We start from the raw sequence: 62,097 nt of genomic DNA, 5'->3' as shown, positions 1-62,097 counted from the left end.
CGAAGGACATCTCAGTTTCTGTAGGAAATGTAGGCACTTTGACCTGCAGCAATAATGCAAATTCAGCAGTGGACAACTACACCTGGTATAAGGTGAATGAGTCCACTCCAGTAGGATCAGGACAGCAGTACAGAATCACTAACATCAGACCTGAGGAGGCAGGACAGTACTACTGTGAGGCCAGGAACAAATATGGAGCTGAGAACTCTTCCTCTGTGTCCATTATATTCAGAGGTATGGGGGAAGATAATACCAGAAACAAATGCAATATAAATCTCTGCAACAGTTTTCATCACAATATCTATTTCTATATCTCTCTGAATCTTTTCTCTTATGTTCTCTGTCATGTTTGTGTTTGTTTGTTTTTAAACAGGAGGTAACAACCTTGACAGGTATGCACTCACTATGGTTGCATGCAGTTGTGAGTTCCATATGTGCTGCCATCTGGATAAGGTAAGTCTAAAGTGAAGAACTGTTCTGCTCTCTGAATTTCTCCCTAGAAATGCATTACATTTTACATTATTATTATTATCATTATTATTATTATTATATCTTGCTTTTACCTCTGACCTTCAATTAGCCACCTCAAAATTAGGTTAAGGACAACAGATGTCCAAGACATGGTGAGAATTATCCATGATTATCTATCTACTGTATCTATCTATCTATCTATCTATCTATATCACAAATCAATTATTTTTCTACCTCTATCTATCTATGGAACCAGGCAGAGGTCTGTTACTCCAGCATTGACTTCCAGAGGTCCATACGGAGGACAGCCACTGATCCTGCCAGGGCTGAGGCTGCAGGAGGAACGGCAGAGGATGATGATCAGTACTCCACCATACAGTGAGACAGGAGAAAAGAAACGTCCAATATCCCAGCATTCAGTTGAGACAGAGGAGAGGAAATGTCCAATATGCCATCATTCAGTTGTTTATGTATCTGGAGTAAACAAGAAAACAAAACCAGCAAAATGAAAACAAAAATAATGTGACTGAAACGGTTCCGATGTCTTTCCAAAGTTCTTGGGGGCAACAAGAGAGCTCATCTCAAATGAACCTTTATTGCATATACTGTACACATAAGCCTACAAGAACATTTGCTTTGAACCTTACGTTTAAAAACTGTAACTCACTATTACTGCTTTTTTTCATCGTTGTTGCCTTTTCCAGTCTGCATTTGTTGTATGTTGGTAGCATTTGCCATTATCCTTACTGTAAGTTTAAAGCTATTAAGCTACTTTCATCATTTATTTTTCTATTAAGTGCACAGTTATGTATTCAAATATGATATGAATTCCACTGTGTACTGTTCTGTAAGTATATGGTTTTAACAAATACATAAAGCCATTCTTATACGTCCACAGAGTGATGTGTTATATTAGACCTTACATATGAAGTCAAGTCAAGTCACATTTATTTATAAAGATATATAAAGAGGACAAGCGTCAGATCAACAGACTCGTTACAACATAAGAGAGACATAATGCAGCCGGCCGCAACAGCCACTGAGACTGAAACTCAAGCATCAGTGCCACAAAAATATTTGTACAAAAGTCAAAGACCAATTCACTATTTATTCTGAGCAAATGTCCTTGCAATGCAATTCCGATTTACGTGATATACTTTGCCTTAGCTATAATACCAGGTGCACCATGACAGTTATTTAAACAGTGTCTTATTATGTTAGATATCATCATGGCCAGTGAATTTCCAGTGATGTGTGTGTGTCTGAATGTAGTTCCCCTTCGGCCTACTTGAAAGGCCGATAGAGTTATGGGTAGCACTTTATAATAACCATCCGTTATAAATGGTTAATTGATGCTTTATTTTGCAACTATAATTAAACATTTAATAACTTAATAATCATAAATTAGTCATTTGTAGATAATAATCAATGATTACTAAACACATAACTTACTAATAAGTTATTATCAGCTTATGAAAAAAGAAACAATTTATTTATATATAACATACGGAGAAATATCTGTTTAGTGATAACTTGATTTCAATATATTTTTTATCAATAAACTACATTATTATTGCAAATATTGTATTATTTATAATGCCATATTGAGTTATTATTAATGATTATAATGTTGATTGTAGGCCTTTACATAGCCATATCCTCAACGCCTATGCCTATTACATAGATTTATTAACTATTGAACTATAAATGATGTTATATTGATTAACAGTTAGTTAGATAAACAATTACAATATTTGTTTTTCAGATGGCTATGATAAAGTTGGGCCTTAGTCTTTTATTTGTTAGTTAATCATTTGTTAACTATCTAAAAATGTCCATATCATTAGCCAAATGGATGAAATGACGGCATCAAACCTTTTATGGATGGCTATTATAAAGTTGCATCTTAGTCTTTTACATGTTAATAAACAATTTGTAAATGATCTAAAAATGTCAATCAATAACTGGAGAGAAAACCATCTATGAACATAATGTTTATTTGAAGTTTCACAAAAAAACAGTTTTGAAAGTTGACCAAACAAAATGATCAGGACAATTAGATAATGGAAAACATTAGCCTACATCAAATGAACAATTTATTTTTACATTTCTTGGCAATGTCGTGGAGTAGGCGACCCAGAGTGGACCATTGCGATCATTCCACTCAATTAAGGTGATCTTTAGCAAGTCAGCTATCCGATATCCCCTCTTGAGATGTTCTCCTTGTAGGCTAACTCCGCCAGGCCCTCTCGATGCGCTGTGTGCCAACCTGTAGCCTATCTGCATTGACGAATGCTTGACTGTGTCAGGTTCACATACTCCTACCCAAGTGCAGGCAGTAGGGGAGCGCCGGGTCGATTGGGACATGGGGCAATTGATACACAGCGATTTCCTCGAAAACCATCCAAGCTTGAGCCGTCATATTTTGACACTACGTCTAGCACATAACACCTACCAATCCTGGCAAATCTCGTGAAATTACGTCACGCCATTCAAAAGTTATTAGCGGGAACCGGTTTTCGTCTACGGTAAGTAAAATCTTACATGCGGTAGTTTTTTTGTGATCAAAAGTTCTATTTTGGGTGCCATGCAATAATAATATAATCAAACAACAGATGAATTCGTACTTAAACAGACCCTAAAGTATGCAATGTCATAGTTTTGAAGTTTAGAAGCAAAACAGGTTTAAGTGTCAGTAGTCGCTGGAGGTTCAATTGGTACAGCTGTTTAAATGTCCCTAACGCTATAACCCGGATGTGGCCACATTACACGATCAATATCTGTATAAATCACCGAATTAATAACTGTTTTGCGAGGAACAACAACTGATTTGAGTTAACAACAACTTGTTTGAATGAACAACATATATTTTGAATGAACAAAACATGTGTATGACATGAATCCACAGATATTCAGCGAAGTGAGGGAAACAAATATTACATGCGGTAGATTTTTTTTTTGATCAGAAGTTACGCACGGGACAAAAATATTTGTTTGACCTAGTTATATTGCGAGAAATAATGTGAAATTTTCGGGATGACGAGTACACTAGTATGTTGTCCGATATGCTTCATAAAAACGTGAGTAAGGTCAGTAGTTTCTGTTTAAAACATGCTGTATTAATTGCCCCTCCTATGTGTCTCAAACGACACGCATAGGTGGGGCATTTGATACAAATGTCAACTTACGTTCAAAGTTTGAAAACAGCGCGATCATCCAACATATGTGTTAAATTACACTTGTAACTAAGACACAACACATGTGAGTTGTTGATCACATGATAAAAATGTTTGTGTAGGCCTACATAACGTAATCTTTGAAAAGATCGTTTAACTGAAAAGTGTCTCAATTGACCCGGCGCTCCCCTAGCTGACGATAGGCTCACCGCCATTCATCACTTAAAACTTATGAGGTCCCTGTTCTAATATTGTGGACGATGAGAGGTACCAGCTTGTCTTGTCCTTTTTGCCACTAGAACAGACGACATCTTTTGTGCTTCACACGAGCATCCCAAACACGCACCTCTGTTTCCTTTTCAAGCCAGTTGCATTTAGTCTTTCTAAATCAGTCTTCTCCTCCTCTGCAACTATTTCATAAGCTTATTTAAATTCCTTTTACTTTCAATTAGTTGCACCTCCCTTGCTAAACCAGGCATTTTGATTCCATCTCTGCGTTCCAGTTTGTGCCATAAAATACGCGCCAGAACAGAAGTGCATTGGTAGCTGTGAAGCCAGCAGCAATAGAGTGGAGGGAAACATCAATATACAAAATACAAGCATTGACCGATGATACTGTCTTGCCATAATTTTATCAGCCTACATTTACCATGGTTGGTTTCCAGTAATATGCTATGAATTATAAAATTTTCAAATTATAAATCAACCTAGCGAGTTGCGAGCCCAAAGAGAGGGATCTCAAACTCTTATTTTGAAGTCAATGAATTCAGGAAACTACGTCTGAGGGTGTCTAAACTTTCTTTTTTCGTCAGGTTATGTTGTTGTTAACAAGTTGCTAGTGACATGAACTCGAAGTATGTGGACTTATAAGAAGAAAATACGCATTTAATTACATTCCATTGTCATTTATCTCAGACACGAAATATTAAAAAGAATAAGTAGACATTTTACAAGGTCGGGGAAGATCAGGAAACTAGAAGGTGAAACTAAATCGCCTGTAACCTGACGACGATGGCGGTTGCAGAGGAGAAGACTTGTTAGCCTGAATGAATGGCTAGCCAGAAAACATAGCAATGGGTCGCCTACTCCAAGACATTGCCAAGAAATGTAAACAGAAGTTGTCCATTTTGATTTGATTCATGATTATTGTTTTGTCAACTTTCATAAATGTTTTGGTGAAACTTCAAATAAACATTGTGTTCATTTTGCATTCCAGTTATTGATTGCCATTTTTAGATCATTTACAAATTGTTTATCAACATGTAAAAGACTAAGATGCAACTTTATAATAGCCATCCAAATTCTTCTCCAAAAAAGGTTTGATGCAAGGCATTTCCCATCAATGAATGATATTTAAATGTTTAGATAGTTTACAAATGATTTACTAACAAATAAAAGACTAAGACCCAACTTTATCATAGCCATCTGAAAAACAGATATTGTAATTGTTTTTCTAACTAGCTGTTAATCCATAGAACATAATTTATAGTTCAACAGTTAATCGACCTATGTAATATGCATAGGTGTTGTGTATATGGCTATGGAAAGGCCTACAATCGACATTATAATCATTAACAATAACTCAATATATCATTATTAATAATATGATATTTGCAATAATAATGTAGCTTACTAATATAAAATAAGCTGAAATCAAGTTATCACTAAACAGATATCTTTTAGTATGTTGAATATAAATAAATTGTTTCTTTTTTCATAAGCTGATAATAAAGTATGTGTAAGTTATGTGTTTAGTAATCATTGATTGTTATCTACAAATGATTAATTTATTATTATTAAGTTATTAAATGTTTAATTATAGTTGCAAAATAAAGCATCAATTAACCATTTATAACGGATGGTTATTATAAAGTGCTACCGAGTTATGCGCCTACAGCTGCGTTTGAGCTGAGGCCACCTCACGCCACAAGATAATGAGACAAGGGGAAAAAAAGAAGTGAGAGAAATGTTGCAAATTCCACGCAGTCACTCTGACTTGCGTCACTTTGAAACCATAAACAAGCAGAAGACTGACAGAAAGAGGAACATGGTCAGGCTTTAAACAGTACGTATCACATACATAATATAGATGTGCCAACCTCCCCACACACACACTCACTCACTTCTGTGCACGACCATAGACGTGTCAGTAGTAGAGGTGCTGCAAAGATGCACACATAGTTGCCATGGGCTGCGAAAGACCCAGAAGACTTTCCATTGTACACTACGTACATTGCTTTGTTTTTTTTTTTTTTCGTGCAGTAACATGACCATGTCCAACTGGGGCCCTTTAACGGAACTTCCCAACGTTATTTGTGGAAAATAAATGGGTACTGGTACGAATAAAGTCTAGCATCCTACTGCTTTATCTTTATCTGATGCTTTTATGATGTGCTTTATCTTTTTTAAGACTCAGGCCCAGTGGTTAGGAGAGCTGCCATATTGAGTAAGAGGGGAAATAAGATACAGTACATGTACTGTATACAGTAGAAACTGGCTCTGTGGGGCTTTCAGAGGCCTTGTGTGTATATGGCTCTTTATGTCCCCTTTAACCTTTCATCTGTCATCTGCCTGTCAGACTGTCTCTTTGTGCTTATGAATTCTATGTTAAGCACATTGCATCTATGCACCACACATTGGTTAATATTTCCTATATCTGTCACAGATGTAGACTGTAGGTGCGGCAGTGCGAATGTGAAAAAGTAAGCTGTTTGGTCTTTGCCCTAGTGTTCTTGTGGTCCGGAGAAGAAACTGACAAAATAGTGAGGGCCTCTCTTTCTCTCTTTCTCTGACACAGACAGACACACACACACACACACACACACACACACACACACACACACACACACACACACACACACACACACACACACACACACACACACACACTATTGCACACACATACAGAAAAATGTGCTTGATTGAAGCACATTTAAATGTGCTTCAGTGCTTCAGTGCTACAGTCAAATGTGAGTCATTGTGTATTTTCACACACAATGACTCACCTGGTTAATCTTTCTCAAACAAATTTTAAATATGAAGCCTAAACTGCAGGCTAGGTTTTTAGCATATGGCTTTCCTCTAAGGCAAAGGACTTTGGCTTGTGTAGGGACAGCTCCCTCTAGTGAGCAGTGATGGAAAAGCATAACACCCACATCCTCTCAGCAAGCCCATCATATGTTAGAGGGGATGTTATATATGAAGAGAAAATAACTCAAACTGTCCAGTATGTCTGCTACTTTGGAACAGCAGTGTTTCTACAAAGGATGATGACATATAAATTACACAATGTACTGTATGTTACACAGTGATGAGAGTGTGAGAGAGAGAGAGAGAGAGAGAGAGAGAGAGAGAGAGAGAGAGAGAGAGAGATACAGTACACATGTCAAGGGAAATGTATGTATGTACCAAGTTGTTGCTTTACTTTGCTTCATTATTATTTTCATATTGTAACTTTCCAAACTGAGTCTTACCCATTTCATTAGATTTCATTCAAGATGACGAAACAGACTTACAGGGCATTGCCATAGTTGCCCAACTGTGAATACTTAAAATATAGAAGTTGCTGTGTCTGGGAAGACAGGAAGGGGTAAGCAAAAAAAAAAGACCAAAAAGACCAAACTTCCTGTTTAACCACACACTGCACTGGCACAACCAAGGCAGGTGGACACGCCCCCTCAGTGCAGGACACGCCTCCTCATTTACAGTCATTAACGTCACTGTGCTGGAGTCACCAACAGAACACCACAGTCATCAACGACACGGTCATGGTGAGTGTCGCGTGCAGCTCTCATATTATGTTGCTGGACATGTTTAGAAAAGTGAATTAACTTCTAGCGGTTGGTATACATTCATGACTATACACATATATTTGTGCCAGTGGTGATGATGGATTAGTGGTAATAAATGTGGGTGTCCAAATTCAACACCAGATGTTTGTATTGATCCAAGTGGACTTAACCCTGATTTGTTCTAAGAGTGACTATCCCTGTTAATTGTATGTTATTTTGGATTAGAGTGTCTGCTAAATAACAAAGAATGGATTGTAAATGTAAGGCCTTTAGATACATTTGAACAACCACATCCACATTTTTTTTGTCTGTTGTTCACTTTCTTATTTTCCTCATGCAGGATATGGGATCATTAATGACAGAGTGTATGCCCTTCATCTTCCTGCTTTTGCTAACACATAATGGTGTGTACTCACTTTACTAGGGCTCAATGAAGAATTCCTCATATTATACTATTATTGAAGATCACATTGTTTCTACAATCCCAGCATGTTATTTGTTACAACTTGCTTTTCTGTACATACATTAACATACACTGATCTAGCTAACAATTTTATTCTAAAGAAACGTACAAAATGAGTTTTCCGCCTACATTGCAAAAGGAGACCTTAGGGAAACAACAACTTTGCAAATGCCACAAGACAACCAAAAGAGGAGAGTGCAGACACTTCTTGTTTTCATGTCAGCCATTGCAGAACAGATAGGGAAAAAAAGTGTTGATGGTGACATAATTTTCTAGTGTGTACAGACAGACAACTTTGCAACTTTACCCTGATGTTGCATCAAAAGAAAAGCATGCAGACCAACAGCATACATAACTAAAGGCTATTTACACTCTTGTACAAATGCCAATGTATGCCATTTGTACCACAGCATAATTAGAAGTGGATGCTATTTGTATATAGCAATGTGTGCTATTTACACCCTGTAAGTAGGCCTACTGATGGCCAAAGGCTATTTTCACCCCGGTACAAATATTAGGGTTTCTTATTTTTGTTTTCCATCATACTCTTTATTAAAACAAGGTGGAAAGTAATAACCCCTTCTCTGCAAAAGTGTTGGTAAACTATTTGTACCAGACTATAATTAGAAGTGGTTGCTATTCATACCCTGGTGTATGTCGCAATGTGTACTATATACAACCCGGTGTAAGTAGGCTAACAGTAGTGATATTGGTACAAATATCAGGGTTTCTTATTTATTTCATCATACTTGTCCCTCATCTGCAGAGAAGTTGGTTAGCATGCACACTTATACTTGGGGATGCAATTACTGTAGTTACTTCTCAACTGCAATTAAAATAAATCTCAAGTGATTCAAGCAATGTACAATACTGTTGTGCTAACCATAGCTACCTACTTCCACTTATATCTGGAAGATTGCAGGCAACTTGTTTTCATTAGTTTACCTGACAGTCATCATAATCATGAGGTAGCTGTAACTACCAAATTGACAGGTTTACTCATTGGACAAAGATTATGAACACAACACACCTCCTCTCCACTAGAATATTCATCATAATGTAAATTAGAGCCTCCAGGCTATCGCTCCGGACTATTTTCACCCTAGTATAATCCTCCACTAGCTTGCCAATGCTAAAACAGGTTTTCAATAGCAGTTGCTCGGGCATCAGCTTATCCCTGCAAAAATATTTAGTCACGGCATCGGTATCATGTTTCAACACACTTTAAGTCAATATCACACCGGAATTCTCCTTTAACCCTCATCTTGTCCTTGGGGTCAATTTGACCCCAAGCAGTGTTTAACATCCTAAAATATATGGTTCACTTTTTTTGTTTTGCTTCAAGTTTCATGACTTTTCCTCATTTGAAGGGTACAACAGAGTAAACATGAAATTTGCACAAAAATATGTTTCCAATGTCCTGTAAAAAAAATAGTTACGTTGGTGGTATTGGGGTCAATTTGACCCCATTTTTATGAAACATGAGGTAAATGAAAATTTGACACAAAATGAATATTATTATTGTAATAGTATGAGAACATGTACTTATTATCATTATTACATAAACAAGTACATATTACATATAAGTTATTTTGGCAGGTCTGAAAAAGTCCAAAAACTCAGCCTTTGGGCTGTTGACACTGGATTGGCCATATTGCCAGCCAGGGTTCCAGGGTTCATAACCCCTTTGGGGGGGTGGGATTGTTTTGTAGGGCTTTTGATGGTGGTTATTACACTCTTGTTAAGTACCTACTACAAAAAAAACTGGGTAAAAAAAATAATTTCACTCATTTTTTGAGAGTTTTGTTAGCTGGGGTCAAATTGACCCCAAGGATAACGAACGTCGGTAAAATTTGAGGACAACATGAGGGTTAAGAGGACGTGTAGTAAAGCATCTTCTGAAGGTACATGTGTTAATCGCTTTATTATTAGTAATCACTGGTATTACCTTTAGAGCATAGCAATTTCTTTCATGATTGTTATGAAGAAGTCTTGGGTCACCTACAACAAAACATGTTTGAGTGATTATAAAAGAATGGTGGGTCATCAGCTGATTTCTGGTTAGAATGCACATTTTCTTAACTCTTATCCGTATTTCTTTGTTTTTTTGTGTATGTTAGGGGTTCATGGCGATACATGGAATGTCACCTACAACTCTACATATATCTGTGCTCTGGAGGGATCAACACTAAATTTGTCCTGCTCCTACCGTAGCAAATGTAAAGTTAAAAATAAATACTGGATAAACCAAGACTCTCATATACCTGTTGATTTATCTAAGAACAATACGTACAAACACAGGGTCAAAGTGAACTGTGGAGAAAGTCAGTGTTCTCTGTCTATGACTAAACTAACCAAACAAGATGCACAGTATATGTACTATTTTAGGATTGAAGGCAATTGTCAAGAAAGATGGATAGGAATACCAGGGATCTCAGTGAATGTCACAGGTAATATGAATTCAATCTTTACATCATGATTTATACTTCTAGATGAGTTTAATAGATGATTGTGCAACTTGGCATGATCTCCTGAGGGATAATCCGGAGTGAAATGCACTTTAGATCAATTTTTCGGACTATTGGGAGTACATACGTTGAGTTGACACCAAAATCATGTCATTCGGATGTATTTTGAGAAAGTTCGAGCTCACCGTTTTTAGCCAAAACTCGTTAGCCTGGAAGTGACGCGGGCATGTCCTTTAGCCGCTACAAAACGCTATTTTTATACCTCTTCTACTGTTCCAAACAACACTACACTTACGTGGTAGTGAGTAGAGGGTCCCTAAAGCCAAACCGAAGTATCCCCACGTATCCCCACTGGTCGGATAGAGAGTCCAGAATGAATTTAATCGAGTCAGTACCTCTCCGGAAATGTCGCTGCTGCAGCTGGCAACGTTTTAACAACACTTTATTAACATTTCCGGAAAGGTACGGACTCGATTAAATTCATTCTGGACTCTCTATCCGACCACATAAAGACGTGGGGATACTTCGGTTTGGCTTTAGGAATCCTCTACTCACTACCACGTTAGTGTAGTGTTGTTTGGAACAGTAGAAGAGGTATAAAAATAGCGTTTTGTAGCGGCGAAATGACATGCCCGCGTCACCTCCAGGCTAACGAGTTTTGGCTAAAAACGGTGAGCTCGAACTTTCTCAAAATACATACGAATGACATGATTTTGGTGTCAACTCGACGTATTTACACCCAATAGTCCGAAAAATTGATCTAAAGTGCATTTCACTCCGGATTATCCCTTTAAGTGCCTTTATATTGTCAGGGGGATTTCGCTTTTCATCGATTTACTATCCAAATCATTCTGCTTCCTAGACCTCCAAGTTGTTTCCACTAAAAGGACGAATAATGTAACCAAGGGGGATGCCATCACTCTCACCTGCAACACCACCTGTAAACTAACCAACAGCCCTTCATTCATCTGGAGTAAAGATGGACACCCTGTAGAAGAGAATCAGATCATCTACAACCAGCTGCAGCTCCACCCAGTCGGTTCCGAAGATGAGGGCAACTACACCTGTGCCGTTAAAGGACATGAGGATCTCTCATCTCCACCCTACAGACTCAATGTACAGCGTAAGTACAGAGATACATTCTAATGTAATAGCATGGCTCAGGATTAGGCGCATTCCATCAAAGTGATTGAGCACATTCTACACGTGCATGCTGTACGGTACATGCCCTACTTGTATGCATGAGTGTTAAATTGTTTGTTTGTAAATTCAATATGGTGTTATGGTTAAATGTTACATTTTTAACATGGAATGAAATACACTTCAGTTAAAAATGTAAATAATTAATGGACCAAAATAAACAAAACCCAAACAAGTTGAATTTGAACTTGTGTTGCATTGATGACCTGGACAAGAATAAAGAGTTTGATGACCACCAACGACACTCTCAACTCATTTGAACTAAGTTAGGCTGATGTTATACTCTGCCACTCTATCCATTTAGCTGGAGAAACAGAGTTTCAGAGTGTGAGTTTCAGAGTCAGCCTCAGGAATCAAGGAGATTAGAGTGTTGTTGAATTAATATGGATCTTTCCCTGCAGGAAATCTGTTTTACTAAATGTTTTAAATATTCTCTTGTGAAGACACAAATTGAAGACTAACTTATTACACTATAGTGCCCAGATTCTATGGAAGCATAATGTTTCATTCATAATGCCACAGACCCCAAGGCCCAATCCCATTTGTCATTCTTCCTCTTCCCCTAACCTACCCCTTGTCCTTCGAAACAGAGTGACAAGACATAAGGCTGAGAATAGTCCCCTTGGATACTGGGCGCAAACATTTCGACAACAGCCGAGACGACTGAAACACTTTTTAATTACACATAATTAAACTTCTTGCCACTGTTGTCTTGTGTATGTTTCTTGATTGTCTGATCGTTTGTTTTACAGCACTTTGGTCAACTGTTGTTGTTTTTTAAAGTGTTGTACAAATAAATTGACATTGACATTGACATAATATACAAACAGATTGTACCATACTGAAAGGCTACTTAAGCAAAAGTGGATCGTGTGCAATGATTAATTTGCCAGTTCTTAACTGGTCTGGCTTTGGAACCCACAATTTCCCATGTACGTGAAGTCATGACCCATATGTCAGTTTTAGCTTTCAAAGTGGTGAGCTAGCCTACATGAGAAAGCATGCAAAGTGCCAAGTTGTGTCATTAGATGGCAGATGCAATAGGTAAATAGATATACAGTGGGGAGAACATGTATTTGATACCATGCCATTCTTTGTGATTGAAGAATGTATAAATAAATAAATGTTCTTCCTTAAATGCTAAGGGGAAGGAAGTATTTGACCCCCCTATGTAACCCTATGAGAATTAGACACATACAGTAGGGTTAACAGGGGCAGGCAGATCTTTATTTTTAAAGGCCAACTATTTCATGGATCTAGGATATTATGCATCCTGATAAAGTTATCTTGGCCGTTGGAATTAAAATAGCCCCACATCATCACATACCCTTCACCATAGCTAGAGATTGGCATGGTGCTTTTTCAGGCCTATTAGCCTGTTTGATTTGTATTAATCTCAATGAGCTCAATTATTCTCCATTTGTAGCAGGTGACCAAAGTGCCGTGATGAATGTGCTGATCGCTGTGGCACTGTGTGTAGCTGTTGCCGTCCTCTGTGCCATCTCCTGGGTCTGGTGGGTAGAGAAGACAGGAGCAAAATACACATACTCACCATGCTGTTCTTTCTACCCACTATCCACTGACCATGCTGTTCTTTCTACCCACTATCCACTGACCATGCTGTTCTTTCTACCCACACTCCAATGACCATGCTGTACTCTCTGTCCACTATCCACTCACTGTACGTTTTTTCCTACCTAATATGCACACAACATGCTCCACTGTATATCCACAATACACACAATATGCTCTTCTTTCAACGTGTCTGATATTTACCATACACCTTTTTACCTACTGTCCACTTCTCTGCCATTTCTCTTGATTATTTCTTATGGTTGCCCTTCATGTTTATTGCCATCATTATGTCTGCTTTCATGACGTTCCTCATATTTCACTCATTTTGGATAAAACTGCTGCCTATATACCACGATTATATGTAAATTCAATGTGTCTAACGTTCTGTTTAATCATATTAGGTTTCGCAAGAGGCGCAAAGAGAGAAAAGGAGAACACGTAGAGGTGAGATATTCAAATCCACCATTTACTGGCAGCCATAAATCTTCATCATATTATGCCATACAGTATATTTCTTTAATAAACCATATGAAATTATGTACACAGATTTGATGGTTCCAGACAAAAAATATAAATCCAAAATTACAAATGTGTATGATGAAATAAATACATGCATATGAAATAACATATGCTTTTTTTTACAAAACTTTGCTTGTTTGTTTCTTTGTTTGTTTGTCTGTTTGTTTTCCCCACACGGCTAGCAACAGAGGGCAACATCCAGTGACGTGCTCAGGGCTGATGCCGCCGGAGGAGGAGGAGGAGGAGGAGCGCAGGATGATGGTCAGTACTGCAACATTAACTTCCAGAGCGCCGGCCGGGGTAGAGCTGCTGCTCCCCCTAGTGGTGCGGAGGATGATGGCCACTACTCCACCATCCAGCCCCACAGCTCTGGACAGACTGCACGAGGTCAGGAGAAGGACGTCCAGTACACCAGTGTCCAGTTTGATGAAAATAGGGGAACAATGAGGTGAGTGTCTGGCCATTGGATAGTCGCTGGTGTACACCAATAATATAATATTGATTGATCGCTGATTAATTAGCTAGGAGTGCTTAAATTATCCATCCCATTTAAAATAAAGGTTTGATCCACAGATGGACAACTCAATAAAAGTAATACAAATAGTAATTTTCTCCTCAATACGCAAGGCTGTGAGTTTTTTGACAGATACTGTAGGATACTGACAATCACTTGTCCAACAAGTGACACACTACTGCCATCTAGTGGTCATAATGGATAATTATTCACTTTTATAAGTTTGTAGGGTTAAATAGTGTCTGTGATGGATCTCTTGGTTTTCCTCTTGATTTTTATGTTTTATGTTTTCTGTAGTCCGTTGGGGCAACCAGAAGGAGACACATCAGTGATCTATAGCCATGTTTCCTGAGGAGCCGTCTGCAACCAACACCGCACAGTCTGGAATGCAGCAACATCATCTTCAATTTCATCCACCTCATCATCATTGCCATCATCATGCTGATCATTATCATTAGCTAGAAAGCCTGAGGACCTCCTCTGCATTCATGACCCCACAGTCTGACAGTACACACACACACACACACACACACACACACACACACACACACACACACACAGAGTCCACCACTACTAGCACCATTGCAATCTCTACCCTTCCTTCTCTACCCTTGATCACACCGAACAGGCCCCAACACCCCGATCTGATCACACTGAACAGGCCTCAACACCTCGATCCGATCATACTGAACAGGCCCCAACACCCCAATCTGATCACACTGAACAGGCCCCAACACCCCAATCTGATCACACTGAACAGGCCCCAACAGCCTGATCTGATCACACTGAACAGGCCCCAACACCTCGATCTGATCACACTGAACAGGCCCCAACACCCCGATCTGATCACACTGAACAGGCCCCAACTCCCCGATCTGATCACACTGAACAGGCCCCATCACCCCGATCTGATCACACTGAACAGGCCCCAACACCCCAATCTGATCACGCTGAATGAATGGTGTCATGTGAACTGTACTCATGCTGTGAAACAGATCTCAATTTGTGTCTCGCCTTAAGATCTCAAAATATTTTTCCTTCTCAATCTATTCGTATTTCAGCTTACCCCAGTTTTATGACACCTATGAAGTGCTCTATTGATCACAACAACCATAGTAAACAATGGTTAAACAAAGCAGGCTTTGCAACAATTAAATCATCTGCAAGCAAGATAACTATCCAACATTCTTTCATCCCTTGATGTACATAATCATGAACAAAACGTTGTACTTGGTGTCTCTTCCATTACCTTGGTGGACTTGGTGTTCATACATCTGTGACATTAAAACCATTATCAATAGCTGACAGAGGAAGCTCATTAACTCATTCCCATCCCTGCTAACTGCAGGTAATCTGGTTGAATTGACTTTGACTCATTACATTTCCCCCTTTTCTTTTTAAATCTTAATTTGTATCAGCTTCATCACATTACACATTTGCTTTACCTATAGATAGATCTGCATTTGCTTCTATAGTTTCAATTTGTAATTGTAAATGTGTAATGCAAGGATCATCTGTTTTGTGTTGGGTTTTTTTTTTTGGTCAGTTACAGTAAATCACACACAGACACAGAATTGCTGTTTTCAAAGAATAAGCCCAGGCTTCATATTGATAGATATTTGGATGTCATTAGGGCTGTTCGGTAGAAAACTAGATGTACCGCAAAGCGATACACAATATGACCGCCGCTCAGTCCTGCACATTCTCTCCGCAAATATCAATCACGCTTGTGTTTCCATCGCCTACTCCATCCCTACTGCAACTTTTATGTATGTAAATGAGTGTGTGCATGTGTGCGCTTGCTTTTGTGTATGAGTGCTTCTCTGTCTAGTGTGAGTGTGTGTCTGCTTGTGTGTGTGTTTAATGTGTCTCTGAGTATATGTTCACTGTGTTCTCTGCCGTCACTGTCACTCCAATATCAGATAACACACACACACACACACATGCGCACACAGACACAGACACAGACACAGACAGACACAGACACAGACACAGACACACAGACACACAGACACACAGACACACACACACACAGACACACACACAGACACACACACACACACACACACACAGAGAGAGAGAAAGAGAGAACACACACAGAATACACACAGATAACACAGACACAGAGAGAGAGAGAGAGAGAGAGAGAGAGAAAGAAAGAGAACACACACAGAACATGTGTAACAATCAGACTTATATATAAATATGACTATTACTTAAAATTGGGTATTTCTTTGATCTGGCTATACTGATATGTCCCGGTCAGAATAATAAGAGAAAGCAGGCAAGCAGAAAACGTCAGTCGAGTTTCAACATATATTTTGCACACACTCATTCAAACACTTTTCTACAGCTCATAGTCCAAAAAGTTCTTAATTTATCCTAATTCCATACACGAAACGTCACCTCGGATCAGCACACTCCCAGCGCGCACGCCTGTTCAGCCGGTAGGCCGAACATGCGCATCCGTGACGCAACTTTGGATGCTCCCAAACGAAAAAGGTAATCCACAAATCCCAGGTGATAGTAGATGAATCCAGACACCCGTCTTAATTATCCATCCGAAGAAATAGCAATCATGACCCACGACGAGTCTTTAGAAGGAAAAAGAAAAAGATGACTCCGGGTCACGAAAGAACTGCAGTCTCACCGGCGTAACGTAGACTAGCGACAGCAGTTGTTGTTCAGCTTCCAAATAGTCCTCGAGTCCGGTGAACGGTGGTATTTAGCTACTTCCACCACTAGCTTTCTGTGCACATACAGACGCGAAATCGTCAGGTCTCCAATGGTCTCCCTGTACGTGATAAGCGCCCCGTTTCTCCCTTGCTTCCGCGATTTTAAAGTCTTTCAAATTTGGCGCATCAGCTGATTAGTTTGCCCAGCTGATCAATTCCACCACACATAACATAACGAAAACGTGCATACACATAAATAAAATATACAATACAGGTAAACAGGGACATAAACAGGATGGAAACAAAAAAGATAGGAAATGCACTTAGGCTACCAGTATTTATTTTCACTGTATAACCGAACCTAGTGACTCCTATATGCTAAATTATGTGGCAGTGTCACACATGCACATACACACATATACACACATGCAAACACACAGATGGGCACACAGAAACGCACCCACACACACAGGCTATAGGACATCACACACATTCACTTCTCAGCTCCGGTGGTCTCACAAAATGTACTCAAAGATGTGTGTGTGCATGTGTGTGTGTGTGTGTGTGTGTGTGTGTGTGTGTGTGTGTGTGTGTGTGTGTGTGTGTGTGTGTGTGTGTGTAGGTGTGTGTGTGTGTGTGTAAGGGTGTATGTGTCCCGGGAATCGTTGACGAAAAATGACGGGAAAAAAGAATAAAAAAAAAAAAAAAAAAAAACTTTGACAACAACTATATGACCGCTTCGCTAGCTACGCTAGCGGCGGTCATAATTACCATCAACAGAGGAATTGCATCTTGTTTCACCGCAGTGCGTGTAAGACTCTAAGAGCTTTCAATGTAAAACAGCAGACAGTGAGGGGTTAATGCTGGTCTGTAAGAGGGAGAAGATGGCAGAGACAAATGACGAGTGTTTTCAGGCCAGGATGCATCTTAAGATACAGCCACAAACAAACAGGAAAAGAGCCACCCACGTTTGCAGCAGTACAAACACCAGCTAAACCAAGACGATTTGATGATCGCAAACTTCTACAATGAAGGAGATCTTCATTTTATCTCTCTGCCTCATCGCAGGTAAAATACACACTTGGGTGTCAGTTGGACGGTCATTATATACTTTCAGCGGTCATTATATAGATTTAACAGAGGTCTGCGAACGTTGGGAAGGCCCATTCATGTGAATGGAATTTTTCTGCAGCACTCTGAAGAGCCGTGTAATAAATATATATAATATACAGTATATTGTTCCCACAGATGTCACAAAGAATCCTGTCCAGAACATGCAGACAGCTGTGTTGGTGTTGATAGTAGCGCTGGTGGTGATAGCAGCGCTGGTGTTAGCAGTTGCCCTTTTCCTGTGCTACAAACACAGCTGGAGTGGGAAACAGGGTAGGTATAGTGAAATCCCTCCTACCACCTACACAGACATAGACACACACAGATACACACACACACACACACACACACACACACACACACGCACGCATGTGCACACACACACACACACACACACACACACACACACACACACACACTATAAAACACACTATAAAACAGTATCTTTTTGCTCTCCAGACAGATCAAACATAGTGATTTACCACAGAACAGAGGTGAGTAAATGTCATAATTATGAAAAGATGATATTTGATGTCTTGATGCATAGAGTGTTCATATGATCAATTATGTGATGAATGGACTGTGTTACAATGCATTACAGTAATTTAGATGTTAAACAAATGTTCAGGAAATTGTACCCTGTACATAAAGTATCTTATAATAGACTTAACATATCTTTTTTTTTTTAATTGTGCAATCACCTATACAGTGGCCAAAGTTGATGTCATATGATTTATTGGTCTTTTCTCTGTCTCTGTCAGAATCTGAGATGCTATTTATGAGGAGAATCTGACTTCAAGATGCAACTATACAGAGGTAGACAATGCAGGTGACCCTACCTACTACACTATCCAGTCACCCCCAAACATTCCTGATGATACAGGTCTCCATCTTCTCTCCAAGAAATCTCACACCGTCTATGCCAACGCTGAACTACCCACAATCCCTGACGATGTCCCCACATACTCAAATGTCCAGTCACCAATACACACTTCTGCTGACACACACTGTAGCACTGGTTCTGATGAAATCAATAGTACAGTCAGCACTGTCTATGCCACAGCACAATGTCCCATTAATCCCACTAGAATCCCCATACCACACACTGATCAGCCAGACCCCACAAACCCAGATAATGAAGAACCCAAATACACAAATGAGGACAGTTTGTGTAAGACCCCTCATTCACTTACACACACTTCTGATGACACTGACTATTCTATGGTCTGTAGTCCAACAAGTACTCAAATCAATACAGTGTATGCCAATGCAGAACAAATTACAAATTATCTTGGTCCAATGGGCGCTGAAAAAAAAGTACCCTCAATTCCAATTGATAGACTATTAACTGTTCAAGTGGAAACAGTCTAGCATGGAATCTCAGCTGTAATCCATCAGATACAGCACAGATATATACCCCAATTTTCAGGTACCTATAACTGGTAAACCATAAACCCTGACAATGAACACACCCATGCCCCTGAACCCACGGCCTTTGCTGATCACCCTAACATTTATCCTAGGATACATACTAGGTAAATAAAAGGTATTCATGTTCCTACAAACCCCAGTCCTGACCACATGGATCTAACATTCCAGGGTTCTTCAAACTGAATATCCCATGACCACAAACAGCTAAGGGCCCATGTATATCCCCTGAACAATACTGGACAATGTCCAGTGACCCTCACAATCCACTGATGACCCCACAACCAGAGCGATAGATAAAACAGAGTAGGAACACTCCCATAAGAGACTGTGGGCGAAAAAAATGGCAGCGCTTTCCCATGCCAGCTTAGGGTAATGAGAGATTTTGAAACTATTACAATAACAGCCAATGTCTTGGTCAGTTGTAAGGGAGTTAATGTCTAGAATCTAGAAATACATCCCACCCTCCTGCGATTCAGCCATTCAGTGCAGGTTTGTTGGAGCTTTTGATCGTATGGCGACGATATCAAAGAGTGTTGCAACTCTCTCTTTCTATGGCCCTGCCATAAGTATTGCTATATTCCATGAACCTGAATGTTGATCACACCTTACCAGCTCATGTGTGCTTTGGTCTATAGTCCAACAAGTACTCAAATAAATGCAATCAAATAATGTGCGCCAAAAAAGGATCTATAAAATTAATTGCACAATTAACTGTTCATCAACCCAGTAAACCCTGATAGTGAACACACACACACGCACACGCACACGCACACGCACACACACACACACTAATGTCCAGAGTCACACACATTCCAATGATGACTCCACGACAGTATACCCCAACTATTCCTAGTAATGTTCCAATAAACCTGAATGTTGACCACAAAGGCTTCACTCGTCAGGGCTCTGCAGTCTCCACTGATCAATAATGAACTGCCACAGCTTGTGTCCCAATGGTGTGCATTTGTGTTTTTATTGACGAATATAAACCACACGACAAGCCTCACGCTCAGCCAAGTATAATCCATATTCCATGTCTTTTATTAAAATGTTTTATTTACTTGTGTTTTTATCTGTAAGAGCTGTATAATAAGTGTTTTTATCACCCTCAGGAAAGTCAACAATTGGTTTAGTGTAATGTAATTTTCATTGATGATCTTATTGTTCTTCATCTTCGCTAACCTAGGCTTAGCATTGCCACTGTTTACTGCACTGGCACTGAATTGTTTATTGTTTTAGCCAACATTGTGTGAATGTATGTGCATTGCCTTTGCCAGCATTAACATTTCCATGAGAAATGAGTGAAATCTTTTTTCAATATGTCTCTAAGATTGACAATTGTCTCAAATAATGGAAATGTACACAGTGAAAGATAATAGAAAAGCCTAAAATGATCTTTATGTAAGACAGTATTTGCTAACCTTTTGTGTCTTGACTCTCTATTTGCCTGCCATGAATAAGCTACAGAATGAATTGTCTCATTATGTTGCATTTTATTTCATCAATCCATCTGTCTATCTAGAAATGTGTTTATCTATGAGTCTATTTGATGCCAATCAATGGAAAATGTCAAGCCAAGTTGAGTGAGAGAGGATCTAAGTCCACATTAATTCTCACTTGATATCACAGTATCACTTGAGTGATTTCTTACATTAATACATGTTTACAAAAGCCAGCAAATATCTTCTCTTGATTCGCTGAGGACAGTATACAAGAAAAAACTGCCCTTCTTACTCAGCCCTGGCTCTGTGAATTGGAAACAAAATGGCTGCAGTCCGTTCCCTAAAAAAATAACGAAACACTGTGTGGAACTTCTCAGGGAGCACAGTCGAGAGGTGTGGTAATCAGTTCAAATGGGAATGTCCTGAAATGGTGTCACTCATGGAATGTCTCTCTTCCAATCATGCATTGAGACATTATTCAGACAGACCTAGCTGTTGTAAAATCGTGACAATAAACCTCCAAGGCCAGTCAGAGCATGAGTGGTACATTTATTTATTTATTTGTTGCTGAATAGTACAATAAATAGTTAGCAGTAAGTTTGACAAATTGCAGTATGTCATTATGTCCACCAGAGGTCTCCCTTGTCAGTCAAGTTCTCTCCTTTCACCTTTTTGGTATGATGTCTTATAGTCATATTAGTGTGTGTGTGTGTGTGTGTGTGTGTGTGTGTGTGTGTGTGTGTGTGTGTGCATCTGACTGTTAGTGCTCAGAGTTCCTTGCTGTATGAACAAATTATACGTTACTTTACAGCATGCTATCTGTGGTCCTTCATTGAGTTCAGTTGACAAGTATATTCACAGTACTTCAATAAAGCAAGGTGTATTTCAGTTTTCTAACAAAATAATGTGTTGTTTGTGCTACCACTTGTGTGTATCCATGGGTGTTTGTGTGTATGAGTGCATTCATGCATGTGTGTTTGTGTGTGTGCATTTTGTCATTGCAATGTCACTTCCTACCTCCCTCCCTCCGTCTCACTCTGTGATGCGTAGCACTGGCATCGTACCGTCTCCAGGAAATGCTGTGGTTTTGTATTTGTGTTTTTTTGAAACGCCAGAAATGTTTCCTCTGTCAGTGTTTCACAGCGGGTTGATGTGTTGCTGGTAGGACTCGACAAACAGAACACGCTATATAATGTATGTCAGTGCATTGATGTGTTTCCCCCCACACCAGGTGTGTATGGAGGAGTTACACCGCACTCACGATAAAGACAAACAAAAACTGAAAATCTAAACGAAAACTGACCGCACACTTCAATCCTTTTGCAACGACCATAATACAATATGCTCAGATGATGATCATCTGACCGAAAAATAGGCTAATAAACAAATAAATGAACGACTTGCCTACGACTATTATGAACGACTAATTGACTACTGAAAATCATTAGTCATGAAAGCTCTTGTGTGTGTGTGCGCAGCAACTTTGTCACTTTGAGTATCTCACTGCAGGTTAACATGTTATATTTCCACTTCATCACTAAACCACAGCCTCACTCTGCACATCAGGAACTTTAGAGACCCCGGACAAGCTCTTTCACGATGTTGCAATGCAGACGCCTGTGTGTGAACACATGATGAATTCATCATGTGTTCATATTAGGTATTGATGAATACCGATTGAAAAAAGCTCATTACCAGTAAAGTTACTGTATGTTAAGTGAGCATGAGGAAATGAATATCAGTATGTGACATTATTTTGGGGTACACAAAAGTAAGCAAAGGTAATTTCATGAAAAGACTATGGTCACAAAAACGCAAAAAAATATTTTAACATCTATAGTCTCAAATACAGGATGGATATAATAAATGAATTGTCTCATTTCTCATTTGGTAATTGACAAAGAGAATGTTAAAAATGATGTGATCTCTATTACTGTATGTGAGGAAGATCATTGTTCAGTGAAGATCACAGGATCTGCTAACCTGATTGGCCTCTCACAGTACTGTAGCCTACTGCCCTCAGATCTTTGAGCTTGCTGTGCCAAGCAGCAGACAGTGAGGGGTTAAAGCAAAGATCCTTCATTACTGACAAGATAGAGAAACATAATGCATCTCTATGGAGGCAAAATTTGAACAGTTCCTGTCTGCTTAAAGAGGCGTGACGTAAAGATGTCATAGTGGGATATCGATCTCTGTCAGATTGGCAAGCAGTTCAGTTCGAATGTAACGGAGGTCTGCTTAAAGGGGGATTTAGCCCCCCTCCCCTTTGCGAAGACAGAACGTGGGAATGATCGAACGTTTGCGCCTCTCGCTCCGCTTTAACCCTCACTGGTTATAGGTACTGTAAGAAGGGGGATGACAGAGATGACTGAAGAGAGTATCTAGGACAGGATGCATCTTGAGGTAAAGCCAGAAGCTTACAGCAAGAGAACCACCCAATCAAACATCGCCAGCAGCACACACAATGAAGGAGATTGTCATTTTTTCTCTCTGCCTCATCACAGGTAAAATACATGAAAAGGTTATATTCAAATATTTTTTAAACTTTCAGAACACAATGCTGTGTTGGCCAATCACATGTGCATCTGTGCAAAAGCTGTATCAGTATATCCAGCTGTCTACATTCAAAGTTGTGTTGTGTTGATGCATTTTACTGTTTTAGTTCCAGGAAGTGCAAGAACTGAAATTCAACAACTGGAAAGTTTCATGACCGGTGGAATACTCATTTTCTGCAAATATGCTCATCAGTTTAAAGATAAGGAGAAGTACTTATGTAAGGGTGATAAATCAACCTGTCGTGGCAAGCGGATAACACACAACGACAACGACAGAGTCTTTCAGTATAAAAATATCAAAGAGGACTCCTTAACTGTTCTCATCACAAACCTCACCTCAAAGGATACTGGGAAGTACCATTGTGCAGTTGAAGATGGAGTCTTGCATACTTCATTCATTTTGAAGATAAGACAAGGTAAAATGTCTACGTTAATATCTAAGAGTGATAGCAGTTCTTGCTCAAAGGGTTCTCCCTTCATGATTAGCCTATTCACTGAATATGTCAAAGTTAAAGCTACAACAAGATATTAACACAATACTATAACACAGTTAAAAACATAGTAGCATTCTAAGGCAAGACAGGCTCTAACCAGTAGTCAATTTTGATATTGACAAGGGTGCACCGCAGTAGGCTAGCCTCAAATCAAGACTCAAGACTAGATATACTAACACATGTGCACCCCGTTTGCATACTTACTTTGATTTTGGTGATTTTCCAATAATCTTCTTTACACTACATTTAATCTTAATCATGTAAATTAATGACATATCTAGCTTCTGTTTGCAAAGTAAACATTCACCATAGCTAGAGATTGGCATGGTGCTTTTTCCAGTAGGCCTATTAGCCTGTTTGATGCTCATTGAGCTCAATGCAAATCAAACAGGCTAATAGGCCTACTGGAAAAAAGCACCATGCCAATCTCTAGCTATGGTGAAGGGTATGTGATGATGTGGGGCTATTTTAATTCCAACGGCCAAGGGAACTTTATCAGGATGCATAATATCCTGGATCCATGAAATAGCTGGCCTTTAAAAATAAAAACCTGCCTGCCCCTATGTTAACCCTATGTGTTAAATTCCCATAGGGTTATATAGGGGGTCAAATACTTCCTTCCCCCTAGCATTTAAGGAAAATGTTTATTTATTTACGATACATTCTTCAATCACAAAGACAATTGGTGCCCTTGGCGGTTTGATTTTTACTCATTTTTTTTTAATTAAGGCATTCAGATCAATTACATGTGCTCCCCACTGTATACTGTATGTATATCAGATCTGAGTACTTTGTAAATGTTTTGCAGGTGACTTCTGTGATTCACCTTTTACAACTATTGGACGTGAGGGCCGACATGTGAAGGTCCAGTGCAAGTACCTTGTGGAATCTAACGTAAACATCACATATTTCTGTAAACAACATGACAAGTTTATCGAGCTGAATCTGATCAACTCAGAGCATTTACAGAAGAATACAAAGTACTCTCTTACTAAAGACCAAAAAAGAAAAACCTTTACTGTGACTATCCATGACCTGGAGAAGGAGGATGCTGGGATCTACTGGTGTGGAGTTACAACTGGTGGAAACAATGTGGCTTTGACCGGACAGGTGAAACTACAGATCACAGGTGAGTCTCATGTAGACTTGTTTCCTGATAAGTCAATAAATACTGTATACAGCATGTTTCAAACAATATTGTCTCTTGATTGAGCTTGCCATTTTATGATAATTTTGCCATTGTAAATTGACTCAGATGAAATATACATTTTCAGTTGTATTATATGTCTGTCACACTCTTTGTGGTATTCCACAGAAAAGCAAATGATTCAAATGGAAGGATTTCCAGGAGGAGGCATTGTGATCCTTTGTCAATTTGATGACCAGAATCAACACAACAAGAGATACTTCTGCAAGGGAAACACTACTACCTGCATTCATAAACACCTCACACATGACTCTCACGACAGAATATTTAAGCAGCATGAAAATGTTTTCTTGAACTCGCTAACAGTTGTTATTACTAACCTCACCTCAGACGATGCTGGAACTTACCACTGTGTAGAAGATGGACAACTACACACTGTCGTGCATCTCACCATAAAAGAGGGTAATGACTTTATTTGTGCTCTGTGTGGTTGAAGAGCTTCACAATTCATGTATACGAGAGAGACAAACAGACAGACAGACAGACAGAGAGACACAGACAGACAGAGAGAGAAAGAGAGACAGAGACAGAGAGATGGGATTGCATATTATCTGCTGAAAGCTCACCGAGAACATAAGCTTGACACATGTTGTAATGTTTTACAGGTGACTGCTGTGACCCATCCACAAAAGCAACTGTTGAAAAGGGAGGACATGTCTCCATCCAGTGCAAATACTCTGTGAAATTTACAGACAACACCAAACATTTATGTAAAATAGGTGAAGGGTGTAAAAAGTTAGAACTACTTGATTCCAAACCAAAAGTAAATCAAAAGTATTCTCTGTCTGACAACAAAAATGAGAGTGTCTTTACTGTGACCATCTATGACCTGGAGGGTAAAGATTCGGGTGTCTACTGGTGTGGAGTTCAACCTGATGGAACATATACCATCTTGCTCAGAAACGTGGTGCTGCAAGTCTCAGGTAAGCAAGGCATTGCTCACACATCCTTTCTTGACCTTGATAAACTGTTCACACCATATCCATTATTGAATTCATGTGATGGAATATAAGCTGTCAGGTAGAATTCTAGTATATTACCTAATGGAAACTAACATGGCGTAGATCCAGTCAAAACTTATCATCTACTGTATACAGTACGTGAAAGCTATGGAAATGAAGACAAATCAGCCTTGTCCAATATTTGTTTGTATAAGTTAATACATGTGTTCAATATATCTGTATCATTAGATATCCTGTATGTATTAAAGAGCTTCTGATAGTGAGCATCTGCATAAGTAGTATTGTGTTCTTCTAACCCATGTGTGTGTGTTAGACATCCAACTCTTATAGGAACAAGAGCTTCTAAAATTATAATAGTGATGCAAACACCCATGCAAACATCTGTGGCTAGCTCAAACAAGTGTTGCATGCACCTTAACTCACCAAACCTGACTAAATCCGGGAAAATCATGATAGCCAGCAGATCTTGATAGCCACTATTTTACAGGTGATAGAATGTTGACAGTGTTTTACATATTTTGTGTCAGATTCATAACATTTTTGAGATCATCCTTTGATTTGTTTCATATTCACATGGCAATGTTTAGAGTGAAACAAAACATATAAATAAAACCACACATACAATGAGACAGCTCTTACATTGGACAGATAGTTGCTTACATTTTTAAAGACATTCAAAACATAACATACTGTACTGTTGGAACTGCTTCAATCCAAAACATATTGTGATGACTGCTTGGGATAATTGTCTGATGGCTGCTTTCACTATAATTGCTGTCACTGCAATCACACATCATGTTGAATCAGATATTTCTTTTGTTCCCACAGATGACACAAAGATTCCTTTTCCGACAGCTGTGTTGGTGTTGATAGTAGCGCTGGTGGTGATAGTAGCGCTGGTGTTAGCAGTTGCCCTTTTCCTGTGCTACAAACACAGCTGTAGTGGGAAACAGGGTAGGTATAGTGAAATCCCTCTACCACCGAGTCACAACACACACACACACACACACACACACACACACACACACACACACACACACACACACACACACACACACACACACACACACACACACACACACACATACACATACACACACACACACACACACACACACAGAGGCAGAATATCACATTTCATAATATGATGATGATCATATATGATGTTAACCGTATATACTGTATGTGTTTATCAGATATGTCAAACATAGTGATCTACTACAATGCAGAGGTAAGTAAATGTCATACTGTAATAACATAATGTATAGTGTGATATTATTCTACTGTTCGCCCATGTGTGTTTGCTTCTCCAGTGTGTTTCTCACTTGAGTAGGGTTCGGTTATGATATGTCATGAAAAATGATGTAAAGACATTAAAGGATATTAAAAAATGTTTCCCAATCACTTGTTTAGAAAATGACACCTTAACATACTGTATGAAAGTGAGACCAAAGTTTATTTGCTGAGATTCATTTGTCTTTTCTCCATCTGTCAGAATCCGTATCAAGATGGAATTTATGAGGAAATCGAGGACATTGGTCTCCAGCGTCATCCCCTGACTTCAAGATGCAACTATACCAAGGTAGACAATGCAGGTGACCCTACCTACTACACTATTCAGTCACCCTTAAACCTTCCTGATGATACAGGCTTGGATCTTCTCTCCAAGAAATCTCACACCAAGATCAACACCGTCTATGCCACCGCTGAACTACCCACAATCCCCGACGATGTTCCCACATACTCAAACATCCAGTCACCAATACACACCCCTGCTGACACACACCTTAGCACTGATGAAATTGATAACACAGTCAACACTGTCTATACTACAGCACAATGTCCCATTAATGCCAGTGACATCCCCACACCACACACTCTTCAGCCAGACCCCACAAACCCCCCGCTCAGCCCAATGTGATCCATAATCCATGTCTTCTATTTACACTGTTCACTACATTTTCGCTAACCTAGGCTTAGCATTGCCACTGTTTACTGCACTGGCACTGCATTGTTTATTGTTTTAGCCGACATGGTGTGAATAATGTGCTTTGCCTTTGCCAGCATCAACATTTCCATGAAAAAATAGTGAAATATGTTTTTTTCAATATGTCTCTAAAATTGACAATTGTCTCAAATTATGGAAATGTACACATGTGAAAGATAATAGAAAAGCCTAAAATGATCTTTATCTAAAACATTATTTGCAAACCTTTTGTGTCTTGACTCTCAGTATGTCTGCCATGAATAAACTACAGAATAAATTGTCATATTAGTATGGTGCATTTTATTTCATCTATCCATCATCTATCTAGAAATGTGTTCATCTATCTTTCTATCTGATGCCCCGTGCGTTTATTTAAGCAATATAGCACGAGTGGGAGTGGGTTGTTGCTGGATATTCCCACGGGTGTTGTTCGGTCGTAGCCACGAGGCCGGAGGCCTACGAGTGATATATTGCTTTTATACAACAATTCTACCACTTGTTTTTTTTTGCGTTCATTTCCCATTATAATGTAAACGTTTAAATCCCTGTCTTTTTTGTAGAACTACTTCTTTCCGCCACAAATTATTATTTGCAGGACAAACTGCCGTTACTAGTTCTAAATGGATGGTTGCTATGGCCAAAGGCCAGTTGTTAGTTCTAAAAGCATGGTTGCTAAAGGCAAAAGCCAGTCGTTAGTTCTATCTCTCCCGTTGTCCAGCAATGTAGCCTAATCAACGTTAGCTCGCATTGCGTCTGGTTAGGACATGCTTTTAGCTTTGAAACATCACTATTTTACTTAGCCTACATGCCATCCCACTAGCTAAAATCCACCTCCGTCATATACTATGTTCTGAGCGTCTGTATTTCACCTTTGCTGCAACGTGACAGTTCGTTTTACACTTCACAACTTCACATTGTATCGCGGAGTGATTTATTATTAGCTGTGAAAAGTCAGAGTTGATTATCGTGGGATATTTCAACTCATGGAACGTCTCTCGGCCAATCAGAAACAAATAAACAGCTCCATAGAACCCAATTGTTGTATAAAGGAAAATAATGCATATTCGAAGTGGTAAGGCCTTTACACTTCGACAAGTGAATTATTTTCCTATAAACGCAAGGCGCAGAGTTGATTATCCCGCTTATACCACTGCTACTATCATTTTCGTTTATATTGCCGCTGTTGTTTATAAAAGCCAGCAAATATCTTATCTCAATTTGCTAGCTCCCTTTTGCTGAGGACAGTATACAAGAAAAACTGGCCTTCTTACTCAGCCCTGGCTCTGTGAAATGGAAACGAAATGGCTGCAGTCCGTCTCCTAGAAAGTAACAAAATAATGTGTGGAACTTCTCAGGGAGCACAGACGAGAGGTGTGACAAAATATTACTAATGGAAATCAGTCCAAATGGGAATGTCCTAGAATTAGTGTCCCTCATGGAATGTCTCTCTTCCAAATATTGAGAAATGATTCTAACAAACCTAGCTGTTGTATAATTGTGACAATAAAACTCCAAGGCCATTCAGAGTATGAGTGGTATATTGTTTGCTGTGAAATAGTTACCAATAAATAGTTGGCAATAAGTTTGACAAATTGCTGTAAGTCATTATGTCCAGCAGAGGTCTCCCTTGTCAGTCAAGCTCTCTGCTTTTACCTTTTTGATATGATGTGATGTAATATAACAATATGAGTTCAGTTGACAAGTATATTCACAAAGCTTTAAACGTAAGTATTTACGTTTTTTTTAAAACAAAATAGTGTGTTGTTTGTGGTACCACTTGTGTGTATCCATGTTTTTTTTGTGTGTATGAGTGCATTCATGCATGTGTGTCTGTGTGACTGCATTTTGTCATTGCAAAATCACTTCCTATCTCCCTCCCTCCATCTTTCTCTGTGATGCGTAGCACTGGCATCATACCGTCTCCAGGAAATGCTGTGGTTTTCTGAAACTACAGAAACTTTCCCTCTGTCAGTGTTTCACATCAGGTTGATGTGTTGCTGGTAGGACTCGACTAACAGCCACTGTAACTTCTATATGAAGCACAATATATAGACATTTTTTTCCCCAGGAAGCCAATATGTTCAGTAATTAATTTTAGATACCAGGTGTTAGGAAGAGGTGGCCTGGCCACAAGCTCAAAGTCCAAAGCAATAATGTAGCGGTCAGTGTGTACGAGCTATTAGTGGATGAAATGCAAGAGGACACCATACCAGCTCACCACCAAGTCCTGGACCGGCCTGCACATTACCGACTACAGGCGACCAGCCCATGCGTAACTCCTACTTCCCAGAATGTTTATAGAAGAGTGGGGAAAACCCGAAAACAAAGACAAAACAACAAAAATAGTTTTCCTCATGTCCAACCAAATTCCCCCTGCTTCATGGCTTCAATAGACCTCTGAAGTTTGCCTACAAAAAAGCTACCATCTCAAGGAGATCTGGTATCTTGAGATGTTTTCTATGGGAAAGTAACATGAGGATTTTCAGTTATCGTGTTAAACCTTCGCCGGGATGATGACATTGGAAATAATTTAATTGCCAGTAATATTAGTCTTTAGTAACAAGTAGTCACTAACATATTCCTGTGCAATGTTTTATGTCTAGGCATGTGTGTATTTGTGTGTATGTATTAGGGGTGGTAAGATTCATATCGGTAAATCGGTATGAACACTTACGATGCAGTTGCATCGATGGCAAAAGTGTTTATCAGTTAAAAATCTGGATGAATTTGAAAAGTATTATTTGTAAAGTCTCCGCATCGATAAAAAAGCCGACTCATATCTATACTTCAACTCATTTAGAAATAGCATATGACCTAGTGTTGGTTTGATTTCTCATCAACAGGGCCGTCAGCCGTCAGGTGTTGAAGATAGTGGGAAGCATGGAGGATGAAGAAATAGGCTACACTCGCTGTTTTCTTTTAAAGGTTGGGTACGGAATTCGCAAAACGGCTGGCAGATTTTGAATACATACAACCTCAAGTCCCGCCCTCCATGCACCAACGAAAGTTATGCGCGAGAGCGAGCCAGGCTAAATGAAATGCCAGGGTCTACTGTACTGCACTATGAGCTCTAGTCTCCATACAATCGCCCACATCAACTTCCCCAATTACATTCTTTATTCACCTCCAAAGGGTTGTAGGTAATAGTTCCACAAATCAGACAAGGTAGATGATTTTATAGCCTACATTATGGTAAAAGCACCTTAGTCTACCAGCCCTTTCGTTCGGAAATTCTAAAACAACGATGCATTTTAATACACCAAAATAACATTTGATATAGGCTACCTTACATCTTTCAGTAGCCATAGGTGTGTATATTTGAACAGAATCTGGTTTGGTTCTTACCAGGGCGTTTATCTTCTGAAATATCCGAGTTTAGTGCTGGCCCGCTGGTTCGCCTATTCCACTGTAGCTCCAAGCGGTTAAGTTTCGATTTCATGTTTACAACACTCTTCGAGTCACGGTAAAATGTAATTTTTGCTACATAGCTTATTTATTGCGTGGGTGATTGAGTTTCCGTAGGTATCCGCTGCCTTAGTATGTATAGAAATGAAGTGACACATACAATTTGAGGGGAACATTATGGGACGTGTAGCTGGCCTAGTCAGTTTCGTTTCAGCACTGACTGGCGGTCAACAGCTTTCGTGCTATGTGCACGAACAGGTCGCGCGTGCGGGGGGGAGGAGGAAGAGGAAGACCGTTAGATTGACAAATGAGCTGTGAAATGATGGTATGGGGTTTAGAATTCTATTGGCTGGAGTTTTTCGAGCCCTGCCCGTTCCGCAGATGATTGACATGTTTAATTTCCATTTCAGTACTTCCAACTCAGTGGCTGTAAGTGGGTTAGGAATAAGATTTCAAGTGATTTTGCAAAAATGACCAAAAAAGCTAATTCCATACCCTACCTTTAAGCAGTGTCAACACTCCCACCACGTGCCTCACAGACTGAGCATAGGGCACCAAAGGACAGCACCCAAATTTAGGCAATAAATAGTTTCTTTACAGCAAGCTGCTTTTCACTTTTCCTCAACAACGTTTACAATGACGTACTGTACTAATACCTTGTTACGTTTATGTTTACTTCCATGGTCAAGGCAACCTAGAGGCCCAGAAACGCTCTTTCACCGATGTTGCAATGCAGAGGCCTGTGTGATGAATACCAACTGAAAAAAAAGATGTTACTTTACTTTGGTGTACACAAAAATAAGTGAAGGTGGTTTCATGTTGTTTTGTATTGCCAGTAAACACTCAGAGCACCTTACGTTTAGTGTGCCTGATTCACCTCTCATTTTTTGTAGAGGCACCATGAGCACCTCATATGTGACCCTGTAAAGCAAAACCGTCGTTTTGATAACATTTCCAAAATTAAGTTATTGTGCTCACGTGAACGGCCATAAACTAAGCTTTCCAACGATATGTATGTTGAGGGTATTACACAAACTATCGCTAAGATAACCGCATCCAAAGTTGACATGGTTCTCCTGTCATGATATGCCAGAAGAAGAGAAATCACCTTTTTAAGCAGCGTGGACAACGGGAATGACTGCAAATGTGTTGAATCTTCGCCGGGTTTAACAGTCAAGACGTATGTTTTTCCGTGAAATTGGTTCACGATTAGCCTAGAAATCTAGACGCGCCCTAGAGGCCAAAAATATTTTTGCCTAGCGGGATGGTCTAGGGTCGCACCGTTGAGGCCAAGCCTGCGCTAGGTTCGAGGCCAGCCTAGCCAAACAGTGCGCTCTATCTGTGTACAGAGTCCTTGAGTCCGCCTTAGCTTACCTTCGGCTTCCGATATTGACGCCAGGAGGCTGGACCATGCGTCCTCGTTCGACGATTTGGGTTTGAGACTGTATCGCACAACCATAGAGAAAAACAAAAGATGGATGAGGCTAACGAAGCGCGCTCGTTTGAATCGACTTTGGAAGAGTTAGACTTGGGCTTTTCTTTGAAGTTTGAGCAGGAAGAAGCACTTAAAGGGATATTCCGCCATTTTTGGAAATACGCTCATTTTCCACCTCCCCTCGAGCAAAACAATCGATATTTACCTTGTTCCCGTTCATCCAGCCATTCTGTGAGTCTGGCGATACAACTTTTAGCTTCAGCCTAGCATAGATCACTGAATCGGATTAGACCATTAGCTTCTCGCCTGCTAGCTTCATGTTTAAAAGTGACTAAGATTTCTGATAATTTTCCTATTTAAAACGCGTCTCCTCTCAAGTTAGAAAGTGCAATAAGACCAACTGAAAATGAAACCTGGCGTTTTTCTAGGCTGATTCGACATGGAACTACACTCTCATCTGGCGTAAGAATCAAGGCAACTTGCAAACGTACCATAGGCGCAGTGATATCGTACGCAGCATCTGAAAATAGTCCCCATAGACATCAAGCAGTAGTAGTGCCAGTAGCTGCAAGTTGCCTTGATTATTACGCCAGATGAGAATGTAGTTCCATGTCAAATCAGCCTAGAAAAACGGCAGGGTTCATTTTCAGTTGGTCTTATTGCACTTTCTAACTTGAGAGGACACACGTTTTAAATGGGAAAATTACCAGAAATATTAGTCACTTTTAAACATGAAGCTAGCAGGCGAGAAGCTAATGGTCTAATCCGATTCAATGATCTATGCTAGGCTGAAGCTAAAAGTTGTATCGCCAGACTCACAGAATGGCTGGATGAACGGGAACAAGGTAAATATCGATTGTTTTGCTCGAGGGAAGGTGGAAAATGAGCGTATTTCCAAAAATGGCGGAATATCCCTTTAAGTCATTCGATTTAAAGAAGGATGTATTTGCCGCTTTGCCGACCGGCTACGATTGGTCACAAATGCTGGCCTATTACGTGCAGAGGCAGTTTGAAAGACAACTGTTCATCCCACCCAAAGGCTTCAACTCTGTGAATGGTCCGACCCCAGACTATACATATCTGTGTAGTTTGGCTTGCAAGGCTAGTTCACGATATGAAATTGTAGACTGTATACAATTGAATTATGCGAAAAAACGTGAAATTCAACATTTTAACCCAGAAGTTTGTTTATTGTGGATTTTCTCAAAATAACGTAGTGCGCAAAGCGACTGATTTCTCTTTGAAGAGTCACATATGGAAAGTTCAGCAGAGTGTGCCTGTGTTTTGCACAAAGCACATCCTGTCTGATCGCCTCCTAAAGCAGCAGGCAGTGAGGGGTTAATGCTAATGGTAATATTAGAAAGGGGGGCAACAGGGGGCAGGATGTGTGTTGAAGTGAAGCCACAAGCTAACAGGAAGAAAGCCACCGTCATCGTTATCGTCAGCAATGCACAAATTGCCTAAAGCAAGCAGGGTTGACAACTAGTAAATGGCGTTAATGCTCATTCAGAATGAAGAGGGTCTTATTTTTCGCTCTATGCCTTATTTCAGGTAAACTATGCTAATGTACATTGGTTGCTATTAATGTTGAGAAAGTATTTTGATGTTGCTCTGTTGGAACAAGTGCATACATGCTTCTCTGGCTTAGGCTATCGTACTGTGAACCTTTTGAAATCAGTCATGATACGAATTATTTCTTGTACAAGGATTTATTTTATTTTATTTATTTATTTTCATTTTTCATGTTATCATTAATGACTCTTTATCCATTTTAGTACCAGGAAGAATTGCAAAAAGTGAAAGAAAACTGAAAGCTTTTCTAAATGGTGGAGTACTAATTTTCTGCAAATTTGGAGACAAATTTAGAGAAAAACAGAAGTACTTTTGCAAAGGCAACATTTCAACCTGTCCTAACAATCGACTAGCTAACAACAGCAGAGTCTTCCAGTATGAGAACACTCACAGGGACTATTTAACTATTCTCATAACAAACATCACCTCAAATGATACTGGAACTTATCACTGTGGAGTTGAAGATGGAAGCTCAGATGATCCAATGTCTTTAAATGTAAAACCAGGTAATGTGAATTCCTATCTGAATGGCATAATTGTTCCCATTGAATACAATTACACAATTATACAATATTTAAAATGACTGGACAAAAATGTAGGAATAAATTCACTACAGGCCTGAGCACTTTATGGATGTTTTACAGGTGACTGCTGTGACACACCTATTTCAATTCATGGACAAGAGGGAGGAACAGTCAGCATTCGGTGCAAGTACCCAGCAGAATCCAGAGAAAATACCAAACACTTCTGTAAACAGCATGAGAAGTTCATTGAGTCTGATCTAATTGAGTCAAAACCATCAGATATAAATGCAAAGTATTTAATGTCTCAAAATGAAAATAGAAACATCTTTACTGTGACAATACATGAGCTGGAGATGAAGGACGCTGGGATCTACTGGTGCGGAGTTAGAACTGATGGATACAGCGTGGCTTTGACCAACAAAGTGAATCTACAGATCACAGGTGAGATATCTGTAAATTTGTAAACAAACCACATACTGTACATATTTCAAACAATATTATCTCTTGTTTGATCTTGCTTGCCACACTATGATTATTCTGTTATTGTAAATTGGAAGGATGCTGGGAATGGGGGTACTGAGGGGGCTCTGACACCCCCTAGTGGCAAGGGGTAACTGAAGGTTGAACACTGAAGACTTAAGGCTCATCACGAAACACATCTCCTTCTGCTCAATGCCAAATCTAAAACAGCACTACTCTAATAGCACTCAGCTAGCCCAGTTAATTCATTAGGATCCAAACCAAGAGGAAGCTAGAAACACTTCCACATTTTCCATTATTTAAGTACAGTTGCAGGAGTACTTACACAACCAAATATGGTGAGACAAAATAAAACGTGGTGCTTTTCTAAGTGGGTAAGAAGGATAACTATACTGTATGGTGGAATAGCACTTAGGAGCACTTCGACTCAGCGCAGTAATATCACTCTTGGATTTTCAGTTTCACTTTGGAGTGAGATATCACTGCGCTGAGTCAAGGTGCTCCCAAGTGCTATTCCGCTACAGATTATATTCATCGTTCTATAGAATGTTTCATTCTACTGTCAAATAACATGATTTTAGTACTATAAATTAAGATCAGCCATAACAAGAACAGATTTGAAATACATTTTACATCAGTTTATCCAGCAGTGTGGGCAGTAAGTGCAGACGGTGTCCGGCTACCCCACGTCAAATGCACAGACTGAAGTGACATTATTTTTTTCGCTTCAAGTATCCTAAAAACATTGTGCCATAAACCTCTTATCCAATGATATCAAATAGAAGTTTCTGTTGTCAGGATAACAGGGAAGATTTCAGAAACAAAAACAGTCATTGACAGCTGAGATATAAGACGATTGGTCATCATTATAATTTTAATAAAATTAGAATGGTTGGGCACATAAGGGTTAAGAGCTTGGTTGTAGAGTTCTCAAAGGGTCGGCGACGGGACCCGCGGGTTTGGGTAAAATAAATAAGCAGATGACTCAAGTCGGGTCGGACCTCGGGCTTAATCTTTTCGCTCAGTGAAAAAAACAAAACATAAAAAATTATTAGTCTTCGCTGCTGTTTATCGTGAATCAATAAAGTAAATGTATCTATTTATCTACCGTAAAGAAAGTCTGGCTGCTGCATGCAATCATGGAGCAGGGACAGATGTGAAGCCGCTGCGTGCGCGCCTTTAGCCTGGAGTAAACTTGCCGCAGGTGAAATCACCTTCACTACTACAGGAGTGGGAAAATCAGAGGTCTGGAAAGTGTTTGGAGTGGTGCTAGATTCTGATGGAGTGGTTCTAGATTCTATGTGCAATGCTCAAAATGCACTCATTGCCATCATAGTGAAGCGTGTATGAAGCGGTTGTTGAATTATCATGCTCTGTGGATGATTCTGCCTTTTTTATGGCAAGAACAGTAGTTTTCCCATCTATATCATGTTTCTATTGTGGAAAATATTGTTTCACTAGGTTTTAATGTGGGTTAGGCCACAGCACAAAAGTGCCTTTAATGACCCACAGGCCGTTAGTCTCCATAGGATAACATCGGAAAACTCGACCCCCGGCGTCGGGCCGGGTTCGGGTAGATAATTCATATTGATGTGTCGGGTTAAATCGTGCTCGTGCTTTGAAAGCCCTGGCTGGGTCGGGTAGGGTTGTAATTTTCATGCCCATTGAGAACTCTACTTGGTTGTCTCGTCTAAGTTTGGTCTTGCTTGTATTTGTGATGTTGCTGCATTTAACATGATATCACTGAACCCACTCCATTCACCCGAAACTCTGAATGACCTCCAGTGTTGCTGTTAAATTGTCCCTTTGCATTTTATACTCTTTGTGTTATGCAATTCCAGGAAGTGAAAGGCAAGTAATTCAAGTGAAAGGATATCCAAGGGGAGGCATCGTAATCCTTTGCAAATTTGGTGACCAGCGTCAACACAACCAGAAATACTTCTGCAAGGGAAATGCTACAACCTGCTCTTACAATCGCCTCACACGTGACTCTGACAGCAGATTCTTCCAGCATGGTCAGGTTCTCTGGGACTTCCTAACAGTCGGTTTTACAAACCTCACCTCAGGCGATGCCGGTACTTACCACTGCGCAGAAAATGAAGAATTACACACTGAAGTCCGTTTGAGCATAGAAAATGGTAAAGCCTTAATTTTTTGCTCTGTGTAGTTACTATGGTACTAAAAGCTTCACAAGTATGCAGTTACCTCCATACGTATTTGAACACATGCTGAAGTTGAGTATCAAGAGGAATATAAAACCATCTTTGAAAAATTTATCTTAATGCCTTAAATAAGAAAATTCCCATAGAGGCCAGTTCTTTCATGGATCCAGGACACTATGCATCCCAAAAAATTTCCTTTGGCTTTTGTAATTAAAATAGCCCCACAACAACATAAATTAAAATACATGTGCTAATAAATCAGTTGAATGACTTATTTACACTTAAAGGTATACTATGCAACGTTTTTCAGTTAATCAATTCATTCCATACTGTTATATATGATAAAATGGGTCATTACTGGTCGAACAGTGTTTTTTTTGGCCGCTCTAGTGGTCTGTAGCGGTAAAACCACACTTGCAACTTCAGGAGACACCGGGCACGCACCCATGCTCTACTCCAGGAAGTGTCATGTTAACACTAGAAGCGCCGCGCCGTTCTGACCCACTTATACCTAGAAGCGCCGCACCCCGGTCATTTGACCGCTTTGACGACCTACTAGAAGCGCCGTGCTGTTGTGAACTACTTAAAGCGCGGCGAGGCGGTCAAATGACCGCTGAGTCCTTAGACTGGGAGGCTTTTACTTACACATAATGATCGCTAGATGGCGCTTCGTGCACGAATGAAATCGTTTGGTCATAAATTCAGTTTGCACTAAGCCATGTGTCATTCGTGTCAGACCGTGTTGTTGATAATCTGTGGTTGTTTGTTTCATTATGACATACAGCACGTTTGAGTTATCTGTTCATGTATTTGTGTTGATTTGTGTTGTTTGAGGTAAAAACTTTGGAAGAGTTCTTGAACAAACCTTAAGCAAACTTGACTTTCAACTAAAATGCTCTAAAAGTGAATGTGGCTAGTTCTAATTCACTCCCCAAATTCACTTCTATTAATTTAATAGGTAGCCTATGTTCGCGCCGCCGAAAATGATCGGACCTAGTCACCTGGAACAAAGAGCCTAACAGTCTGGTTTCAATTACACAGTAGCCAGGATTTCATGCCGCATTTTACAGGCTACCGTGGCTACTTTCTAAAACAACTTTCATTCATTTAGGGAGAGGCATCTTATAGGAGGGTCTAGGCTAGCTACCTCGGAGGGAGGGAGATAGAGAGAGCTATGCATAGGCGTGAGAAGTAGCATAGGCCTAATTTAAAATAATGAGTGAATGATATTCTCCGTTTTGCGAATGTGTAGACTATGTTTGCGATGTCTGCTGAAAAAAAGCTATAGGCCTATTGAACTACAATTTAAGCTAACTTCTATGTGAATTCGAGATTCAGCATTGAGACACACATTTTCACGTAATTGATAAGCAGGGCTGTAGCTCACTGGTTAGAGCTTCGGCTTAAGGACCCAAGGGGTGTTGGTTCGATTCCCAATCTATTCATGACGGAAGTCCTTTTGAACAAGGCATCAATAAAGTAGGCTATATTCTATTCTTTTCTATTCACAACTACACGCACGCTGGCGAATTCGAACATTCTGAAACGCGCATATGCGATGAAACATTGCGCATTCTTCCACGAGTTGCCTAAACAGTCAGCCTACAGACTAGTAGGCAGGGACAGATAGATGGGGTGGGGGTGGGGAGGCAGTTATGCCTCGGTGATGTCTGTAGCCTAGCCTAGACGAGTGTATGGGGGAGGGGGGATGATCGGTTTCAAATAGGCTGCAATGGATAGTGTTATAGACCCCGAAGCCATTTGCTTTGAGAACGGCTGGCTGATGAAGTTGTTGGCTAGCTAGCTGGCTCAGCCAAAACCTTAATGCAGCCGCCACAGTTTTCATGACTGATAATGGCTTTAGTTGCCACTTCATGTCTACAGATGTGTATACTGTATTAGATATCAACACACAATGTTATTGTATTGTTTTGGACAACGTTCTGCACGTTTCACTTCAATGTAGACTGCATGCGTTCATTGCGTTGTGAACGCGCAGCAATCTCTGGAAAGGAAACGGTGGAAGTCGCAGCAGTAGCCTAATAGCCTATCACGTTCAATGCTGTAAATCCATCTGTTCCAGAATATTTGGTTCATATCATCAATCTTTGGTTTTGGTGTTTGTGCAACCGGGCCCTGACGATTTAACAAAAGTCTGAGTAACGTAGGAATTAGGAAAGTATGTAGGCCTAAGGTGAGATCAAAATCAGGCTAGAAGTAGTTCTACTTTGTTTCCTTCTTTTCCCCATGTCATTTTCATTGGTCGTCAACTCACTGTGAGTCCTGTGTATCGTAGCAACGAGCACAATACTGATGTGGTGTGTCCAGTGGGAAAATCTCATGCAGGCCTAGTTTCTAAGCTATCGTTTATTTTTTCGCGTGTCAGTATGATATAATTATTTTTAGATGCAAAAAGTCTAACTGGCTTAGTCAAAGTTTGTCAGATGGCGGCAGAAAATGATTGGCTGGCGAAATTATTTTTCGTTAATGGTAGGCCTAAACATATTGTGATTCATCCGTTTATTTCAGATAGGTTGTTATTAAAAACCATTAACAAAAAATAATTGTTCATCGACGTTGAAAAACGGTCAGTAAATGCAATCAAAGTTTCTGTATTTCGCTTCTGCCAAGATGTGAACACGGGTCTTCGGCGTTGCAGACAGGAGTGTTACCACTGCGCCACTTGACATTATAGCCTACAAAGATTGCGTTAGGATAGGTCCTTGACTTGACGTAGCCTAACTCAGTCAGTCCAGCAAATATGTAAGAAAATGCTTATACATTAGTCTAAGCTTTAAAAGATAGCCTACAAATAGAAGATAAGATATACAACTATGAATGTACGTAGGCATACGCGCCCTACGTACATAAATAGGCTACGACGAAAATATGTTTTACACATGTAGGCCTGTCGCAACGTTTTCAAAACAAACTCGCATTTTACCACTGTAAATCGCCTCCATAGACTATGCCATGTAAATGAAAAATAGTTATTAAAATAAAGCACATATATAATACATATTGCACATATATAAACGATATGTTTTATGGTAAAATATTATTCTCATGCCCGACTGACAGGAAATCCTTGCGACATCTGCTGTGAGAAAAGAGAATAGCAGCCTGGACAAAAATGGCCGAACGCGAGACAACATAGTGTTGTCACATAAGTGAGCGCAAAATAGCTCTAAACTAGCTTGTACCGGTGTGCTTTTGATCATGTAAAAATTCTGGGTGACAAAACACGCGTATTTAGGAAAAGTCGTGAACGTAGGGTCCTGGAATTTAATCGAGTGAAAAGATTTATTTTTTTTTGTAATCGCTGCGGTCAAATGACCGCAGCCCGGCAGTTCTAGGTATATCTAGGTCAAACCCACACGGCGCTTCTAGGAATACGCGTCAGCGGTCAAATGACCGGCGCTTGGCGCTTCTAGTGTTAAGTCTCATGAAAAGGCACGGGAGACTGACCGATTGAGGAGTTTTGTCAAATATACACGCTAAAGCTGTAGGGGAAGCTCTGCAGAGAAATATGCAAGCATAAAACGAGCGAAAATGAAAAGTGAAAGCGAAACCGGCGATGAAATCGCCAATCCTGCATAGTCTACCTTTAAATTAAATGAGTTACCAAACTCAAATGGTTCAAGGCATGCAGTTAAATCAGCTTCCCGGGCTTTACAGTTCTCACTTAATTTGAGTTAAGCTAACTTCCCAGGTTTTACAGTGTAGATAGGAAAAGAGAGAGAGAGAGAGAGAGAGAGAGAGAGAGAGATGAAGAGTTTGAAACTGTTGAAAGCTCACTGAGAACTTACAGCAAGCTTGACAAATGTCTTAATGTTTGACAGATGACTACTGTGACCTACCCGTAGAAGAAACTCGAGAGAAAGGAGGAAATGTGTCTATTGCATGCCACTACCCTGAGGAATATAGAGACCACACCAAGCATCTCTGTGAAGCACGTGAGGGGTGTAAAAATCTTGTATCCAGATCAGAAGTAAATCAAAAGTATTCTCTGACTGAAAACAAAAATGAGAGTGTCTTTACAGTGACCATCTACAGGGGCGGAGTGGTAATCGGGAGATTCGGGACATTTCCCGCCAGGCCGGCCGGCCTACGTTATATTTGATTTGGCCCATCACGGGCTCGAGCGGCCGCTAGTCGACCTATATTTGTTTATAGTCTTCACAAGATAATCACTATTAACTTTCTGACCCTAAGAAGTAACCCAAAGCTCATTTGACACATTGAAAATGCCAACCACTATATAAACCACTCATTTGCGATATATAGGCCTACCTTAGTCATGGTTACCTTACATATTAATTACAGGCATTCATCTCAATTCTCTCTCATCAGTGCATTGGTATGTAGCCTTTGGGTGTCTTGATTTAATTGTTCATATATTATTAAAGTGTTATTTAAGTATTTTTGTCACAAATAAATTCAAAATAGAACAGCAAAGCCTCCTGGGAATCGCAAATACGTTTGCTAGGTCAAGTCTATTACGGAAATGTAGGGGGATAGATGAGCGTCCCCTCCTTTAATGGCATGACCCTTTAGCCTGAATCAGTGAACGTAGCGTTTTGATAGTGAACGGATGCAGGTGCTTGCGTGATTAATATGGAAGGCTAGAAGAGGAAAGAGAAAGAGGGGGCTGAAAAGGGCAGAATTAAGAAGAAGCGACTGCTGGAGGAGCATGCATCTAAATAATCAACAACAGATCCGTAGCCAAGTCCACGGCCATCACGAGTGCAGGTAAATTTGACAGAATGAAAAACACTGACACAAACTCAACTACGTTACTATTGCTAGACGGAAAATATCACAAGCTAATTAACTCATTTAGCCTACATTTCAAATTTTCAAACGAATCAATGGCTTAAAGTTTTTTTCAGTGGCTAACATAGCTTGTCCAAACAGTTGGACATTTTCAAAACTCTAAGTCTCCCAGTTAGCACAGCATCCGTCTTTTGTGGCCATACAGTAGCCTACCATTCACACATTTCATGTCGTTTTCGCACAATATGCAGGCAGTGAACAATGCTTACATTTTCTCAACAGACAAGTTATACCTCTCAACAAAATTATGGATCGTTTTTCTATTATTTAAAGATATTAACACACAACATCCTACAATTAAAACAATATTCCAAACCTTAACCTCTGCCTCTGCAATGGTATCAGTTCAAAAACAATATCTCAGCTGATAATAAACAAACAATTGAATAATTGGCACACAAATGATTTATGTTGGGTATGGGGCCAACCACAGCTGATTCCAGTCTGTCTTAGACTCAGTGGCATATCTCTCTATTACATTGACATTTGAAGGAGGAGGTGATGTTTTTGGAAACAGAAACAGAAAAAGACATACTGTAATATCTGGATGAGGAAGAGTAAGAACAAGGGGCCCAGGGAGAAGAGCACACGCAGTGAGAGGTGCAGTGAGAGGTGTAGGAGGTGCAGGAACAGTGAGAGAAGCAGTGAGAGGTGCAGCAGGAGGTGCAGGAGCAGTGAGAGGAGCAGGCCCAAGGAGAGGGCAAGGTAGAGATGTAAGAATGCGTGGTGGTGGTGGCATTTTTTTGGTTTGGTAGGGGGCCGGTGTGGTCAGAATATTCCCGGTGGATTTTTGTGTCCCACTCCGCCCCTGACCATCTATGACCTGGAGGTTGAGGATTCTGGTACTTACTGGTGTGGAGTTCAACCTGGTGGAAGTTATACCATCTTGCTCAGAAAAACGATGCTGCAAGTCTCAGGTAAACAAAGCATTTCTCACACATCCTTCTTGGACTTTTAGAAACAGCTGTTACAATCCATCGTTTCAGTGACAGACAGATTTTAAGAAAACCAGCTTTACACTGGTGCATCTTTAAAGATACAAACAAATCCTATTTACACCTGACAACCTTGAATGCATGTTCTGAGTAGCACCTTGAGTGGAGAGAAAATGTCGGCCTTCATGGATGCAGCCAAAAACGGTCATAGCCATACATGCAACGTATATGTTGAGTAGAGGGAGGTCCATCTTTAATGTTGCATGAGCCTACCAATCTAGATTTGGTCCTATACGTTCCTGAAAATGCAAACAGAATATTTTACAATGACTGTGATGACTATTACTATGCCAGTCTGTTTTAGAGCCAAATAATCTTGACCTACAGTATGACAGCAACAGCCATGCTATTCTATTCAGTTATGTCTGCTCTATAAGTACTTATTTTAAATTCATTATTATTACTATAGATATTTATTATCTATCCGTCATGTTATGCCAACATATTTCATTTGCTTAAATATACAGGCTACAGTAGATTGAGGCTTATGATCATATATGGATGATATCAGGTCCGTAAAATAGTGATGATACTCCTTTGCATGGTGCTAATTTGAAATGATAGGCTGTGACCAAATTGGAGGATCTTCGTCTGGAAGCGCCTAACCTAGTGGGTGGGAATATTCAGATGAGGGTGGGTATAGTCAGTGCCCAATTTGCCTCTGGGCGTAGTAATATTTAAATGTCCCGGTAACACTCCATAATAAGGGTCCTTAATAAATAGCAAACTAATCATTAACTAACCCTTTGTTAATATTTGTTAACTGTTACTAAAATATCTATTTGCCACAAGTTAATGTTTTTTTCATCATTAATTAAATATTAGTTGTTTGCATATAATCTGTATGTTAATGTTTTAACAAATAGAAAACAATCTATTAACTAATATTGTATTAATATTTGTTAATAGTTAACTAAATGTATTTTTGGCACAAATTAAGTTATTTCTTCCATCATTAAATGTTAAATGTTTATTTACAAACTATATGTTAATATGAAAGTTAATGACATATTATTATTTAACTAATTGTTATTAAACTGTGTTTCTACCTATCCCAATATGAACCACTCCTTATAGGACCCTTGAAGTAATTGGTTAAGCTTAATTAATATATTAGCAATATATAACTATCAGTATGGAGGACCCTTATAATAAAGTTGGTTAAGTGTAATTAATATATTAGTAATATATAACTATTAGTATGGGGGACCCTTATAATAAAGTTGGTTAAGCTTAATTAGTACTTTAGTAACATATAACTATCAGTATGGAGGACCCTTATAATAAAGTTGGTTAAGCGTAATTAATGTATTAGTAATATAGGTAACACTTTACTTGACGGGTTCATTCATAACACATTCATAACAGCTGTCATGAACTGCACATGAAGCATTCATGACTGATTCATGAAACATGACTCAACATTCATACCAGCACTTTCATGAATGTGGAAGACAAAACGACGAAAACTTGTCAAAATAAAAGTCCAACAATCTAGTTATCCATATGCAGGGTATTATGAATCCTCTCCAGCATTTGTAAACATCTCATGAATATTTTATGAAGTCTACTTCTAATGTCACTTTACTATACGAGTTGTGAAGTATTCATCATACTGGGAAGTGAATTACTGACCATCTGTGGACCTCTAAATGGTTGGACATTCCTGTATTATATATCTACAGTATATACAGTCATTGGTGTAGACAATTATGCATTCGTCAGAGGTTACCATCATAAAATGAACAAACAGACAAACAAAAAGTTACATTTTCCTGGACACTGGACTTCCCCGTTGACTAAGATGTAACATGATCAGGTTAGCTAAACAAAAAGACAGCAATGCTGCTTTGCGATTGTTGGACTTTTATTTTGACAAGTTTTTGACGTTTTGTCTAACACATTCATGAAAGGGTTGGTATGAATGTTGAGTCATGTTTCATGAAACAGTCATGAATGCTTCATGTGCTGTTCATGACAGCTGTTATGAATGTGTTATGAACGAACCCGTCAAGTAAAGTGTTACCGTAATATATAACTATTAGAATGGGGACCCTTATAATAAAGTTGGTTAAGCTTAATGAATACATTAGTAATATATAACTATCAGTATGGGGACCCTTATAATAAAGTTGGAACAGTAATTATTAATCATTTACAAATATTTATTATAACATTTATCAACGATAGCAAATATTTTACACTGGATCTCTCTCACTGGAAATGAATGATCTCAGCACACATTGTTGGGAAGGAGGATGAAAATGCTTTATTCATAAAGTCAAAGAACTCTCAAATAGCTTTTTGCTTTCTACTGGAACACTGACCACTGATGGTTCACCTGATGGTCTCCTGGAACACTGACCATGTAAACACAGTCAATGATAGTTAAACTGATCAAAAAAGATCAACTAGAATGACAACAGAATGTATAAAATATTAAATAAACAGAGAAAGAGCGAGTGGGTTCAACCAGAGAGTGAGAAAAAGAGAGAAAGACAGAAAGTGTTAGTGAGGAAAGGACTTGGAAATGGAAATGTTGGTTTGGATGGAGTTGATTAGGCTAAGTGGCGTCGGTTAGCACACCCGTGATCGAAGCAGTTTCTTCCTTTAATTTCTTTTATTGCGTTGCCTTCAACAATTGCCATACAACAATACAGTTATGTGTGGTCTGTAAGGAACCAAAGAAGCCATCATTAGTAATACGGTCACTGTACCACATAATCACTGTCTAATAAACAAGGCAGGCCACATGTTAAACTAAGCACCCCATTTGCATCCAATGCTCATTGGCAATTTACTGTCACATAAAGATAGCCTAAATGAACTGAATAGCTGATATCTTTGTTATATTCTATGAACATAACCATATCTCAATCACACACACAACATAAGACAGGATACATGCATTGACATTACTAACCAAAGTGAAAGTATAAGTTTCCCTTAAGGCTAATCTCCGCTTAGCATAACGCTAAGTTAGCATTCCAAACGAGCATGACACACATCCATATCCCACCAAAAACAGGCCCTACACATGACTCAGCCTAAGTATCTCGGTTACTTTCACTTACTTCGTGTTTTGCACGCACACATGGTGTTCACACAACTCAAACTGTAGGCAATAGGCAGCAAACTCGTTCAGTGATAGCTGCTAACATAATGGCATGGACTCCACCAACGCTGTATCTTAGGAAAACTAACATGAGGCTAAAGTACACAGGAGGACGTTTCTAGGGAACCACACCCTCTACAAAATAAGAGTCTTTCATACAGAGTGAGAGAGACAGAGCACAAGAAAGAGATCGAGGGAGAGTATGAGAGAGAAAGACAGAATGAGAGACAGGCAATAGAAACGGGCAAAAATAAAATAAAAATAATAATGTCCTCTTTGCATACAGGATTGATTTGCACTGACTTCTTTAGTGTAGGCTAGTTTTCGCATCAATTTGCTAGCCTACATCTTTCAGGACCTTAACCTTGTGAGTTTCCAGTGTGAGATACCCATAGCCTACTGATAGTTAGTTACTAATATATCAATTAAGCTTAACCAACTTTATTATAAGGGTCCTATGAGGAGTGGTTCATATTGGGATGAAGGCAGAAACACAGTTTAATAACAATTAGTTAATAATAATATGTCATTAACTTTTATATTAACATATAGCCTAGCCTAGTTTGTAAATAAACATCTAACATTCTAATGTAAGAAATATAACTGTTAATTAGTGCCAAAACAACATTTAGTTAACTATTAACACAATATTAGTTAATAGATTACTTTCTATTTGTTAAAAACATTAACATACAGTTTATAGGCTATGCAAACAACTAATATTTAATTAATGATGAAAAAAACATTAACTTGTGGCAAATAGATATTTTAGTAACAATTAACAAATATTAACAAAGGGTTAGTTAATGATTAGTTTGCTATTAACAAAGGGTTAGTTAATGGCTAGTTTGCTATTTATTAAGGACCCTTATTATGGAGTGTTACCAATGTCCCCTACTCTGACATAACAATAGGGGGACAATCTGACTACAGTAGCTCACAGAAGTGAATGATCTACTGTATGTCGCTAGCATTTTTTTTAGATAACAATGTTGCAAACCCCACCATCATTTAATGCCCCTGACTCTGCAACTCAGTAGGAGAGATGACCATTTACTTTGCCCTGCCACTCCAGATATTCCATTTTTCATGCAGCAATTTTGTCCCCACAGATGGCAAAAAGAGTCCAGAGTCCTGGGTGTTGATAGTAGTGCTGGTGTTGATAGTAGCACTGGTGTTAGCAGTTGCCCTTTTCTTGCGCTACAAGCACAGAGAGAAAGAAAAACAGGGTAGGTAGTTACAAAACACACACACACACACACACACACACACACACACACACACACTTAGACAAAATGTTACATTTCCTCATATATAAACAGTATTTTTATGCTCATCAGATCGATCAAACATAGTGATCTACCACAAAACAGAGGTGAGTAAATGTCATAATTCATTTTTTTTTTAAAGGTAACACTTTATTTTAATGTGTCACTGTTATAGTGTACTTTCCTAATTAGGGACAGTGTTACCTTTTAATATTACAGTATGATATATAGTGTTATATTATTGCTATCTAGCCCATGTGTGTTTGCTAGTCAAGTGTGTTTCTCCCTTGAATAGGGTCCGATTCTGATGTAATGTTGTGATGTAATGATGTAGTGTGATCAGGGTTCCCACAGGTCATGGGATTTCTGGAATATAATGGCATTTTGGAAAGTCAGGGAATTTTAGCATTTTTGGGTCAAAGTCATGACATCTCATAGACTGGGTAAACCTAGCCCAATCTGCCAGCGATCGGATTTCACCCTGCAGCTCAGGCTGGAAACCTGCACATTTATCTCTCCTGTCCACGTTTGCTGGAACCAATCACGAACTGGATTATCCTCCAGGGGCAGCCTGTTTGTAGGTTGAAGGACTATCCAAGTGTACAAAGTCACCTGAATAATTCCTATTGATAATGCCTCTTGTGCAGTTGAAACGCAATGCATACTGAAAGTTTAGTCTGGTGATAGCCAGGCTACGAATATCAGGGTATTATGTAGAATAGAAGAATAGAATATATACGTTTTTGATCCCGTGAGGGAAATTCAATTCTCTGCATTTAACCCAATTTAACCGATTTAGTGAACACACAGCACACAGTGAACACACAGTGAGGTGAATCACACAACCCAGAGCAGTGAGCTGCCTGCCCAACCAGCGGCGCTCAGGGAGCAGTGAGGGGTTAGGTGCCTTGCTCAAGGGCACTTCAGCCGTGGACTGGTCGGGGAACAAACTGACAATCCTCAGGTTACAAGCCCAAAGCCCTAACCAGTAGGCCACGGCTGCCCAGCTATGTTTTACCAGCTGTGCTGTATATTGCCTTTCTCAAATACATTGACACTACTGTATATCATTATATTTAGCTTAAGTTTACTGCTTGCTTGAGTAGTTGTGGTTAGCCTAACTTTGTTTATTCAATGCTCATTTAGTCATTATCCCACTCTAAAATGTAAGTCTTGAAGGCTTGAGGCTGCCCTTTTTTTTTGGAACATGATACCATTCATTATATCAGTCATTACACAGTCATATTTTTTTCTTTCAGAAATTCTTAATATACAAATGCAGTACCTTTACAACAAAATGTGCTTCCTTCATGAAGATAAAGATAATAATAATAATAATAATAATAATAATAATAATAATAAAGTGAGGCCAGAGATTATATAGTCAGGGAGCCAAAGTCTCAAAAGCTCAACAAAATGGGTTGAACCTGACATGGTCTGTCATACTTTTTATTTGTGTTTTTCCTGTTAACTTTGACCCTAAGAACCAATAATCAGAGGGTCTGCTCTGCCGGAAATATTGCGAAAAAAAATTGTGGCCATCTTAGTGTATGCACCCTGTATTTTTTAGCATAAAATATGAAAAATGCTTTTTTTCCCTCAGATTCTCAGTGGGCTGGGTAGGCTGTCAATAAATGCTTTCCAAATGCACATAACATATGTGCTGACAACATCCACTGAAAAAATAACCCTTAAAACACATTTCTACATGATTTTGGCTCAATTTAATGCAAAAAAAATAGGCGTTTTTTACCATTTTTCCAATACATTCATCTCTACTTCATTGGCAATCAACTATTTCCCAAAGTTATGACACCAGTCAATATGCCATTCTTTTCCCCAAACAGTATACTCATTCCAGAGACAAAAATTATAAAAATCCAACCAAAATCAATGGATCTGTGATGATTTTAGTACTAGTTGGCAATCAACAGGCTCAGAACTTCAATAGAATTTTAGGCTACTCTCAACATTCCGAAAGACATACTGGATATTTAACATGGTTGTTATGTCCACAATATTAAACATCATGGCCTAGGCATCTTTTTCTTTTCAACATACTGTAACCCTGTGTTCCCAATGGGAATGTGTCACACAAGAATCTCTAGGTATGGTGAAGGGTAGGGTAGGGTGGTCCTTATATAGTCCAACTTTTTTTTGGCAAAATGTTAGTGGCTTTACCTCCTCAAAGTGTTTCTTTTAACTTATAAATTAGAAATGTGCAAAAATGTTGACAAAAGTACATATATAGAGACGTAGCCCAATCATGTGGAAGATTGCCTATGTTAACTATGCAGTGTTATTGTGATATGCAAGTAATATTAAAAGAAGCTGCAAATGAACTACATTTTATTGAAATCAGAGCAGCACTAACATGACAACAATCACAAAAAAAGTCTGAAGTTTTCTACAGTCCCCTATTTTTGATTGTAGCAGAAGAAGACTGAGGTAATAGTCTCTTGGAGATTTAGATGATGGTGAAGAAATAATCCAAGTACCATTCTAATAGATGGCGGTTTTGATCCAACTAATTCTGGTATGGTGGAACCAATCAAATAAGCTTCACTTGTTCTTTTTGCCATGACTTTTGCTCTTGGTACACAACATACTGTAGCTGCATGCAAAGCTGAGCAGGGAAGGGTGAAGGGTCCTTTTCCTCATGCAGTTGAAGTATATATACTCTTTGATTTGATGGACGTTACAAATTCAGTCTCTGCATTTATCCCAATCCATGAATTAGTGAAACATACACAACACACAGTGATGTGACGCACACACTAACCCGGAGCAGCAGAGCGGCCTGCTCTGGGAGCAGTGAAGGGTTAGGTGCCTTGCTCAAGGGCACTTCAGCCATGGATGTGGGCGTACTCAACCACTCCCCCCGCCCACATTTTTCCTACTTGTCGAGGATCGGACCGGCAACCCTGCAGTTAACCAGTCCAGCCCTAACCTAGCTCAATTTCATTTCTCTTCATACTCCGTCTGGAATAGCTTGATTCAGCTTCGTTTACGCTGGCAAGTGCATCTCCGCTCAATCAGCGAACAGAGGGCGTTCCCAAGAGCGATTACGTATACGTTTCAAGCTTATCGTTATCGTTGTGTCCCCTGGAGTTATCATATGTCACTACCAAACGTTAGTGATTGAACTCCAATGAATTCAAACTTAAGACAAGCATCCACAAACCAGGAACTAAACGTTTGCCAATAGATCTAGGCCAGACTCTCTACGAAGAAGAGAGTCTGGTCTCCAGGCTAGTAGACCATTGCTGTGCCCACACATATTTGGGCACATATTTGTGGCACGTATTTGGGGTTCTGTGAATACAATTGTTTGAATGTTCTAATGAAGACCAAAAAATTTGCTTTAAACCCGAACAATAACCAAGGTGATCATCAATAGAAATATATATTGATTCTAGCCTGACCAGCCAGACCCACATCAAGATGTAGGGTCTGGGAACTCCCTTATAGGCAGGGCTAAATCGGAGGGGTGGGATAAACTTTCAAATTCCCTCTCCATGCAATAGAATAGGGTAGCTAGACGAATCATCTTCTTGTTTTCAAGTAGGATGCCTAACGGTCACAACTTCTGGTCGCATGTCAGTCATCATTGTGTTAAGCCCGCCCACCGACTCTATACACAATGTGATTGGTCCGGTGATTTCTGCCAAAGCCCAGCTCCCAAGCTCTACGGAGAGTTACTAGACTGCCCTGGCAGCTAGATTTCTAGGCTATATTGATTCCACTATAGGACATCTGCAAACTGGGTCATGGATGGATTCATTTGGATTTAGTTATAATACATATTTAGGAATAAATGGTGCATTAGATGCTTTTATGAAGATTTTTTTGGAATTTCACTAGCCAGTTGCAATATCAATTCAAATTATCTATTTTTATGAAGATCATCCAAGTCTCAAAAGTTTAAGCTAATGATCTACCAGTAATTATGTTACTACCATAAAAATTGCCATGCTATATTTCCTTATATAAAGGAACAATTTGAAGGGTTAAGAGCAGGACAATTGGAGACTTAAAAAATAAGGACCACCCTAGAGAAGGATATGTGACGATATGGGGCTTTTTTAATTCCCCAGGCCAAGGGAACTACAGTATATCAGGATGCATAGTATCCTGGATCCATGACATAACTGGCCTTTACAAATAAAAATCTGCCTGGGAATTTAACATAGGGTGTTAATTAGGGATGTAATTTTCCAGTCGCTCCGGAGTATAAAGTCGCATCAGTCAAAAAATGCCTCATGTAGAGGGAAAACATTTTATTGCACCAGACTATAAGTCACATTTACCCTGTTACCCTGTTGGAAGTTTCTCTGAAGAGCTTCCCCTACAGTTTTAGCGTGTATATTTTACAACACTCATTTTAACGGTTAGGACCATGCTGAAGAGAAAGTCGTCATTCTCAAAATAACCTATGGCTGTGAGTTTTGTTTTAAAATGTTTTCATGCATGTCTGAAAAACGGGTGAGGAACATTTATTTATTTACGATACATTATTCATTCACAAACAAAATTGGTGTCCTTAAAAGGTTGGATTTTTCCTCATTTTCCTAATTTTCTAAACCTTTTCTTTATTCTGATTATTGCGTAAGAAACTACAGGGTCTCATCTTTTCAAAGAGGTCATGCATTTGATGGTATAGGCCAAACTGGGTGGGAGCAGTTGCCTCTAGAGTAGGAACAGTGTGATTTCGGGGGAAAAGTCTAGAAATGGCCCTATCCAGAAGAATTTAAGGCATTAAAATCCATTTCCAAAAGATGACTTATTCCTCTTTTTAGTCAGCTTAAGCATGGGTTCATAAACTTACAGTATGAGCACAACTGTATGGGAGCATGGCATGTCCAATGCTTCTGATGCCACAGTCTACGCAGATGATCATGAGTTAACACATAAAGTCCGGAAGTTCAATCGTGTACAGCCTGAATGGCATCACGGTGGTGATGGTGAATCTGTACCGGTCCCTTACAATGTACAGCTGCCTAAGGGGAGAGGGACACTCTGCTGTGAAGTATGATTCTAGCATTGTGTGTACCGCCATTTCCCAATTATTAGCCGTGGCTTACACACTGATTTAGCTTTTTTTCAGCTCTGAGGTTAATTAAGTATTAAGAAAAAGCAGCAAAACCATATCAATACCCTGGTAACTGCACCCATGTATTAACTCAAGCACAGGACCAATTTTCATCTTTTATTTCGGAAAGCCTTGTGTAATTTCTTGATGGTGGGAAGAAGGTAGTTAAAATACCAAGAGACACCAGTTCATCCCCTTGTTTTTATCTTGCCCATTTGACTTTAGTTTGGACACAGGAGAGGTTCTCCAGGTCAGGAGATTTGGTCAAGACACATACTGGGTTCCTCTGCACAGAGTACATATATACTCAGACCAAATGCAGGGGGGGGAAACCTTAGGTTTTTGTTCATCCCTGCCTGTAGATGGAGTCTCTGTGGTTCTGGGAACAACCTTGCTGGTGGTTCTATTTGGGCCAAGCCTTCGGGAGCTCTAGAGGTTTATGGACTTACTAAAGACCTCTCTTCATGTCTTCTCCATGTGCACAGCCACTAGTGATGCTCACTGCATTGTCAAATACTGTATGTGGATGGGGGTCACTGGCACCCCAGAGTCTTTTCTGGGAGAAGCTTCTTTTTGTGTCGCAACAGCAACTCGAAATTGAACAGAGATAAGACCCCTCCTTAAGGAAAGTCATTTTGCTGTATTATATTCTTTTGTGGCATTTCCATTTGGAGCACAGGGTTATGTTGAAATGAAAAAGATGCCTAGGCCATGAGGTTTAATATTGTGGACATAACAACCATGTTAAATATCCAGTATGTCTTTCGGAATGTTGAGAGTAGCCTAAAATTCTATTGAAGTTCTGAGCCTGTTGATTGCCAACTAGTATTAAAATCATCACAGATCCATTGATTTTGGTTGGATTTTTATAATTTTTGTCTCTGGAATGAGTATACTGTTTGGGGAAAAGAATGGCATATTGACTGGTGTCATAACTTTGGGAAATAGTTGATTGCCAATGAAGTAGAGATGAATGTATTGGAAAAATGGTAAAAAACGCCTATTTTTTTTGCATTAAATTGAGCCAAAATCATGTAGAAATGTGTTTTAAGGGTTATTTTTTCAGTGGATGTTCTCAGCACATATGTTATGTGCATTTGGAAAGCATTTATTGACAGCCTACCCAGCCCACTGAGAATCTGAGGGAAAAAAAGCATTTTTCATATTTTTTGATAAAAAATACAGGGTGCATACACTAAAATGGCCACAATTTTTTTTCGCGATATTTCCGGCAGAGCAGACCCTCTGATTATTGGTTCTTAGGGTTTAAGTTAACAGGAAAAACACAAATAAAAAGTATGACAGACCATGTCAGGTTCAACCCATTTTTGAGACTTTGGCTCCCTGACTAATATGATTTTTTTTTTAATCTTTATCTCTGTCAGAATCTGGACCCAGATGGAATCTATGAGGAGATTGAGGACATTGGTCCTCCTCCCCTTCCTCTGACTTCAAGATGCAACTATATCAACGTAGACAATGCAGGTGACCCAACCTACTACACTATCCAGTCACCCCCAAACCTTCCTGATGATACAGGCCTCCACCTTCTCTCCAAAAAATCTCACACCCAGATCAACACCGTCTATGCCAATGCTGAAGCACCCACAATCCCTGGTGTCCCCACACACTGTAAAAAAAAACCTCTTAAAAAAACAGTAAATTTCCGGCAGCTCGGGCGCCAAAAAAATACCGTGAAGAAACAGAAAATTACTTTCTCGTAAAAATACGGTTATTTTCCATAATTAAAATACAGTTTGTAGTTGTCATTTTAAAAAGATTTTGCCTTATTTTCACGTTTTTAATGTTTAATTAGAACCATTTTCACATTTTAAAACAATGAAATTACCTACAAATATGGTTAATAAATGTTGTATTACGAATAATAATGCTTAAATGTACAGAAATGTGCTGTTATTAGTTGGTTTTGATGGATATTGGTTGTATTATAATGTATATTTGATGTGATATAACAGTATATGACACACAAAATAATGTGATTCATCTTTCAAAACATGTCACAAAAATGTGGAAAAACATGACATTGGGTTTACTATTGCAATAATTTACTGTTAATTTTAAAATCTCATCAAATGCATATTTAGAGCTCCCTCCCAATAACACCATTTGTTAAAAACCCTTCCGCAATAATACTAACATTATTGTGGGGCCCAGGTTTCTACAGCAGCGCCTCTGCAGACACATAATGCAAGTAAGCATTGAGTGCCCAACTTTGTGACACTGCCAAGGGGGCAAAAGAATGCTAATTGAGAAAGCATTCAATTTCGCAATGCACCCAAGAAGAAATATACATACTCTCTAAAATGTCCATGTATTTTAATCATGGCCTTCTCTATAGTGGTAATCCTGACAAATTCCTTACACAGTCATTTTCTGTAGACTGTTCAATCAGTTGTTCTATGACATACTGTACAGTACACATCCCAAAAAGCCACAATAAAGAGTAATGAGGAAAAATTATAAACAAGAAACTAACACTTACCCATAATCCCTAACTGCTGTACTGGGATTCAGCCAATGTGAGCCCTTAGGACTAAGGACTAAAGACTCAGACTTAATTGATCTCAGGTGCTAAGTGTGTGAGGCCTACAAAAAAGCCACCATCTTTGCCCAAATAAGGAGATCCGGCATCTTGAGATTTTTTCTATGGGAAAATAATGTGGGGATTTTGAATTATCGCACCTGTTAAACTCTCATGAGGACGAGTGCAGACGTTTTGCACTACAAAGTTGTGTCCTCTGCCTTCAAATGCATACTGTGATCTTCGGTGAAGACTACAATGCAACTTACAATGCAACTTGCCATAGGCAGTTAGCTTCAATTAACACCCGGAACTCCTTATATGGGCAAATATGGCAGCATTGGATCCTATTTGTAGGCGAACTTCAGAGGTCTATGGGCTCAGATAGGTATTTGGGATTGGGACAGCACTTCACAAGATCGCATGTGTCAGTATAGTTGAAAATCCAATGTTGATTCAACGTAAAACAGGGGACACTTTCAATATCACTTCAACATCAGGCTTCAAAATAGTTTCAATGTTTCAAACTATATGAAATTACGAAAGATTTTTTAACGTTTTTCAATTAGAAATATATGCATTTCTGATGGGGTTTTTTGTAAAAGAACATGAATATAGTGTTTTTCACAGTTACAGTGATTTCTAGTTATTTTAAATTTGACATGTGAAATCACAGTCTATTTTTGTAAAATAAATGGCATTTCCAAAAATAATTTATTCCAGACAAAATCTGTAAAAAAACACAGTAAAATCCTGACATATCACATTTATTTTTTACAGTGCATACTCAAACATCCAGTCACCAACACACACTTCTGCTGACACACACCCTAAGACTGGTTCTGATGAAATCAATAGTACAGTCAGCACTGTCTATACTACAGCACAATGTCCCAGTAATCCCACTAGAATCCCCACACCACACACTGAACAGCCAGACCCCACAAACCCAGTAAACCAGGAACCCAAATACACCAATGAGGACACTGTGACTAAGACTCCTCATTCACCCACACACACCTCTGATGACACTGACTATTCTATGGTCTGTAGCCCAACAAGTACCCAAATCAGTACGGTTTATGTCAATGCAGAACAAGTTGCGAACAATTTTGGCCCAATGGGCGCTGACAAAAAAGTACCCTCAAAACCAATTGATTCACAATTATTTGCTAAATTAGAAACAAGCTACTCAGGGTTGTCAGCTGTCTGTATTCCACCATATACAACACACACTGCCCTCCATACAACCCCCTCCATATTACCCTCACACGAAAATACTGATGCCCTATACCCCAATTTCCAGGTACCCATAAACACTGACAGTGAACATACTCATGCCCCTGAACCCATGACCTTAGCTGATGACCCTAACATGTTTCCTATTCATGTTTCAACAAACCCCAGTCCTGACCACATACGCACATCCAACATTCAAGCATTCCGGGGTTCTTCAAACTGAATATTCCACAACCACAAACAGCCATCAACCCAGTAAACCCCAATAGTGAACAAACACACACACACACACACACACACACACACACACACACACACACACACACACACACACACACACACACACACACACACACACACACACACACACACACACACACACTAATGTCCAGAGTCACACACATTCCAATGATGACTCCACAACAGTATACCCCAACTATTCCTAGTAATGTTCCAATAAACCTGAATGTTGACCACAAAGGCTTCACTCATCAGTGCTCTGCAGTCTCCACTGATCAATAATGAACTGCCACAGCTTGTGTCCCAATGATGTGCATTCGTGTTTTTATTTTGATGAATATAAACCATACAACAAACCCCATGCTCAGCCCAGTATGATCCATAATCCATGTCTTCTGTAACACTGTTTGATGTGTTTTTTATCACCCTCAGGAAAGTCAACAATTGGTTTAGTGTAATAAGTTTTCATTAATGATCTTATTGTACTTCATCTTCGCTAACCTAGGCTTAGCATTGCCACTGTTAATTGCACTAGCACTGCGCATCGCTTTAGCCAAAATTCTCTGAATGCATCTGTATTGCCTAGGCCTGCCTCAACATGTCTGTGAGAAATAAATTACATATTTTCTCAATATGTTTCTAAGATTGCCATTTTCTTAAATGATTGTCACTGTACATACAGTAAATGAAAGATGACAAAAAAGCCAAATATGATCTTACTGAAAGACATTATTTGTATACTTATGCATTCTTGACTGTCTATATTTCTGTTATGAATAAACTACATAATACATTATCACATTAGTATGTTGTATTTTATTAGCTTTGTCTTTCTTATCCATCTGTCTGATGCCAAGCAGAGGAAAATGTCACTGAAGCCAAGTTGAGTGAGAGAGGCTCTATGTCCACACAAATTCTCGCTTGATATCACAATATACTCACTTAATTTCTTAACTGTAACACATGTTTATAAAATTCAGAAAATATCTTCTCTCAAATCTCTAGCTCTTGATTTGCTGAGGACAGTGTACAAAAAAGACTGGCTTTCTTACACAGCCCTTGCACTGAATTGGAGACAAATTGGCAAATTGTCCCCCAGATAAAACAAAACACTGTGTCAGCTATATGTCTTGTATTTTCTTATATTTGGTTCAAATATACTGTAACTTGATTAGGGAAAAAAGCATCTCCTTTGAAACATAAACTAAAACAAACCAGCATTGTTTACCTCATATTTATCTGAAACATTTACTCTACTCCATTATCTCACTCAGTATTTCTCAAACATGATGTTATGAAAACCCTGTTATTTTGACAGAATGGAATGCTTGCTTTGGACAATTCAATGCAAAATGTGTCACTACCCACTGTAGTCCACATGTGGATGAGAGATCTCACTAGTCAGGAGAGGCCTTTCTTCCAATCATATATTAATAAATTGTTCAAGAAAACCTGACTATAAACTGTCTGTGACAATAAACCTCCAAGGCCAGAGCATGTATATCAACTATGGATACAAAAGAGATGAGAGTCTGATCAACTGCTGCGAATCACAATGTCCAGCAGAGGTCTCTGTCAGCCAATGACTCTCCCTTCACCTTTTTTTGTGTGATTTCTCATGTGCATATGTGTGTGTGTGTGTGTGTGTGTGTGTGTGTGTGTGTGTGTGTGTGTGTGTGTGTGTGTGTGTTTGTGTGTGTGTGTGTGAGTGCATGCATATGTGTGTGTGTGTGTGTGCGCACGTGTGTGTGCACGTGTGTGTGTGTGTGTGCATGCATATGTGTGTGTGTGTGTGTGTGTGTGTGTGTGTGTGTGCGCGCACACGTGTGTGTGCACGTGTGTGTGTGCGTGCCTTCCTGTCTGTGTTGGCATTTGGACTTTGGAAAATCCCTTTATCTCTCTCCCTCCGCTATGTGTGCATGTGTGTGTCTGTATGTGCTTGTCTGTATGACTCCCTGTCTCCGTCACTCTGTGCAACGTAGCGTGAGGCTGTGCTGTTATCATATCGTCTCCAGGAAATGCTGTGGGTTTGGGTCTGTGGTTTTCTGAGATGTCAGAAACTTTCCCACTATCAGTGTTACACAGCAGGTTGATGTCTAGCCTACATAGGGAGCACTATTTTTAGCCAATCTTAATGACCAGGGCCCGTATTCACAAAGAATTTTAGGGCTAAAAGTGGATCCTAACTGGCTAATTTAGGGAGGAACTCCTAAAAATAATGGGCGTGTCACTCCTAACTTTATGACTCCTAATTTTTTTCACTAAAAGTTATTCACAAAGCATTTTAAGGCTAAAAGTAGCTCCTAAGTCTAGGACAGTGTAAAAGAACTCGAGAGGACTTCTAACTCACTAAGACCTATTCACAACCCGCTTAGTGGCATTTCACGTCGCGATGTTTTGAAATGACCGTGCAGTGCAGGAGCTCGCTGTCATGCAAGGGAATAAATGTGCATTGCAACTAAGGATGCAAATGCAATAATGCCACCGACAACCAAAACCACCATTGCATGTAAACTAAATGTAACGTCTCATTGTGCCTAATTAAATTAAATCGCTTCTCCTCTTTGCAAATATAGGCTACGTGTTTTCATGCAGATTAATTTAAAACATGTTGCAAAGATACTGCTCCAGTCCATAGTGTTTCATTAAGCCTAGGCTTGCTTTACTCTTTATTCATTAAGGCTATGCCTATTTATTCATCATCTTCCATCCTTCACAGCCCGACATAGCGCACGCATTCTCACCTAACACCTGTCACTCAACTCGTCATTGTAGGGGAGGTTTGCCATCATTCCCGCGTTATAATCACCAGCCAATCAAGGTGGTCACTTTCATCAAGCTCGTGCATGAGTAATGACGTCAACCATAGCAACGAAGACTCACTTTTAGTTTAGGAGTGGGCGTTTCTCCTTACTAAAAGTAGGTCTGAAAGGCTTTGTGAATAACTTTTATGGGAAAACTCCTAACTAAAATCTTCTAGCGCGATTTAGGAGTACTCTTAGTGGTAAGATAAGATGCTTTGTGAATACGGGCCCTGATTTTCTCTTTTTTTAGGAAGTTAAACTGCCTAATTATATAGGGTATATGTAAGTAGTCAATAACATATAACTCTTCCTGAATGACTTGATGAGGCAGATGTGTGTGAATGCATGTGCCTGTATATTAGTGGCTCCAGCTCTGTGAGTGTGTGTGTGTGTGTGTGTGTGTGTGTGTGTGTGTGTGTGTGTGTTTGTGTGTTTGTGTGTGAGTGAGATAGAGAGAGAGAGAGAGAGAGGGGGAGGGAGAGAGAGAGAGAGAGAGTGCAGGTTGCAGGTGTTCATGTTCAACCAGCAGTACCATGGCCATTTGAAAACTTAAAAATCTCACCCTTTGTTACTGCCATCATTAAAGCAACACTAAAGAGATTTTAATAACTTATTAATAATATTGAAGGCATAATATTTCCAAAACCATCTCAGCTTGTTCATCAACTCGTAACAGGGCCAATGGCACGTATTCATTCACTTTGTGGCTAAGTTTACCAGATCGTGTAGCGGATCTGAAGTTGGATGGAATGAGACATAAAAAACTACAAATTAGACTTACATTGATGCCACAATACATCATACCTTCATAAATTCATGCAACATACTCTACCCTGTCGTTATTTGCTGGATAAACAAATAGTGTGTGTGTGACAGAGGAAAAGTGCTTTAGTGTTGCAGCAGAGAAACTATGCTTTGGTCACTACCGCTAAAATATGTGTATGTGTTTACTTTACTCACGTTGAGTATCTTACTGCAGGTTAGCGTGTTGCTGTTGGGACCTGCAGACTCTGCAGCTTGTAGAGAAGGCTCTTTTATTAGACATTATTCAGCGCTTACAGAGGAAGTTCTTCGTATCCTTTTCATCGCTTAACCACAGCCTCTCTATCCTATCATATGCAGAGTGAGCTGCATAAATTAAGCCACCCATGCAAAAGTTGACTAAAAGAGGAATAATAAACTCATCTTTTGAAAACTTGCGTTAGGATGCCTTAATTGAAAACAATGAGGGAAAATCCAAGCTTTAAGGACACGACTTTCCTTTGTGAATAAATCATGTGCTGTATCATACGGTACATGAATAAATGTTATTCCTTCAAAATACAGGGGGGATGTGTGAGAACACCCCTATGTTAAATTCCCATAGATGCAGGCATAGTTGTATTTTTAAAAGCCAGTTTTTGCATTGATCCAGGATACTATGCGTTCTGATCAAGTGCCCTAAGTTGCTTTTGAGATTGAAATAGCCCCACCAATCAACATTCCTAGTGATTGGCATGGTTTTATTTAGCTAATAGATGACTTGATTTGCATTGAGAGATGATATTATGAAAAGTACCACATGCCAATCACTAGGTACGATCACTACGATGAGGAGTATGTGATGATGTGGGGCTATTTGAATTTTATTAATTCCATTATTATAATTTCATATTCATTATTGTTTTAGTAAACTTTAGATAGTGTGGCTATCACCATCCTAAGCTCAATCTTTTAAGATTGAACATTAGTATGGGAAGGCTGCGCTTTGTTTCTACTGCATAAGAGGCGTGATCAAAGGGCATCGTTCAAATGACTCTGTAGAGTCCTGAGTTGACGGGTGAAATCCAAATTCGACGGAAGTTCAAGCAGGACTCATCCAGCCTAAACTTTAGCATGAGTGTCTGAACTTATACACAGCATTGTATTGTTCAGTGACAATCACAGGGCATTGCATGAGTTCAGACACTCACGCTAAATAATGGAATCAAAATAATAAAAATTGCAAGGCCAATTAACCTGTCTGACTTCTCCCGGTACTGTACTGGCCTCATTGATCTGAGCATGCTGTGTAAAGTAGTGGGCAGGGAGGGGTTAATGCCGCTGGTGCTGTAGGTTAGGGAGATTACAGAGACAAATGAAGAGTGGTTTTTTTTAGGCCAAGAGTGAGCCTTGAGGTAAAGCCACACGCTAACAGGAAGACAGCCACCCACATTGCCAGCAGAACGTGTGCTAACTAAACCAAGTTAGGTCGACATACGGTAAACAAGGTCACAGGGTGATATGCTCGTTCAGAATGAAGGGGATCTTATTTTTTACTCTTTGCCTTATTTCAGGTAAATGATACACACATGGAATCAATGCTAGTG

At 39.4% G+C, this 62,097-nt stretch overlaps 4 protein-coding genes and 1 long non-coding RNA gene across 5 annotated transcripts in view; all 5 read left to right on the top strand.

The window, feature by feature from the left end:
- The first annotated feature begins 7,400 nt into the window (after positions 1-7,400).
- LOC134083369 (uncharacterized) lies at positions 7,401-15,460 on the top strand. The gene is made up of 8 exons (XM_062539700.1): positions 7,401-7,417; positions 7,779-7,842; positions 10,022-10,351; positions 11,232-11,492; positions 12,996-13,083; positions 13,546-13,588; positions 13,846-14,111; positions 14,475-15,460. Exons 1-8 carry the CDS (start codon positions 7,415-7,417, stop codon positions 14,527-14,529), a joined length of 1,110 nt encoding a protein of 369 aa, XP_062395684.1. The 5' UTR covers positions 7,401-7,414; the 3' UTR covers positions 14,530-15,460.
- A 7,571-nt stretch (positions 15,461-23,031) lies between these two features.
- On the top strand, positions 23,032-28,314 carry LOC134083336 (polymeric immunoglobulin receptor-like). The gene is made up of 8 exons (XM_062539638.1): positions 23,032-23,339; positions 23,498-23,806; positions 24,693-25,013; positions 25,200-25,493; positions 25,697-26,014; positions 26,882-27,007; positions 27,250-27,284; positions 27,549-28,314. Exons 1-8 carry the CDS (start codon positions 23,300-23,302, stop codon positions 27,972-27,974), a joined length of 1,869 nt encoding a protein of 622 aa, XP_062395622.1. The 5' UTR covers positions 23,032-23,299; the 3' UTR covers positions 27,975-28,314.
- A 6,020-nt stretch (positions 28,315-34,334) lies between these two features.
- Positions 34,335-41,688, top strand: LOC134076941 (polymeric immunoglobulin receptor-like). The gene is made up of 6 exons (XM_062532255.1): positions 34,335-34,431; positions 34,656-34,958; positions 35,097-35,417; positions 37,298-37,594; positions 41,461-41,574; positions 41,675-41,688. The coding sequence occupies exons 1-6, from the start codon at positions 34,392-34,394 to the stop codon at positions 41,686-41,688; spliced, it is 1,089 nt and encodes a 362-aa protein (XP_062388239.1). The 5' UTR covers positions 34,335-34,391.
- LOC134083360 (mucin-2-like) lies at positions 41,689-57,643 on the top strand. Its single transcript, XM_062539690.1, has 5 exons — positions 41,689-43,371; positions 47,677-47,793; positions 47,905-47,939; positions 54,310-54,552; positions 56,251-57,643. The coding sequence occupies exons 1-5, from the start codon at positions 43,356-43,358 to the stop codon at positions 56,926-56,928; spliced, it is 1,089 nt and encodes a 362-aa protein (XP_062395674.1). The 5' UTR covers positions 41,689-43,355; the 3' UTR covers positions 56,929-57,643.
- Positions 57,644-61,988: 4,345 nt separating this feature from the next.
- LOC134083419 (uncharacterized) overlaps positions 61,989-62,097 on the top strand; it is an 8,390-nt gene continuing 8,281 nt past the window's right edge. Inside the window, exon 1 of the long non-coding RNA XR_009939731.1 lies at positions 61,989-62,064. This is a non-coding gene — a long non-coding RNA (uncharacterized LOC134083419). The remainder of the gene's footprint in view (positions 62,065-62,097) is intronic.

Source organism: Sardina pilchardus, chromosome 1 (assembly GCF_963854185.1).
Source record: "Sardina pilchardus chromosome 1, fSarPil1.1, whole genome shotgun sequence".
NCBI classification, from domain to species: Eukaryota; Metazoa; Chordata; class Actinopteri; order Clupeiformes; family Clupeidae; genus Sardina; species Sardina pilchardus.
Note: the sequence above shows the minus strand (reverse complement) of the source record. Positions and strands in the feature narration are given on the sequence as shown.

Excerpts from the sequence above, each read along its gene's own strand:
- LOC134083369 (XM_062539700.1), top strand. Across the intron at positions 7,843-10,021 it reads GCTTTTGCTAACACATAATG|GGGTTCATGGCGATACATGG; the intron begins GTGTGTACTCAC and ends TGTGTATGTTAG. Across the intron at positions 11,493-12,995 it reads CTACAGACTCAATGTACAGC|CAGGTGACCAAAGTGCCGTG; the intron begins GTAAGTACAGAG and ends CTCCATTTGTAG.
- LOC134083336 (XM_062539638.1), top strand. The coding sequence starts at position 23,300 with ATGAAGGAGATTGTCATTTTTTCTCTCTGCCTCATCACAG. Across the intron at positions 23,807-24,692 it reads CATTTTGAAGATAAGACAAG|GTGACTTCTGTGATTCACCT; the intron begins GTAAAATGTCTA and ends AATGTTTTGCAG. Across the intron at positions 27,285-27,548 it reads TGATCTACTACAATGCAGAG|AATCCGTATCAAGATGGAAT; the intron begins GTAAGTAAATGT and ends TCCATCTGTCAG.
- LOC134076941 (XM_062532255.1), top strand. The coding sequence starts at position 34,392 with ATGAAGAGGGTCTTATTTTTCGCTCTATGCCTTATTTCAG. Across the intron at positions 34,432-34,655 it reads CGCTCTATGCCTTATTTCAG|TACCAGGAAGAATTGCAAAA; the intron begins GTAAACTATGCT and ends TATCCATTTTAG. Across the intron at positions 35,418-37,297 it reads AGTGAATCTACAGATCACAG|GAAGTGAAAGGCAAGTAATT; the intron begins GTGAGATATCTG and ends ATGCAATTCCAG.
- LOC134083360 (XM_062539690.1), top strand. Across the intron at positions 47,940-54,309 it reads TGATCTACCACAAAACAGAG|AATCTGGACCCAGATGGAAT; the intron begins GTGAGTAAATGT and ends TATCTCTGTCAG. Across the intron at positions 54,553-56,250 it reads CAATCCCTGGTGTCCCCACA|TACTCAAACATCCAGTCACC; the intron begins CACTGTAAAAAA and ends TTTTACAGTGCA.